The sequence below is a fragment of the Coptis chinensis genome, chromosome 5 (assembly GCF_015680905.1).
Source record: "Coptis chinensis isolate HL-2020 chromosome 5, ASM1568090v1, whole genome shotgun sequence".
Taxonomy (NCBI): Eukaryota; Viridiplantae; Streptophyta; class Magnoliopsida; order Ranunculales; family Ranunculaceae; genus Coptis; species Coptis chinensis.
The window spans coordinates 26,422,183-26,494,271 of NC_141460.1; the positions used below are offsets into that span (position 1 = coordinate 26,422,183).

At 39.1% G+C, this 72,089-nt stretch overlaps 1 protein-coding gene across 1 annotated transcript; it reads right to left on the bottom strand.

The window, feature by feature from the left end:
- Nucleotides 1-21,124: 21,124 nt before the first annotated feature.
- Nucleotides 21,125-22,878, bottom strand: LOC147497213 (uncharacterized). Its single transcript, XM_086562806.1, has 2 exons — nucleotides 21,807-22,878; nucleotides 21,125-21,573 (listed from the first exon to the last, which is right to left on the bottom strand). Exons 1-2 carry the CDS (start codon nucleotides 22,876-22,878, stop codon nucleotides 21,125-21,127), a joined length of 1,521 nt encoding a protein of 506 aa, XP_086418932.1.
- Between the last annotated feature and the right edge of the window lie 49,211 nt (nucleotides 22,879-72,089).

Consider the following 72,089-nt stretch of genomic DNA (forward strand, 5'->3'; position numbering starts at 1 on the left):
GTTTAACAATCATGAAATAATTATATTTTTATACTTTTGCAAATTTTCGTAGTTAACATGAATATAATGATAAAACATGCATCAAAGTATAGGAATACTGGAATACTTGAAGTCTTCCCACTCAGCCCAGTGAAGCCCAACAAAGCCTGACTAAAGCCGAAGATTCCAAAGGGACAAAACCAGTGCAGAACGGGTCCACATGTAAAGAAGCAGTAAACTTCTGAAGCTCACATCTTTCAAACCTGGATGCTGACTTTGGCTAGTGAACTGGCAGAGCAACCAGGGTGACGAAATCTACAAAAAGATAAAAAGTTGTAAAAATGCCAAAATCGGCGCTGCCACTGGTCCCACCACGTGGACCCACTCTGCAGGCCCAAAAGGCATGACGAGTCAGCATAGGCAGGTAGCAAGTGATGGTCACAATTTTGTGCCACCTTGCAAAAGGAAAAAGACGGATCAATTCAAAGTTTGAATTGATTTGGGCAAAAAGACAAAACAAAATCAATACCTAATAGGTCAAAACTTTGTATGAGGGGGCTTCACATGAAAGGTCTGGAGGCTATATATATGAGAAGTGATCTTCAACTTATTAGTTTTAGTTTTTAGTTTAGACTATAGTCTGTAGCTTTCATATTCTGGCTAGTTAATTTCATTCCGTTATTTTCTCCTTCTAGTAGCTTTCCAAGCTTTCGTACTGTAAGTCATTCTTCTTAATAAAAGTCATTTCTTTTCAAGTTTAATTCCTATTCTGCATTTACTTATTTATTGTATACAACAAGTTCAATTATTCATCCAATGACCATGAGGTAAACCCTCAGGGGGAGGGTTATGATGCTTGTGTGAGGATCCAGATTGACACTTTAATGTTCCAGAATCACTACTTAGGAATTAGGTGTAGATTATACATCCAACCCCAAAATGATTGAGACTGTTCAAGTTTGGAGTGCTGATGCTCCAGAACAGTCTCGCAAGAGACCCAAAACGTCTCACACAAGACTCTATGGTGTCAGACAACTCTCTAATTTGTCCAGTTGATGTAGAATCGAACCAGGAGCTGAAATAATATTCTAGAGATGAAATATTAGTTCAACTCCTTATGCTAGTGATAAACATAAAAAGATAGTTTTACTCACAAATAAAGCTATGAAACTCTAAACTCAAGTAAAATTATAAACTAAACTAAACTAAACTTATCAAACATATTTGTTTTCCACTCTCGAATCTATTGACGTAGAGTTGGAATAGAAGATTCGTTCCACTCCTAGTCCTTTAACATTCAAGTTTTCTAGAATTGATGAGTCTATCCAAAGTCTAATGAGTAATGATGGAATTTATACTATGATGTAAATTCAAATAACAAGTTACGAATAAGCGAATTGACAGGATGCTAAGGGTTTGAATCTAGATAAAGAATTAAAGGGAATTGAATCCACTTTAACTCGACTTAATCAACTAACAAAGATTCGTCGTGATCCAAATTACAATGCTTCGCATATCAAAATGGTAGTTCTAATCCCTAATTATACATGACATCTTTACCAATTAATAACTAGTATGTGAGGTCGTCCACCTATTCTCATGGTGAATCAACGACCTTCTAGAGTGGAATAAACTCTCACGATGATTTCTAAGTTAACAAAGATCAAGTTTCATCAAGGCTTCTTTAACCCCTCTAATGAAGGTTTAGCCTTGATTCATCAAGCTATCATTTCCCATTGAATTAACACTAGACATAATATAGAGATTTGAATTTTACTAATTCTGATTAAACAATACTTCAAATCTAATTAATTACTAAGAATTGAATAACAACAAGAATTGAAATTAGATCTACAAATTTAAATGACAAAATCAAAATGAACAAGAATAAACTATTTTATTTATCTAATCAATAAAGAATAATGATTCAAAGAATTAATCTAAAACAAGGAATGAAACTAATTAATTTAACTAATTGAATTCAAAAACTAGATCTACAAGCTATTTTAATGGCTACTTTCTATACTAAGCTATCTAACTATGTATTTATTAAGAGCTAAGTCTTGTTTTATATAAAGGAGGATACCAGATCCACAATTTCATGCATGGGCTGAGGTCTCATGTTTTGGGTCGAAAAATCGAGCCCAAAGCCCAATTTCTTCAGTCCACAGAGCCTGTTCCAGCTAGCTTTAACTTCAGCAGACTTTTTTCCGCTTTTGCTCCTCTTATTAGGTGAAGGCTTAGACTATTGGAAAGCTCTTTCCGAGTTGGTCGTTTCAACGTAAGGTAGGCCCAAATCCGAGGCTTGAGTCCAAAGATATGGTATTCGAAAGTTCTGCTGACTTGTGCACTGTTTCTGCCCGTGTTGACTTCTCAGCTTTTGATCGGGCTTCATAAAGGCTTTGTCTCCTTGAATCTTGTTCTTTATTACAGAACTTCTTCACAACCAACCCTTTACTCCTTTATATCGCCAAAGTGGCACATTTCTGCACATAATTGAGTTCCATGCCTGAAATACATAAAAGCACGTAATTATCATTAACTCTTTTTTATTACTCGCATAATTGGTCTAAAAGTAGTATTATTAAGGGGTTAAAACTATAGTGTTGGGCTCTTATCAAACCACCCCCAAATAGCATTTTGCTTGTCCTCAAGCAAATATGAGAAATTAGCATAAGTGACCAAAAATGGAGTTCTACCTAATCTTGTTTTGCCGAGTGCGATTGCATTGACCATATGCAATAAGGCCTTAAACCACTAGCAATTCCCTAGTGGTTGAGTTATAACCTCGTGAGAGTTTTCCAGTGAAGGTACTCACAAACTTCATCTATACTACAACGACTTCGAAATAAAACTATTGTTTCCTTATCTATGTCTCAATTATCTAAACATCTCACTAGCAATGAATACAGAATAATCAAGTTGAAACGTAAGCTAATATATGCATAATAATCTATCATCTAAGAATAAACATATTAACAATGAGTAATACTATGAGATGAACTAGCAGGTCCGTTTCTAAAAACTCGGAATAGCGTTCTTAAGTAGGTCCTCACATAAATGTCAAGACAAAAACCACTCTGATTTTTCCGCTCAAGTTTCACTACTCCAGTGTGCAGTAGGAACACTTTACCTTACAAACTCAATGACACACAAGGAAGCCAGAGTCGATCAAACACATCTGCCACTTACTATCATACTAACCTATTCCTAATTGAGCTAGAGGTCTTTATTAGGTGTTGCGGGGATTAGGAGATGGTTTAAGAAGGAATGAAATGGATATTCAAAGAGAACAAGTCTGAGATAATAGAGTCTTCATATTATGTAACTAGAGAAAACCTTATTCTTTACTTTTGCTTCTACACTTTGTTTGCATCCTTAGCCATATTTTTTTTTTCTTTTTCTTTGGCTTTTGACTCCTTGATTCTATTTTTGGAGTTCTAACTCTTTATTTATTATTTATTTTTTTATTTGGATGGAACTTACTTTTCTCTTTTGAAGCGACTAACGAATTCTTGATTTCAAAGGTTATTCTCTTTTCTATTCTTCATCTCTATTCTCAAACTTATTCAAAGAATTAGGTAGGTTGATTTTTTATTTTGTTTTGTTTTGTAATAGGGTAAAGGATTTGTGGTTTATGAAAGGCTAAAGAAAGGCTTAGAGGGGCGACTAGCGGAAAATAATTAATAGGTTGGAATTTTTGGCTATATCGATCCAAAGAGGGCCTAAATTCTCGCTTAGGATATTGTATAGTGATCTAGCAAGTGGTGATTTCTCTATCCAGATTTTACTTCTCCCTTGTGTCATTTCTCAATTGTGTCACTCATATAAGGCTTTAGGCTATATTCTCACAGGATTTGTAGAATAAGTACTCTAGCCTAGATTTCAGAAACTTACTGCCAACAATCATAGATACTCATGTAACATATTTATAGATAGATGCAAGGATTATTATCTACATATTTACCTAAGTTTCTAAAAACTATTCTAATGCAAAAACTACGTGAGACTTCTAGATTATTGAGAGCATAGAGAAAGAAAATAATACCAATATTCCTAAGTGTATAACATACTTTTTATTTATATATTTTTTAAAATTTTTGAATTTTTTAGCTAGAAAACAAGTGCATATTATACATATCTATATCCTAACAGATGTCTTAATTACACGTGTTTCTATGCCCCCCCCCCCCCAAACAAGAAGCATGCTTTGTCCTCAAAGTATTTTAAATAAAGAGGGTAGGAAAATACCATTGAAACGTGTGAAATTTTGGAACATTTGCAAAACAAGGTTATAACATACTAATATAGAAAACAAAACTGACGCAACTCTATAAGAGTTCCACTCGTAATGGGGTTAATGAGAAACAAATTTGCTTGGGACATAAGCAGACACAAACTGAAATAAAAACTTACCTGCACTCCCATTTAAACATTGTCCTCCTCATTTCCCTCTTCAAAGAGATGAGGTTCTTTCGCATCCTGCCATGCCATGATAACTTGCCAAGCCCGCCGTCATGTGTCATCAACTTGTGCTAACCTATCTAGTGTTACTATGTCTGATGGGGTGTAAGGCGCAACCAAATGAGGTTGCACCTGCCATCCCGGCCAAGTTATTACTCGATGTGGGTGAACCACCCAATTGGTGGGTCTAATGACTTCAACCCTTTTCCAATCCGTGAACTGGGTACATAATTCTGGTAGGCAACTGAGCAAGATGCGGCAAACCAAAATACGCATAAGAAGATACTTATGGCGCATGCTTTGGGCTCTCTTAAGACTAGCCACGAATACACGGGGAATGTCATATCGGTGACGTCCCTCAGCTAAAGCACGGAAAACATCACCAGTGGTACTATTTGTAGAAGTAAACTGCCACTCCCCTAGAATATTCATGAGGATGAATAACATAGTGGTGCCTATATTTAGGGACAGGCTACCAAGGGCAATGTTGTAACGCCCTTGGTCCATTATACGAAATACCCCTCCCCCATAATACTCATGGAAATATATATAGTCATAGAGGTATGAATTATCGGTCATATATCCCCACGTGTGAATAGGATCAGGTATTGGTATTCCCGAAACTAATGCTACCACATACTTATTGAATTCTAGGGGTGTGTCATCAACCGTGACAGAGAATTCTTGTTCTCCATCCTGGTTACAATAAAACTTAACATTATTGTAGAAAAATTCAGTAAGCTTAGGTGAATACGAGTCGTCTTCACTTACCAGAAGATGCCTCCATCCGAACTGCATGATCCTCTCGCGGAACCAATGTCCATAAGACTCGCTCCCCAACAAGTGTTCGAAAGACTGCTCCGGTATTACTATAGGAGAAGTCATCACAAAACTACTCTCTAGAACAGCTGCAACTATCCCGGAACAACCCTCGGAAAACTTGAAATTTTTGGTGCCCACAGGGGCCAGGGCGCAGGTGCGCTCAAGGTATGCCTGGGATGGGCGCAGGTGCGCTTTGTTGAGTTTCGAATTCTTGGCACTTGGGCGCAGGGTGAGCTCACTTTTAGCCTGAGATGGGTGCGGGGTGCGCTCAGGATGAAAACTGGAATTCCAGTGTTTTTAGGCGCAAGTGGCGCTCAGGTTTGTGCTGGAAAGGGCACATGTCGCGCTCAGGGTAGAATTCCTTTGATGATCTTAAGCAAGTGGCGCTCTCAGGGTCTTGAGTCTTTCGGGGAGCTGTGAGGCCGAGGTGCAAAGGAAAAATAAGGTAAAGTGGGAATGAAACGTGAGAGATAAATGTGAGATGTAGTTGGGGTTGTGAGTGTAGAATGAATGTAGTTTTTATAGGATTTAAGTTGCTAAAACGAATCGGGAAGTTACCAAAAAGTTTTAAGGCAATTGCCGGAAATAATAAAATTTCCAAAACCGAAAACGGAAATAACCCATATTCTCTATTCCAAAACAAACCTAATATATTTTAGGTTGAATTTAGGTTAGATACTGCCTAATTTATCGAGATTTCATCCTAACACAATATCTATTTACAGCGATGCCCATATCGGCAAGATTCTCAACCCTTACTCCGTAACAACTTCTGAAAATAGATGATCATATAACGAATTATACTAGGCTAAATAATACCACCCCCAAACAATTCGGGAAGGTGGGATTAATGATAAGAACAACGCATAATTCAAAATTAACCAACTTATATTAAAATTAAATTCCAAATAACGTACGACAACCAAATTCAAATTTAATTACTGAACTAATCTCTTTACATCCGTACTAAATAAAAACAAATACAATAAAACCAATCAACTCATTAGATACCTAAACCACTCGTTGCTAGTAGTGGAATGCGCTCGAGAAGCAGATGGCCCTTGGGCTTTCGATGGGCCTGGCCCATCCATCTTGCGGCGACGACGCTCGTGCCTCACAGACTGCTCCTTCGAAGAAGAATCCCCCTGGGGTGGGAAGCGTGCAAGCATGTCGTCTCGAAACTGGCGCTGAGCTTCCATCTCGGCCCTCGTCTGTTCCCACCAATTATCCTCGCGCTGGGCCCGAGTCTCAAAGTTATGATGCATGGTAGCCTGCCGAGTTCGGAGGTCTTCACAAATAGTATTTAGAGAACGCATGCCACGGTGAATCACAGGCATGCGTTCTGCATCCGACCTACACCTCTCCAAGGCATCGAAATCAAAACATGTCGTGTCATCCTCATCCTCCGAGTCAGTCTCCTCGACTACCCTCTCTTTAGGCAACCTCCAAACTCTTTGGATACACTCCGTATAAATATGATGATTTCGGTGCTCCTTCAGGCAAATCCTATCAGACCTCGGAGTCGCTCTCAAGGTTATCATGATCTTTGTTATCAAAATAGGGAGAGGTGCAATACTCTTTCCAACTCCCATAATCATGTTACGCAAAAACTCTAAAATACAGAACTCATACTTCTGCTCTTGGAGTATCCATAAAACGTGAAGGCAGTTCAGACCAATATCGCTGACTTTCTCCTTCCCTATGACATTCCTACCAATCCACTGAGCTACAACCAGCTGGTTGGTTCGGAAAGACTACTGGCGAACACAATGCGAGCTCGCATTGTAGTTCCCTTCCACAACAGTCGCGTTCATCAAAGGTTCTATAGCAGTAAACTGGGAATCCTGTAATGTGGCATCGAGATGGTGTCTAGGTGGAATGCCTAAAATCTCAGCCAACAACCCAGTAGTAACGTCTCTCCTCCTCCCAGCACCTTAACAAAAATTCGATCCCCATTCAACTCCCTCGTCCTATAAAACTCTCGGACCAAATCTTCGTGGTAAAAATTGTCTGTCGAGTACCACAAACCACTCCAGTCTCTCTTAACCATCTTGTCACCATAAAACGGCGCGAAGTGGTCGGCAATAAAAGCGTGCTCCGGCAATATCCGACGTCTTTGAGCCATTGGAGTTTTTATAAGATGTGTAGGTTTGAATAAGGTAGGGGACTTGTTTTGAAACACCCTAACTAAAAATAATGGCAGGAGGCGCAGTGGTGGTGGTGGCAGTCGAAATTTTTGAATTTTTGGTGGTGTTTGGTTGTTTAAGTTGGTGGAGGCGGTGGTGGTTGTAGTTAGGAGGAGATTTGGGGTGGGTTTTAACTTTGGGCGTGGGTGTATTTAGGTTTCTTATTTTTTTTTTTTAAGGTTAGGTGTTTGAAGGTTTGTTGTTTGTTAATGGCGGTTTGGAGAAGATGAAATCGCGACTGTTGGTGTGAAGGAAAGAGACGCACGTCCGCTGCACGTACGCGCGAGGTTGGGCCCAAGCCCACTTGATTTTCCGATTTTTGTTTTTCGATATTTCGCGCAACTTCAAACTTAATTTGCCGCTTCGTTACCGGGCCGTTTTTTGTGAATGAAGTATGGAAATGATCAGGAGAGAATTTCCAATCCAATGATCCATAAAACGCTCTAGTTCGACCGTAGGTGACATATAAGAAGATGGAAAACACCTCATAGTGCGTGCATGACGTAAGTTATGCGGACGAATGAAATCTAATTTCAAAGATAATGACAACCCGGATCGAAATACAATTAAACGGCCAACACAACACCAATGGACAGTTGAACAATCCAGGACGGAACCAAGACACAATGAGTTTAGAAAAATTTGTTTTAAATAGTTGGTATTTTGAAGTCAGATTCCCGAGACTTCTTAACTTACTATGTTTGTGATTTTAACACTTTTTTATTTTTTTATTTTTTATTTTTTATTAATAAAATTTTAATATAAGAAAAATAAGAAGGCAATAAATGCATAATTCACATCATAGAGGAACATGACTCAAAAACCAAGAAAACATGCAAGAGTGGAAAAGGTGAATTATGTTAACCGTGGATTTAGGATCCGGTACTTATAGCCACACACTCCATAGGGAGGGCCCGGTTACCTGAGTGGTGCACTTACCAATATATGGAAATAAAAGGAAGTACACCAATAAAAAAGGTCAGTTCTCATAGATAGGGTCCTGTAAAAGGACTTCCTCTACATCAGGGGACAATAGCTCCTGAAAATGTTTCAACCGTTGGTCATTAACTTGAAAGGTACTGTTATCCTTGGGATTTACCAAGGTGATTGCCCCATAAGGGGTGACTTTAGTAACCAGAAAAGGACCAAACCAACGGGTTTTTAATTTCCCTAGAAAAATATGTAGACGGGAACTGTACAGTAAGACTTTTTGACCTACCACAAACTCTTTGCGCAAGATTTGCTTATCATGAACACGTTTCATGCTAGCTTTATAATCCTTTGAGAGATCATAAGAGTCGTTACAGATTTCTTCAAGCTCATTCAATTGCAACTTGCGTTTGACACCCGCCTCATCAAAATTGAAGTTAAGGCTTTTTATAGCCCACATAGCACGGTGCTCCAATTCAACGGGCAAATGACAAGGCTTCCCAAATAAAAGTCTAAAGGGAGACATACCTATAGGAGTTTTGAAAGCAGTCCTATACGCCCATAAGGCATCAGATAGACGCTTCGAACAGTCTTTCCTATCAGGATTTACAGTTGTTTCCAAGATCTTTTTGATTTCCCTATTAGAAACCTCTAATTGTCCGCTAGTTTGTGGATGATACGGAGTTGCTACCTTATGTGTAACTCCATACTTCTTTACTAGTGATGAAAAAACTCTGTTGCGAAAATGTGTTCCTCCATCACTAATGATGGCCTTGGGAATGCCAAATCGACAGAAAATATATTCTGTTACGAGAAACACAACTGTCTTATGGTCATTGCTACGGCAAGACATGGCCTCTATCCATTTACACACGTAGTCCACGACAACTAGAATATAAATGAAACCGTGGGAAACTGGAAAGAGACCCGTGCAATCAATGCCCCATACGTCAAAAATTTCTACCACCATGATTGGATTCAATGGCGTCATATTACGCTTCGTGATTTGCCCAAGTTATTGGAAACGAATGCACGCCTTGCAATGCACTTGGGCATCTTTAAAGAGAGTAGGCCAATAAAACCCACATTGTAGAATTTTAGCAGCTATTTTCATACCACTGAAATGGCCACCACACTCTTTTTCATGACAGAATGAGAGTACCTCATTATATTCCCACTGGGAAATACAACGACGAATAATCTGATTCGCACAATACTTAAAAAGGTAGGGCTCATCCCAGTACTATAGCTTAACTTTGGCCAAAAACTTCTTACGTTCATTTCTTGACCAGTCATAAGGAATAATATCAGATGCTAAATAATTAACGATGTCAACATACCATGGTGCAGAAAATATAGCATACAGATGCTCATCCGGAAAAGAGTCCGGTATGGAGTCAGAATGACTATCATCGTCGTTTGTAAGTCTAGATAAGTGGTCGGCAACTACGTTTTCGACCCCTCGTTTGTCCTTTATTTCTAATGTGAATTCTTGCAGGAGAAGAATCCATCAGATCAACCTCTGCTTAGCATCCTTCTTTGCGAGAAGGTACCTAAGGGCTGCATGGTCCGTGTAAACTAGAGTCTTAGAACCAACCAAATAAGGACGAAACTTATCTAAAGCATAAACGACAGCTAAGAATTCTTTTTCAGTGTTGTATAATTCCTTTGAGCATCGTTTAGAGTTTTACTAGCATAATAAATAGCGGTGGATTTATTATCTAGTTTCGTCCCAAAAGACAAAGACCAAGCTGCATAATCACTAGCATCACACATGAGTTCGAAAGGTTTAGACCAATCGGGAGGTTGTATAATGGGTGAAGAAGTTAAGCCTGCTTTCAAAGTTTCAAAAGCCTTTTTACATTTAAAATTAAAATAAAAGATGGCCTCCTTTAAAAGCAGATTAGTTAAGGGTCTAGCTATTTTCGAAAAATCTTTGATAAAATGCCTATAGAAACCTGCATGACCTAGAAAGGCTCTAATATCACGGACAGTCCGTGGTATAGGTAGAGTCGCTATCTTATCTAGTTTGGCCTTATCTACTTCGATGCCATCACTAGATACAATGTGACCAAGTACTATGCCTTTTTTCACCATGAAGTGACATTTTTCCCAATTTAAAACGAGACACCTTCTCTTCACATCGCGTTAAAACTTTAGAAAGGTTAGACATGCATTCAGTGAAAGAGTCTCCATAGATTGAAAAATCGTCCATGAACACTTTCATGAAACGCTATACCATGTCACTAAATATATGAAGCATACACCGCTGGAAGGTACCAGGAGTATTACAAAGGCCAGAAGGCATTCATTTATAGGCGTATGTTCCAAAGGGACATGTGAAGGTAGTCTTTTCTTGGTCATCAATATCAATAATAATTTGGAAATAGCTAGAGTAGCCATCCAAAAAGTAATAAAAAGCATGACCAGCTAGACGTTCAAGCATCTGATCTATAAAGGGTAAAGGAAAATGATCCTTCGTGTCATGGCATTTAAGCGTCTGTAATCAATACAGATCCTCCATTTCATAGGACCATGTGTGGCAAGATATTCACCCTTGGCATTACGTACCATGGTAACCCCTGATTTCTTTGGAACTACATGAATGGGACTAACCCATTTGCTATCAGAGATAAGATATATGATACCTGAATCAAGTAACCGTAAGACTTCTTCCCTGACCACTTCTTTCATGGCAGGGTTTAAGCGATGCTGAGGTTCGCGAGAAGTCTTTGCATTATCCTTTAAAAGTATACGATGAGTGTAGACATTAGGGTCAATTCTCTTAATGTCGGCTAGGGACCAACCAATTGCAGAATGATGTTCCCTAATCACCCTGATCAACCATGTCTCTTCCTCCTTAGATAACAGAGAAGATATAATTACTGGATGACTACCATCCGGATCAAGTTGAATATACTTTAACTCAGGAGGAAGATGTTTAAGCACTGGGGTGGGAGGAATATCGATAGATGATTTTGGAGGGTCCTCATCTTGAGTAATGAATACTTGCTTAAGCAGCATGTCTTCAAACTCTGTATATGGAGCAACCGAAGGGTCTACGATTTGTGTAGACTCGAAGATGGTGTTGACTTCCTTCATGTAGGAGTCATCGATAAAATCTGAACTTCTAAAAGAAAGGAATTTATGCATATGGTTTTCTGGAAATGTGTTATCAAAGTAATCTTGAGCTAAGCTCTCGATCATGCTAACCTCTCCATCTATAGGCGAATCTGGTAACTATTTCATTAGTTTAAAAATATTTACCTCAACTGAAAGATGGCCAAAAGACAAGGACATCGACCTATTGCGGCAGTTTATAAGCGCATTGGCAGTCGCCAAGAAGGGACGCCCTAAAATGATCGGAACAGAGTCGTTAGCGACTTCTGTATCCAGGATAACAAAATCAGCAGGATAGTAGAAATACTGGACCTTAACAAGCACATTTTCAACTACACCCTTAGGGTACTTAATTGATCGATCCGCTAATTGCAACGTCATTTTAGTAGGTTGCATCTCTTGTAGACCTATTTGTTTGTATAGATAATACGGGAGTAAGTTAACACTCGCCCCCAGGTCTAGTAAAGCGGTCGTCATGTGGGAATCTCCTAAGGTGCATTGTACAGTAGGACGACTAGGGTCCTTTTACTTAACGATTCCATTGTGTTCCGTTAAAGTTGGAAATTGTTCAGTTAAAAAGGCGTCTTTAGGAATATTTGTCTTACGCCTAGTAGTGCACAACTCTTTAAGAAACTTAGCATGGTGAGGTAATTTTTTTATCGCTTCAAGAAAAGGAAGGTTTATCGTTAGATTTTTGAAAACTTCCCTAATCTCATCGAAATTCGTATCCTTAGTTAACATTGCTATTCTCTAGGGAAACGGTGGTTTCTCTCTATATTTAGCTTAATGATCAACAGGATGTTTAACCTTGGCTTTTTGTTTCTTTGGTTGTGGTTTAACTGGTACCTCTACAGGGGTAGGCTCTTCAGTTTCTATTATGGTATCTAGTATAATCTGCGGTGTAAGGACAACTGGTGGGGTAACCATAGGCATAGTTACTTTGTTATCAACCACTCTCCCAGAACGGAGAGTGGAGATGGCATTTAGCTGACCTACATTTTCATTTCCCGTACTAGTATTACCATTTACCTCAAAGGCGGTGTTTGTTGTTTTAGGATTAGCTATTGCTTGTCCTGGAAACACACCTTTGGGTTGCACTTTCTCTTAAGCTAACTGCTGTAAGGAAAGTTGGATGACTTATAAAATCTGTTGTTGAGATTGCATAAAGGTATCGAAACGATCCGGTTGTGGAAGAGTGTTAGCTTTAGGTTGTGTGACAGGAACTATGTCACGTTGATTATTAATGGGTGGATTTTGGTAGTTATTATTTACCGGAATGATACCTCTATTAGCATTATAATTATTATTGTTATAATTATTATAATTACCCTGACCTTGTGCTTGACCTTGTCGTGGTTGTGCTTGGTTGTTATAATTATAATTACCCTGACCTTGTCCTTGTCGTGGTTGAGCTTGGTTATAATTGTTTGCTTGCCTAACATTTTGATTATTAAACCCTGGAGGTGTTACTTATTGATTATTTCTCCAACTGAAGTTGGGATGTTGTCTCCAAGGGGCGTTAGGAATAAGAAAACTATTAATCGAGCCAACATTATCTTGTTGTGACTGTTGTTGCTCATAAGCGAAAGGACAATAGGAGTCGGGATGCTCTGGACTCAAACAAAAATTATATGGATTGGAGTTGACATTCATGACTGGGATAGGCGTTTGTTGAACAGAAATAGCCTCTACCTTTTTAGTTAGAGATTCGATTAAATTTTTAAGTTCCGAATCGGGTTTCATCTCAAACATACCGGCGTCCTTTAGTGTTGTAGAAGAACTAACGTTGTGGGAGATATCATCACTACCCCAGTTATTATTACGCTTAGTCTAATCTTCTAAAAATTTATAAGAGGCTCCTTTACTTAAGAAACTATCCCCATTCATTATGTCAAGGACTTCTTTATAGTGGTGTAGAAGTCCCTTGAAAAAGGCACGAACTAACGTGTCTTTCGCGAGGTTATGATGCGGACACTCTATAAGTAGATCGGTGAAGCGATTCCAAACCTCTGAAAATGATTCATGAGGATTCTGTCGAAAGAAATGAATCTTGGAAAGCATTTCATCGATCTTCAGTGGTGGGTAAAAATATTCCATGAATAGTTAAACAAGTTTAGCCTGCGAGTCCACAGAATTAGCCGCTTCGGCAGTTAACCAAGACGCCACCTTATTGGCTAAGGTGAAGGGAAATACCCTCAGTTTAATTTGTTCAGTACCAACCGTAGGATGGTGGAATGTAGTAAGGACTTGATCAATCCTACGCATGTGCTGATAAGGTTTTTCATGGGTCTAACCCATGAAAAACGGGTAACAAATTAAATATATTTAGGGGAATTCGGAAATCCCCCACTGGGTCTGATAGAATGATGCAATATTTAGGGCTATCGTTCAAGGCTTTGTAAAAGTCAGAGAGAGGAGACTCTCTTTCTTCAGCCATTACCTCATGTGTGGTGTGTGGTATGCTAGCTAGAGGTGTAGTGAGTGGTATACTAGAAAGACTTTTTTGTTATCGTTGTCAGTTAATTACGTTAGGCATTTTTCTTCGGCCTGACTTTAATCTCATGCAAGGCTAAGACCAATCTTAATGAAACACAACAACACTCCAAATAATCCGGATATGCTAGTATGAACTTCTACCAGAAGATGCGAGGTGTGGAAGAAAAGAGTACCTGAAAGCCTCCTTGCTATGCTTATGAATAACGTCTTGTTTATGCGTGCTCAGTGTATATAACAAGTTAGAACACTGAAAACTTTGAAGAAATGAAAGTTCGAAACAAACCTGTGGAAATCAGGCAGGTTCAGTAGAGGGCGCGGGTGCACTCAGAATATGCCTAGATAGGGCGCAGGTCGCGCTCAGGCAAAAGGTAGGATTCCAGGCGTGTGAGCGTAGGTGGCGCTCCAAATTGGCCTTGGTAGGGCGCAGGCCGCGCTCAGGCAAAAGTTGAAATTTCTGGCGTGTGAGCGCAGGTGGCACTCCAAGTTGGCCTTGGTAGGGGGCAGGTGGCGCTCAGCCAAAAGGTGGAGTTCTAGGCATTTGGGCGCTGGGTGCGCTCCACTTTGGCTTGCCCAGGGCGCAAGTCGCGCTCCGACTAATTTTTCATGGAAACTTGCAAAGTTGAAACATACCACCACAGTGAGAATCCGAACAAGGGTGGGTGGGTTATGGGACTTTGAAAAACTATCAATTCTAAAGAAAATAATACTAAAGAGTACTAAGACTGCAGCGGCGCCATTTGATAAACATAAAAAGATAGTTTTACTCACAAATAAAGCTATGAAACTCTAAACGCAAGTAAAACTATAAACTAAACTATTACTTATCAAAGATATTTGTTTTCTACTCTCAAATCTATTGACGTAGAGTTGGAATAGAAGATTTGTTCCACTCCTAGTCCTTTAGCATTCAAGTTTTCTATAATTGACGAGTCCATCCAAAGTCTAATGAGAGTAATGATGGAATTTATTCTATGATGTAAATTCAAATAACAAGTTACGAATAAGTGAAATGACAGGATGCTAAGGGTTTGAATCTAGATAAAGAATTAAAGGGAATTGAATCCACCTTAACTCGACTTAATCAACTAACAAAGACTCGTCGTGATCCAAATTGCAATGCTTCGCATATCGAAATGGTAGTTCTAATCCCTAATTATACATGGCATCTCTACCAATTAATAACTAGCATGTGAGGTCGTCCACCCATTCTCATGGCGAATCAACGACCTTCTAGAGTGGAATAAACTCTCACGACGATTTCTAAGTTAACAAAGATCAAGTTTCATCAAGGCTTCTTCAACCCATCTAATGGAGGTTTAGCCTTGATTCATCAAGCTATCATTTCCCATTGAATTAACACTAGACATAATATAAAGATTTGAATTATACTAATTTTGATTAAACAATACTTCAAATCTAATTAATAACTAAGAATTGAATAACAACAATAATTGAAATTAGATCTACAAATTTAAATGACAAAATCGAAATGAACAAGAATAAACTATTTTATTTATCTAATCAATGAAGAACAATGATTCAAAGAATTAATCTAAAACAAGGAATGAAACTAATTAATTTAACTAATTGAATTCAAAAACTAGATCTACAAGCTATTTTAATGTCTACTTTTTATACTAAGCTATCTAACTATGTATTTCTTAAGAGCTAAGTCTTGTTTTATTTAAAGGAGGAGACCAGATCCACAATTTCATGCATGGGCTGAGGTCTCATGTTTTGGGCCGGAAAATCGAGCCCGAAGACCAATTTCTTCAATCCACAAAGCCCGTTTCAGCTAGCTTTGACTTCTGCAGACATTTTGTCCATTTCTGCTCCTCTGGTTGGATCAAGGCTTGGACCATTAGAAAGCTCTTTCCGAGCCGGTCGTTTCTTCGTAAGGTAGGCCCAAATTCGAGGCTTGAGTATAAAGATATGGTCTTCGGAAGTTCTGCTGACTTGTGCACTGTTTTTGTCCATGTTGACTTTCAACTTTTGACCGGGCTTCATAAAAGCTTTGTCTCCTTGAATCTTGGCCTTTATCACAGAACTTCTTAGCAACCAACCCTTTGCTCCTTTATATCGCCAAAGTGGCACATTTCTGCACATAATTGAGTTCCATGCCTGAAATACATAAAAGCACGTAATTAGCATTAACTCTTATTTATTACTCGCATAATTGGTCTCAAAGTAGTATTATTAAGGGGTTAAAACTACATTTTTGGGCTCTTATCAGCTAGTGAGATGAGCTCAGAGATGCGTGCATCTCGCTAGGGATCGATACTCGACGCCGTCTCGAGTTTGTCTATGTACTCAAGACGGATTAGAGTTGTAGTGATGTGGTATTATAACTGTGAAAACTGATACTTGCACAAGTACGGTTAACCCTTTCCCCTGTTTCTCTATCTCTATTTATTTACGTAAAAATTAATTGTTATTATTTTACGTTACTTGCATTACCGTTAATTTACTTAAACCAACTAAATAACCTAATATCCTACTCATTAAAAGTTGTAAATCCAGTTGCAAACCTTGCCGAGCCCTAAGGTATGGACGATCCCTTACTCGACTTATCCTACAAACTCACGTGAATAAGGTAACTTGACTAAATGGACGACTAACAGACTTTGGACTTTGGACTGATGACATCGGACTTCGGACTGTGGACTTCGGACTTAAGTAAACCAAAACCACATATTCACGTTTATCATTATTGAACAATAAATTTAAGATAAACTCAGATAATAAAGATGTATATTTTGAAATTTGATAGCAAATTAGATTAATAAACCTTAGTTGTTACCTCATTTTCTTGAAATAACATGTCAGCTAAACTTTGGTATTCTTCTGTTGTGTTGCTTACTTGGCGCTTGGTGGTGTCTTGTTCATTTTCGAGTGCATCTGTTTTCATATGCTGTGTTGTGTATATATTTTTTTAAATAAAAATATATGTTGAAATGGAGGAACATACATAAATTAATAATTGACTGAAAAGTAGTTGTATGTTACCTTTCCAAACAAGATGCAACTTCAGGAATATTCTTATTTATATATACCTTTGTAGCAAATGTCGACTGGAGATAATCACCTGTAATCATATAGTAATATTTTTATTTATTTACAATATTTATATAATTATTTGAATCTCGATGAGAAAGAGATATGTACCTCTAAAATTTTGGAATCATGTTAATGTAACAATTAAGGCATAATTTGTATGGGGTGATCTAATGAAATCAGCTGGAATTTGGTCCATGGTGTTACCCCATAAAGTTATTCTCATGGTAGATTTGCTACAGTTAAAAAGTAGGATAAAGTACTTTTATTGACTTATTTAAATATCCAAATTTTGTAACATGTTTCTTACACAGATTTTGGGTTTAATCTCCTTGGTTGATACATACCCAACATAAAAACCACCTCATTACGTACTAACCCATAAAAACCCCCTATTTTCCTAAAATACCCCCCACACATAAAACCCTAGATCTCAAATTTATCTTCTCTCTTTTTTCTTGCCGCATCCTCTCTTCTTTTAAACCCTAGATATCCTGCAAAACCAAATTAACATAGAAGATAAGATGACAAAACAACCGAAAAATAAGAGAGAAACACCCAACAAAACAAAAAAATTGAAAGTTTCCATGTCACAAACAAAAGGGAAAGCAACTACCGATAAAAAGACGAAATCGAAGGTAGAAATCATATATATATATATTTTTTAATTTTGTTTGTAAATAAAAGAAATCTAAGGTGAAAATGCTTAATTTATGATATAAATATGCATTTTCATATATAAAAGTACAATTACATATATATGTGTATGAATTAGTAAATTAGCTTCATATGTAAATTTATGTTTAAGCATATTCTAAATGTGAATTGGTATTTTCACAAGTGAATTTGTATTTGCATATTCGAAATTTGTATTTGGTCATCTTTTGAAATTTGTATTTACATATTCGAAATTTGTATTGCAACAAGATGTAAAATTTACTTGTTCTAACAAGGTATTCCATTCTTCTGCATTACTAATGCTAAAGCTTGTACAAGATTTGAAGGGAAGAATTAGGGATATTCATATCACCAAGATAAAAGAAACTCCTTTTGGTCATCTTTTTATGGTTTTTGTCGATGGAAAGGTTGATAGTAGAATGTTAGAGAAACCAAGCAACATCATTATAAAGTTGTTAGCGAGTTAGTGCAAGGAGATGCATAAGTTTAATATAGGAAGTAAGTTTGTGTCTTTATGTCCATCTGATGTGGTTGTAACCTTTGGGCTTCCTGTGATGGGGAAAGTTGTTGTTTTCCAGTCAGGAACGAGAATAGACGAAGCTATTTCTGGATCACCATTCATGTTGAGACGTTTCTCCGGAGTTAACAAGATAACAACAATGGTTGTAAAAGAAATCTTGAACCAGATTGTAGATTCAACAGACCCTACGGACATTGAAGATGTGGTGAGAGTACTCGTAGATACTTGTCTGGCATATTTTGTACCTTAACTGTAGATACTCATTTTAGATAATTTAAGCTTGAGAGAAAATATTGGTCTAGCTTTATGTCAAATGTTCAATGGATAATTTTATTTTAAGTTACTATGTAAATTTAAGTTTACATAGGTCAGTTACTATGTAAATATAGATTTGCATATATATTTACATAGTTTTGGTAAATTTTTGTTCAATTTAATGTAGCAAGAGAAGTTATTAGATGTAGGCATCAGGAGCTAAGGTTGCCAGATGTGGATTTTATGAAAGATATCAAAGTTAGAGCATGCCCACAACAAGGAGAATCGTAAGAACTTAACTTCCCAAACTTAAATGCCTTTTTAATCTCTTATCTCTTATCTTAAACTTCTTTTTTTGCATTTTTAGTTTAGATTGTGGTTTCTTTGTCATTTTGTTTGTGAAGGTTATAATATGTGGAAAAGCTATCCAAGATATAACGCTAGAAGCCACGAAACAATTGAGGGTTAACCTAACATATGAGATCGTATCAAGCTAACAAGAAAAATGGGATCCAAAAGAAGAATGTAAGAAATGAAGAACTGGTTTTCCGTATTTCTAGTTGATTACGTTATGTTTATTTGTTAAAACATTGGAACCATTCTAACTTGGGAGTGTTCGATTATGATGTACTGTTACTGTTAATGTGTTGGAGTTGTTTAGTATTGTTCTACATATTCTGCAGCTAGCTTTAGATTGCATTTATATATAATGTGGTTCTTTCTGTATTTATATTTACTGCCAATTCTGTTTTATCTACTTTTCAACTCTTTAGGTCGTTATGCTCTTTTAAATGTAATATGTCCTTCTTGATATTTTAATGTCCAAAATACAGGGACCATGGTCCCAGATGAGGCTTCTATAGATTGCTGAATGCATTACAATAGAGTCCCATTGTAAATCCTTGGTTACGTAACAACTGAAAGTATGTTATGCATTTAGCAATCTGCACAAGCATTAACAACAACAAAGTAAGTTTCTGGAACCATGCTTGCTATAAATGACTGGTTAGGTGATTTTGGATTGTAGGTGAGAGGTGAGCCTTTGGGTTAATGATGTTTTTTGTAGGAAGCTTGTTCTTGTATGAAACTCATCCAGCTCAGGCAACTGTTACAATGTAACATTTTTCAGTTTGTGACCCAACAAAGAAAATCTAATTAGTAGTAATCACTCTTCGCTCTTGTTCATAACCTCCCTTAGATGTAAGAGCCAAGCACATGACGGCTACCCTCTTGTTAATTTCATTATTTATTACCTTTGTACAAGTCCATGGCCTACGTTAGTGAGAAAAAAAAAGTCCATGGCCTATATGTCCATTTTATGTTAAAGCCAAGAGTTATCATGCATGCACAAGTTTTGCTCTTTTGTTGTCGTCCAAGGTTGTGCAAATTGGGAAGACGACAAATCTAAACTCCTGGAGTGGATAGATTTAGTAGATATTTATCCAACTGATCACCATTTCATCTCAAACATCTACTAAATTGGATAGCAAAGCTAGCTCAAACATCTACTAAATTGCAAAGCAAATTAAAGCTTTAGTGTCTATGTAAATATAGATTTACATATATAATGACTATGTAAATATAGATTTACATATATTCTGTCAGGTGTCAGGCCAATTTCATTTCCAAAAGGTATTATGTAAATTTAAGTTTGCATAGCTTTAGTGACTATGCAAATATAGTTTTACATATATATGACTATGTAAAAATACATTCACATATATTTGGTATGTCTGGAACTTTTCAATCCCAAAAGTTATTATGTAAATATATATTTACATATATAATGACTATGTAAAAATACTTTTACATAAAATTTGTTAGGTGTCAGGTTAATTTCATCCCCAAAAGTTACTATGTAAAACTATCTTTTCATTCTCCAACTAAAAAACGTAGCATATAAAATCCAACATCAAACTTTAAAATCCAATATCAAACTATAAAATCTTACAAGTTCATCGACATCTTGTTTTTCATATACGAGCAACATCAAAGAATAGATGAAAAAATGCAAATTCATTAAGCCGGTGCAGAGCATGTTATAGGAGTGGAGCCCACTCTTGGGTTGCGGTGGCCATAGCAAGGGCCCTTGTTCTTCTTCCTATCTCTTGTACCACCGGTGTTGTGCTTCCGTTTCTTGTCGGTCCCCCATCTTCTTTTTCAGATCCGTAGGTAGTAAATCAGGCACACTTGGTATCTTAGTAGGCATTTTACAGTTCTCCACAAGTACTATAGCTCTTGAATAACTATCACGGAATGTCTGAGAATAGAAGAATTTATCACAGTAGGTATACACATTTAATCCATCAGCCAAAATGCAGCGTAGTACGTGTGCACAAGGGAATCCTTCGATTCTCCACCAATTACAAGAGCAGTGACTTCTATTCAAGTCAACCAAGTGAGTATGAGTAGCACGCACCTCAAAAATACCCTCCCTTGACTTGAGAACTACCCAACTTCTCCCCACCTCGATTCTCTCAGCTAATAAAGTTTCCATAGATGGACATAAGATAGAAGTCCAGCTCCTTGCTAACCCCCGCTGATCAGACATCATTTTCATAATTTTCCCAAGGATCTTGTCCACCATTGTAGTGATAGGCAAGTGTCGTTCTAGTAGGATCTAAGAGTTGAAGCTTTCCGTAATATTGGAACACATATTGCCATATCCATTTCCTTGAAAATAAGCATTACACCAATGCTCATAACCTATGGTGGACAATAATGTTTTCACTTGATTGCCGCAAACATCTCGAAAATCAGCCATCACTTTCTCAAACTCATGGTGCGTCCTAGCATAGGCAAGGTCTGAAAAAAGATCCAGGGTATGCAAGCGGAAGCAATGGTTGTTGGGCATAGCTGAATTAAGATTATTTTTAAGGTGCCACAAACAATAACCATGATGGGAATCAGGAAAAACGTGAGGGACACCCACGAGTAGACCATGGTTTCTGTCAGATATAAAAGTTAGCCTACGATCTTTGGAGACCACCAACCTAAGTTGCTCCAAGAACCAATCCCAATTATCATCATTTTCAGAAAGTACAACCGCCATAGCTACTGGAAAAATACCTGGAACACAAATAAACATCAATTATTAATTTGGTTTTGTGTACCATACTCATTATGAAAACTTAACTCAAATATATAAAAATAAACTTTCATATGCTAAATTATTATGTAAATATTAAAATGCATAGGCTAAACATCTGGTGTGAACGAAAATTTTCATAGTTTATGCTTGTTCAGTTTTACAAACTACTATGAACTACTATGTAAAAAGTCACAAACTCAAAAAGACATACCCCCATTTGCATTTTTGGCAATAGCTGACAAGACACACCCCTTGTATTTTGTTTTCATGAAAGTTCCATCCAAACAAAGCATAGGACAACAGAAGTTAAAGCTGTGAATACAAACACCAAATGCAACAAATAATCTCTTGAACTTTCCTATTGTTGATTCCTTTTCCAGAACAACATGACTCCCTGGATTGGTTTCTTTCAGCTTTCTAACATACCAATGTAACTGATGATAAGATAAAGCATAGTCCCCATATATCTCCTTCAATGCAAGATCTACGCCGGTATATGCAAAATAATAATTCAAGTTCACACCATATACCTTTAGAAAATGGTCAATGATTTCACCTGGCTTAATCAAAGGCTTGTCTCTCACCATATCTAAAACAATACTCTTTACAAGTTTACTATTCACTGGGGGATTGTTAACGTCAGCAAATCCAGCTCCACATGTGTGTTTTGCTTCCATTGTCTTTATTTCAAAGAACTTCGACATCTTATACTTCTTGGATGCGTGAACTCTCCATAGACACCCAGTTTCATCCTTCAAATAACACTCAGTCGTGACTCTATTAGGATCATTCTTCTTAATAAGAACTCTATAATTATTAACAAGACAATGGCGTAAAAGCTCAACACGAAAATTGGCAGCACCACCAGGAAATCTCTGTCCCACACCAGTCAAAATAGGCAAAGAAGCGACATTAAAATATTTTTCATCATATGTAGCAGAAGACATAGAAGAAGTAGAAGTACAAGAAGAAGCCTGAAGAGAGACTTTGGAACTAGAACCATCATCACACAAAACAAGAAATCCTCTTGACGATGCTGTTATAAAAAATGTATCAAAACTTTTAACCAAATTGAAGCAAACAAGGGATTGAATCCTCGAGTCAGTATCTATCACAATACGCTTTGAATCCCTTACAAAATACAGTTCTATAGACAATGGAGTAAGGTCTAGCCACTTTTCAGAAATCGTACGCTTCAAATCAGAAATCATACCGTTAGTCCTGACACGGACACTCATAATTCGCGTCTCGTACATAATAGCAAAAAGAGCAGTCCCATCCATGTCTGCATTTGCGAAAAACAACAAAATCAAATTGATGAACATATGTAAATGTATTTTTACATAGTCAATATCACCAACAAAACAATATTTTCAGCAATTTAACTTTTAAATTTTCATGGCCAAATCATGTTATCCAAGCAATTTAACTCAGAGATTCATCGCAAAGAAGATGGAAAAGAGGTGAATCTCTTCAACGTCTAACCTTCTTTCATCAATTGAGAAACAAATAAAGTCAAATCGTGTTATCCAAGCAGATGAATCGGTGTTTTTTTCAATTGAGAAACAAAGGAGGTCAAATCGTGTTATCCAAGCAGATGAATTGGTGTTCTTCTTGGTCGAAATTATGATGAATATGTAAAAAGGGTAAAACGGGTAATAAAATAAAATAGGAAATAGAAAGCGGACTGGATTTTTCCTATTATTGGAAAATAGGGAGGTTATGTGATATGAGCCGATAAATAGGGAGGTTATGTGGTATTGGTCGATAGGAAGGGGTTTATACTCAACCGGATTAAAACCAAAGGGCTGAGCCCCATTACTTGGTTTCTTACATACCTTGTATCGACAACTATAATGTCTCATCTTTGTCTTTCACTGCCAGATCTGATAACTGACGTTTCAATTTCTTTGACTTTTATAAGCACACCTATCACATCTGTTGCATGTAAAAGATTATTGAGTATACATGTACACCGTAAGTTAGTAAGCATGAAAATTTCCAATGAATGTATTACCTATCATAACAATGTTATTTTTTTTTTGAATGAATATTTGTGAAGGATGTGAAAAAGAAAAGGTCCTTTGGAATTTCAACGTCCGGATTGCTTGCTAATTTCAGTATTGTTTTATCATCAAATTCAAGCTTGAACTCATGTGCTGCAGTACAAAAATTTTCTGATGGCTCTTTCACTTTGACGTTTTCAATGATTAGGACATTGTCATCTTGAATGAATTTTTCAAACTTCTTTGTTAATTTTAATGAATATGTAGCTTGAATTTCATGACCCGTACAATGAATAATATATAACTGAACAATTTATAATAATATATATATGTTAAATAAATATTTAAATAAAACATGTTCGTCCATTAGTAAAACGTTGTTGCTTTTAAGTGCAAGATCATTGAAGAATAGGTCATTCCACCTTCTGGTAACTCTAACTTGAATTTTCCATGGAGTATCTGCTTTGTTGATCATTTTCAATGAATGATATTCGATTGTCATAATCTTAACCTGTAACAATTTCATAAACGTAAGAGAAAAGAACATAAAATAAAAAAATAATTAAATTTTAAAAGACTAATCAAATACCTTTAAAATTGATCTTGGAAAAGAGAAAAGGTTGATGCAAAATTTTCAGGTTTTCTTCATGTGTTATGATAAATGTAAAATTGAATAATTTACCTACGAAATGAATGATGAAACTCAAAACGCAAGTGAAACTAAACTTAATTACGCGTTGCTATCAAAGATTTCTATACTCTCAATTCTATCGAAATAGAGTGGAGTAAAAAGTTCGTTCCACTCTTAGTTCTTTAGCATTCAAGTTTCCTAGATTGACTAATCTATTCAAAGTCTAATGAAAGCAATGGTAGGAATTATACTACGATGTGAATTAAAACTAGACGTAATATAAAGATTATAACTTTATTAAATTTAACTAAACAATAATTGAATTCTAAATTAATAACTAAGAATTGAATAGCAACAACTGAAATTAGATCTAACAATTTTAAATGACAAAATCGAAATGAACAAGAATTAACTATTTTATTTATCTAATCAATGAAGAACTGTGATTCAAATAATTAATCTAAAACAATGTATGAAACTAATTAATTTAACTAATTGAATTCAAAACTAGATCTACAAGCTATTTTAATGGCTACTCTCTATTCTAGATTCTCTAACTATCTCCTTCTTAAGAGCTAAGTCTTGTTTTATGTAAAGGAGGAGACCAGATCGACCATTTCGTGCATGGGCTGAGGTCTCATGTTTTGGGCCAGAAAATCGAGCCCAAAGCCTAATTTATTCAGTCCACAGAGCCTGTTTCAGCAGGCTTTGACTTCAGCATAATTTTTGTCCACTTCTGCTCTTCTGATTGGGTTAAGGCTTAGACCATTGGAAAGCTCTTTCCGAGCCGGTCGTTTTGACATAAGGTAGGCCCAAATCTGAGGTTTGAGTCCAAAGATATGGTTCTCGGAAGTTCTACTAACTTGTGCACTATTTCTGCCCGTATTAACTTTTCAGCTTTTGACCGGGCTTCATAAAGGCTTTGTCTCCTTGAATCTTGGCCTTTATCACATAACTTCTTAGCAACCAACCCTTTGCTCCTTTATATCACCAAAGTGGCACATTTCTACACATAATTAAGTTCCATGCCTGAAATACATAAAAACACGTAATTAGCATTAACTCTTATTTATTACTCGCATAATTGGTCTAAAAGTAGTATTATTAAGGGGTTAAAACTACAATTTTGGGCTCTTATCAAACCACCCCCAAACAGCATTTTGCTTGTCCTCAAGCAAATATGAGAAATTAGCATAAGTAACCAAAAATTGAGTTCTAACTAATCTCGTTTCGCCGAGTGCGATTGCATTGACCATATGCAATAAGGCCTTAAACCACTAGGAATTCCCTAGTGGACGAGTTATAGCCTCGTGAGAGTTTTCCAGTGAAGGTACTCACAAACTTCATCTATACTACAACGACTCAGAAATAAAACTATTGTTTCCTTATCTATGTCTCAATTATCTATACATCTCACTAGCAATGAATACAGAATAATCAAGTCAAAACCTAAGCTAATATATGCATAATAATCTATCATCTACGAATAAACATATTTCCAATGAGTAATACTATGAGATGAACTAGCAGGTCCGTTTCTGAAAACTCGGAATAACGTCCTTAAGTAGGTCCTCACATAAATGTCAAGACAAAAACCACTCTGATTTTTCCGCTCAAGTTTTGCTACTCCAGTGTGCAGTGGGCACACTTTACCTTACAGACTCAATGACACACAAGGAAGCCGGAGTCGATCAAACACATCTCCCACTTACTATCACACTAACCTATTCCTAATTGAGCTAGAGGTCTTTATTAGGTGTTGCAGGGATTAGGAGATGGTTTTAAGAAGGAAGGAAATGGATATTCAAAAAGAACAAGTCTGAGATAATAGAGTCTTCGTATTATGTAACTAGAGAAAACCTTATTCTTTACTTTTGCTTCTACACTTTGTTTCCATCCTTAACCATATATATATATATATATTTTATTTTTCTTTGGCTTTTGACTCCTTGATTCTATTTTTGGAGTTCTAACTCTTTATTTTATTTTTATTTTTTTTTTTTTATTTGGATGGAAACTTACTTCTCTCTTTTGAAGCGACTAACGAATTCTTGATTTCAAAGGTTATTCTCTTTTCTATTCTTCATCTCTATTCTCAAACTTATTCAAAGAATTGGGTAGGTTGATTTTTTATTTTGTTTTGTTTTGTAACAGGATAAAGGATTTGTGGTTTATGAAAGGCTAAAGAAAGGCTCAGAGGGGTGACTAGCGGAAAATAATTCATAGGTTAGAATTTCTGGCTATATCGATCCAAAGAGGGCCTAAATTCTCGCTTAGGATATGGTATAATGATCTAGCAAGTGGACGTGTGATTTCTCTATCCGGATTTTACTTCTCCCTTGTGTCATTTCTCAAATGTTTCACTCATATAAGGCTTTAGGCTATATTCTCACAGGATTTGTAGAATAAGTACTCTAGCCTAGATTTCAGAAACTTACTACCAACAATCATAGATACTCATGTAACATATTTATAGATAGATGCAAGGATTATTACCTACATATTAGCCAAAGTTTCTAAAAACTATTCTAATGCAAAAGCTACGTGAGACTTCTAGATTATTGAGAGCATAGAGAAAGAAAACAATACCAATATTCCTAAGTGTATATCATACATTTTATTAATTTTTTTTTAAAATTTTTGAATTTTTTAGATAGAAAACAAATGCATATTATACATATCTATATCCTAACAGATGTCTTAATTACACGTGTTTCTATGCCCCCCCCCCCCAAACAAGAAGCATGCTTTGTCCTCAAAGTATTTTAAATAAAGAGGGTAGGAAAATGCCTTTGAAACACGTGAAATTCCGGAACATCTGCAAAATAAGGTTATAACATACTAATATAGAAAAGAAAACTGACTCAACTCTATAAGAGTTCCACCCGTTATGGGTTAATGAGAAATAGATTGCTTGGGACATAGGCAGACACTAACTGAAATAAAAACTTACCTGCACTCCCATTTAAACATTGTCCTCCTCCTTTCCCTCTTCAAAGAGATGAGGTTCTTTCGCATCCTGCCATGCCATGATAACTTGCTAAGCCCGCCGCCGTGTGTTGTCAACTTGTGCTAACCTGTCTAGTGTTACTATGTTTGATGGGGTGTAAGGAGCAACCAAATGAGGTTGCACCTGCCATCCCGGCCAAGTCATTACTCGAAATGAGCAAACCACCCAATTGGTGGGTCTCATGACTCCAACCCTTTTCCAATCCGTTAACTGGGTACATAATCCTGGTAGACAACTGCGCAGGATGCGGCAAACCAAAATAGGCATAAGAAGATACTTATGGCGCTTGCTTTGGGCTCTCTTAAGACTAGCCACTAATACTCGGGGAATGTCATTTCGGTGACGTCCCTCAGCTAAAGCAAGGAAAACGTCACCAGCGGTACTATTTGCAGAAGTAAACTGAAACTCCCCTATAATATTCATGAGGATGAATAACATGGTGGTGCCTACATTTAGGGACAGGCTACCAAGGGCTATGTTGTAACACCCTTGGTCCATTAAATGAAATACCCATCCCCCATAATACTCATGGAAATATATATAGTCATAGAGGTATGAATTATCGGTCATATATCCCCACATGTGAATAGGATCAGGTATTGGTATTCCCGGAACTAATGCTACCACATACTTATTGAATTCTAGGGGTGTGTCATCAACCGTGACGAAGAATTCTTGTTCTCCATCCTGGTTACAATAGAACTTAACATTATTGTAGAAAAATTCAGTAAGCTTAGGTGAATACGAGTCGTCTTCACTTACCAGAAGATGCCTCCATCCGAACTGCGTGATCCTCTCGCGAACCCAATGTCCATAAGACTCGCTCCCCAATAGGAGAAGTCATCACAAAACTACTCTCTAGAACAGCTGCAACTATCTCGGAACAACCCTCGTAAAACTTGAAATTTTTGGTGCCCACAGGGGTCAGGGCGCAGGTGCGCTCAAGGTATGCCTGGGATGGGCGCGGGTGTGCTCTGTTGAGTTTTGAATTCCAGGCACTTGGGCCCAGGGTGTGATAAGAGCCCAAAACTGTAGTTTTAAACCTGTAACAGTCATACTATTAGACCAATTATGTGAGTAATAATTAAGAGTTAACACTGATTACGTGTTTTTATGCATTTCAGGCTTCAAAGTTCATTATGTGCAGAAATGTGCCACTTTACCGAGATAAAGGAGCAAAGGTCGGTTACTAAGGAGTTCCGTGATTAAAGGCCAAGTTTCAAGAAGACCTCGGAATGGGGCATACCTTATGTCAAAATGACCGGCTCGGAAAAAGCTTTCCAATGGTCTAAGCCTTGATCCAATCAGAGGAGCAGAAGTGGACGAAAAGTCTATTGAAGCCAACTGCAGCTGAAGAGGCCTTTTTGGACTGAAAGAATTGGGTTTTGGGCCTGATTCTCTGGCCCAAAACATGGCTCCAAGCCCATGCACGATTTTTGGATTTGAAAGTATAAAAACTAAAGCTTAGCTCTTTGTTAATGGTAGATAGGGTAGATAGTTAAGGTAGCTAGTTTTAGACCTAAAACAATAGATCTAGTTTTTATTTAATTAAATTGAATTTAGTTTATATTCAATTCTTATTTTAGATTAAACTCTTAGAATCATTACTCTTAATTAGTTTGATTAATAAAATAGCTATTTGTCAATTTCAATTCTGGTCATTTACAATTGTTTATATCTAGTTCCATGTTAAATTAATTACTTTAGAACAAGTAGATTATTAATTTAGTATTTGAATCATTGTTTTATTATTCATTAGATTAAGAAAATAGTGTTCTCCATAAGTTAGTTTCATTTCCATTAATTGTTTAATTTCAATTCGTAGATTCAATTAATTATCATTATTAGTTTAATTCAATTATTGCATTAGTAGTTTTGAATTGGGTTTAAACAAGCAAAGTTTCAATCTTTATATCATGTCTTGTTTGAATTCCATTGGGAATGATAGCGTGATAATTCTCGGTTAAACCTCCATTGAGGGGGTTGAGAAGCCTTGATGAAAGCTTGATTTCGATTATCGTAGAGTAAATTAAGTAATTTCCTTTCCACTCTAGAAACGATTAGTTCACCATGAGAATGGGTTTAATCGTTCACATACTAGTTATGAATTGGTAGGAATGCCATGTGTAATTAGGGATTAGGAGTAACCATATTGTTCTGCGAAACAGTTCAATTGGATTACGATTTAATGGATTAGTAGGATTAAGTCGAGTTAAGGTGGAATCAATCCCCCTCTAACTCCTTATCATAGAATCAACGTAGCATTCCCATAGTTGTCCAAATAGTCGACTAGTTGCATCTTGTGGGTAGTTGCATCATAGTCAAGTTGCCATTCGTAAATCTCTCATCAGACTTTAGAGTTAAGAATACTTATACGTAGAGAACACAGCATGCGGAAGGACTAGGAGTGGAACGAATCACTCTACTCCACTATATCTCATAGGATTGAGAGTAGAATCTTTGATAAACATAGACACGTAAGATAGATTTAGTTTACTTACGTTTTGAGTTTCATCGTTCATTTCGTAGGTAAACTATCAATTTTTACATTTTTATCAGATGGCGCCGCTGCCATCTTAGTTTCACTTTCGCATTGTTTTCATAGTGTAAGTAATTTTCTTAAAGTCCCATTTCACCCACCCACCCTTGTTTGATTCCTACTGTTGTTTTCCGATTTAGCGTTGAAAAGTTCCAGGAAAAAATACATTGAGCCCGACCGCGCCTATAAGGAGCGCACCTGCGCCCTATAGCCTGGAACCTTGAGCGCGACCCGCCCCCATGTGGAGCGCGACCCGCCCTAAAACACTGTAATTTGAAGATTACACGGAGCGACATCCGCTTATCTGGCGCACCAGCTCTAAGCTATATTTTTCAGGAATTCTACAGTTTTGATTCGAACTTTGATATTTCAAGTTTTTTAGTGTTCTAACTTGTTATATACACTGAACACGCGTAAACAAGACGCTATTCATAAGCAAAGCAAGGACGCATCAGGTATTCCTTTCTTCCACACCTCGCATCTCCTGTTAGAGGTTTATACTAGTATATCAGAATTGTTTGGAGTGTTGATGTGTTTAGCTAAGTTTGGTTTTAGCCTTGTATGAGATTAAGGTGCGGCGAACAAAAAACACCGAGCGTAATTACCCAACAACGTCAACAAACAAGTCTATCTAGTATACCACCCACTACACCTCTAGCTACTATTTCACACACATCACCTGACATAATGCCCGACGAAGAAGAGACTCCTCTCTCTGACTTCTACAAAGCCTTGAGCGATAGCCCCAAATCTTGCATCGTTCTAGCAGACCCAGTGGGGGATTTCCGAATCCCCCCAAATATTTTTAATTTCTTACCCATTTTTCATGGATTAGACCATGAAAAACTTTATCAGTACATGCGTAGGATTGAACAAGTCCTAACAACATTCCATCGTCCTACGGTTGGTGCGGAACAAATTAAACTCAGGGTATTCCCTTTCACCTTAGCCGATAAGGAGGCGTCTTGGTTAACTTCCCAAACGCCTAATTTCGTGGACTCGTGGGCTAAACTTGTTCATTTGTTTATGGAACATTTTACCCACCCCCTAAAGACGGATGAGATGCTTTCCAAGATTCATTTTTTCGACAAAATCCTCATGAATCATTTTTGAGGCTTGGAATCGTTTCACCGATCTCCTTATAGAGTGTCCACATCATAACTTAGCGAAAGACACGTTAGTTCGTGCCTTTTTGAAAGGACTTCTACACCACCATAAAGAAGTCCTAGACATAATGAATGGGGGTAGTTTCTTAAGCAAAGGAGCCTCGGAGGCTTATAAATTTTTAGAGGATCAAACTAAGTGAAATAACAACTGGGGGTAGTGATAATATCCACCGCTCCGCTAGTTCATCAAATACAGTTAAGGCCACCGGTATGTTTGAAATTAAACACGATCCCGAGCTTAAAACTCTAATCGAATCACTCACTAAAAAGGTAGAGGCCATTTCTGTTCAACAAAAGCCTATCGCCGTCATGAACGTAAATTCAAATCCATGTAGTTTCTGTTGGATCCCTGAGCATCCCGACTCCCACTGTCCTATAGCCTATGAACAGGCTTGTTCCATTAATAGTGAACCTAACGCCCATTGGAGACATAATCCCAACTTCGGTTGGAGAAATAACCAACACGTCACACCTCCAGGGTACAATAATCAATATGTTAGGCCAACGCACAGTTTTAACCAAGCTCCACCACGTCAAGGTCAGGGTCAGGGTAATTTTAATAATTATAACAACCAAGTGCAACCTCGACAAGGTCAAGCACAAAGTCAAGGTAGTTATAATAATTATAATGCTAATAGAGGTATCGTTCCGATAAATAATAATTATCAAAATCCACCGATAAATAATTCACGAGAAATAGTTCCAGTCACACCACCCATGACTACTACACCCACACAACTGAATCGTCTTGACACCTTCATACAAGTGAGCCAAAAACTTTTCCAAACCATGGCTCAATCTAACCAACAGCTTCTACAATCCGTTAATAATTTAACCCAACAGTTGGCTCAAGATAAAGCCCAACCCAAAGGTGTATTTCCAGGTCACGCGATACCTAATCCTAAAACAACAAATACAGCCTTTGAGATAACCGATAATACTAGTAATGAATATGAAAATGTAGGTGAACTAAATGCCATCACCACTCTCCGTTCTGGCAGAGTGGTTGATAACAAAGTAACTATGCCTATGGTTACCCCACCAGTAGCCCCTACACCTGCTATTTTACTAGATACCGAAATCGAAACTGAAGAGCCTACCTTTGTAGAGGTACCGGATTTACAACACAACCTAAGAAACGAAAGCCACGGTTAAACATCTAGGTGATACCATTGCTAAATATAGACAGAAACCACCGTTTCCACAAAAATTAGCCGTGTTAACTAGGGATACTAATTATGAGGAGATTAGGGACGTTTTCAAGAATCTAACTATAAACTTTCCCTTCCTCAAAGCTATTAAAAAGTTACCACACCATGCTAAGTTTCTTAAGGAATTGTGTACTACTAGGCATAAGACCAATATACCAAAAGACACCTTTTTAACAGAACAATTCCCAACTCTATCTGAACATAATGGAATTGTTAAGTACAAGGTCGTCCTACCGTACAATGCACCTTAGGAGATTCTTATACGACGACCGCGTTATTAGACTTGGGGGCTAGTGTTAACTTACTCCCGTTTTATTTGTATAGACAAATAGGTCTAGACGAGATGCAATCCACTAAAATGACGTTGCAATTAGCTGATCGGTCTATTAAGTATCATAAGGGTGTGGTCGAAAATATTATGGTAAAAGTTCAGGATTTTTACTATCCGACTGATTTTGTCATCCTCGATACAGAAGTCGTTAACGACTCTGTCCCGATCATCTTAGGGCGTCCCCTTTCCCGGCTTGCCAATGCGCTCATTAATTGCCCACGATGGTTCAATGTCCATGTCTTTTGGCCATCTTGCTGTTGAAGTCAATGTTTTTAAAACAAAGACACAGTTACCCGATTTGTCTATGGATGGAGAGGTTAGCATGATCGAGAGCTTTGCTCGAGATTATTTCAACAACACGTTCCCTGATAATCATATGCCCAAATTTCTTTCCTTTGGAAGTTCAGACTCCAACATTTCCATCCCTACACTAGTCGATACACATATTACGGATGAGGATGAGATAGATGACTTTCTCAAAGATGTAGAGGACTATCATAGTAACGAGGATATGACCAATCTAGATGAGCAATTCGATGAGTTTCTTAGAGCAGGTGATAATTCACTCTATCAAGAACTACTTTCCACAACATCCACCTCGACTTCCCTCCTTCCACCCTTTCAAAGGAATCTCGAGTTTGCACTCGATCCTTTTGTTTCTTTTGTGCTTCATAAGTTTTTAAATCCACCTAGTAAACAAATACTTGAAGAAGACAAAAGCGTTTGACACCTTCATTTTCAGACTTGAAACAGTCCCTACACACACCATGAATGAGTTTTGTGCTAAAACCACATCCTCATTGTTTACATGCTGTCCTTCTATAACTTATCCATATCCACCATATTCTCCACAACCATTCACTTTTCCACACTTATTTACTAGAACACCCACTCCTTCAAAAATGAAAAAGAAGGTACATGCTAGGTTACGTAATAGGGTTATCCGACTTCGCTTTCATTTCACTAGGTTGCGTCATAGGAAATCTTGGTGCTTGATTGTGTTTGGATATGTTTTCTGTGATATTTATTTATGGAATGATCCACAACTATTTCGGCTGTTGATATATGATAAACTGCATGTTCATGCATATGTTTAGATAAAGTCTCGAGTATCTGACTATAAATGACTCAACTTTTGTGTTTGGAGCATTTCCTTTCATTTCCATATATTGGTGAGTGCACCATTAAGGTAACCGGGCCCTCCCTTAGGAGTGTGTGGCTGTAAGTACCGGATCCTAAGTCCACGATTAACATAATTCACGTTTTCCACTCTTGCATGTTTTTCTCGGATTTTTGAGTCATGTTTCTCTATGGGGTGAATTATGTCTTTCTTGCTCATTGTTTTTCCTTATAAAAGAAAAAATTATTAAATAATAAACATAGTAATCTAGGAAGTCTCGAGAATCTGACTTTAAAAGACCCACTGTTAAAAAACAAATTTTCGAAACTTTATTGTAAAAAATTTGTTTGGGGGTGGGGTGTTCGTGTTTCCGTCCTAAAATGTTTTATGTCCCATTAGAATTGCTTATGCCGTTTAATTGTATTCCGATACGGGTTGACATAATCTATGAATTTAGAGTTCAGTCGTTCACATAACGTACGTCATGCACGCACTTCGAGGCGTTTTCCACTATCTTATATGTCATCCACGGTCAGAATAGAGTGTTTTATGGATCATTGGATTGGAAATTCTCTCCTGATCATTTCCATATCTCATTCGCGCCACCACCACCGGAAAATCAAAATAAAAAAAAATAATAATAAAAAAAAATTTGGTGCTGCCGCGCCACCACACCACCACCACCATCGTTCTTTTTAGTGAGGTGTCCCTCATTGCTTCCCCCTACCTTCTACAAACCTCAAACCGTATTCAAACTTCCAATGGCTCAACAACGCCGAATTTTACCAGAACAAGCTTTTACTAGCGACCACTTCGCGCCGTTTTACGATGATGAAATGATCAGTAGAGACTGGAATAGCTTGTGGCACTCGACTGAAGCCTATTACCACGAAGACTTGGTCCGACGGTTCTATAATACGAGGGAGTTGGAGGGGACTAGGATTTTTGTTATGGTGGCGAAGAGGAGGAAGGAAGTGACTACTGGGTTGTTGGCTGAGATTCTAGGCATTCCGCCTAGAATCCATCTAGATGTCACGTTGCAGGAGTCCTAATATAATGGGGTAGAGCCATTGATGAACGTGCTAGTTACCGAAGGGAACTACAATGCGAGATCGCATTGTGTTCGCCAGGCATCCCTAAGAACCAACCAGCTGGCTGCAGCTCAGTGGATTGGTCGGAACGTCCTGGGGAAGGAGAAGGTCAGCGACATCGGCCTGAACTGCCTCCACATTTTATGGATACTCCAGGAGCAGAAGTAAGAGTTCTGTATCTTGGAGTTTTTGCTTAGCATGATAAGGGGAGTAGGGAAGTCTGTTGCACCTCTCCCTGTGTTGATAACCAAAATCATGCTGAAGTTGAGAGCAGCTCAGGCATCTGATAGGTCTTACATCACCCTACACCGAAATCCTCACATCTATAAGGAGTGTATCCAACGAGTTTGGAGGTTGCCTGAGGATAGGGTAGAGGACGAGGAGGATGGTGGAAACGAGAATGCCGAGGAGGATGGGGGAAATCAGAATGCCTCGGAGGATGAGGAGGACTTGACTTGTTTTGATGCGGATGCCCTGGAGAGGTGTTGGTCAGATGCAGAACGCATGGCCGTAATTCATCGTGGCATCGCGTTAAGCTCAAAACTATCTGCGAAGACCTCCGGATTTCGACGAGCAACTATCCATCATAACTTCGAGATCCGTACCCAGAGAGAGGATGAGAGGTGGGAACAGATGAGGGCCGAGCTAGAAGCTCAGCGCCAGTTCCGGACTGACATGCTTGCATGATTCCCACCTCACAGAGATTCTCCTTCTGAGGACACACCATCGAGGCACGAGCGTCGTCGCCGAAAGACGAATGGTGCTGGCCCATCGGGAGCTCAGGAGCCATCTCCCGAGAATGTGCCCTCCGCTACCAGTACCGGAGTGGTTAGGGATAGTATCGTTTGATATTTTTATTTCTATTTGTAGTTTCATTATTGCCATTTATTTTAATGTAAGTTTTATTTCCGTAATTTGAATTTTGTAGTGAAATGTACTTCGAATGAAAATTTTAATATAATGCGGTTATTTTCATTATGCGTGGTTGTTTACTATTGATCCCACCTTCCCAAATTGTTTGGGGGTGGTTTTATCTATTCCAGCATTATTTTTATATGACCCTCGTCTTAGAATTTATTGTGGAGTCAAGGTGAAAATATGGCCGTTTAGGCATATCTATGAATAAGTATCATTGTAGGATGAAATCTCGATTAAATAGGTAGATTCTATCATAAATTCAACCTAAAAGATACTAGGTTTGTTTTAGAATCAATAAAATGAGTTGTTTCCGTTTTCGGGTTTGGAAATTTTGGTATTTTCGGAAACTGCCGTAAAAACCTTTTGGCAACTTCTCGATCCGTTTTAGCAACTTAAAACCTATATAAACTTCCCTACATTCTACACTCACAACTCACACTACACCTAACCTCCATCACTCACCCTTCACTCCCACGATTCCCACGTTTTGTCTCATTTTCCGAAGTTTTGGCAAGAACTCCGAGCGCACTTTCGGCCCTAGAGGCGCTTTTTCGCTCTGCATTTTTTTTTTTCAGATTTTTTTGTCGAGGCGACTTTCGCGCCAAGGTGAGCGATCCGCTCAAACACTGGAAATCTTCAAATCTTAAGAGCGCGACTCGCTACCGACTTCCGTGGACCGAAAAATTCCGGTTTTTGCGGGTAGTTTCGGATCATTCGCAGCTATTCTAGAGCGTAATTTTGAGATGACATCTCCAACATTGATACCGAACAGTCTTTCGAGGATTTGTTCCAAAGCACTACTTATGGTGCTTGGTTTCGTGAAAGCGATCACACATACGTTATTGGGAGCCGCTTATGGTAAGACCTGATGCACTTTATTCTCCAACACTAGCATCTTATTTTTACGATAACTGCATTTTCTTTGAAAGACCAGATAGAGAACAAGTGTTCTCCATCAACATTGATAATGAACCAATGGAAATTACCAGGTTCTTGCTAGCATTTGTTCTTGGACTTGCTATGCCCGCTGAAATACAAGACCCATGGTGCTATTGGGTAGATAATATGTATGTCTACACTTATGAGTTTTTGCATGAGTCCTATGGGGCAGGCATTTTCCGTATCGAGGACCAAGGGGAATATAACGTCGCCTTTGGTAGCCTGTCCATGAACATAGGAACTGTTATGTTTTGGATCATGCTAAACATTTTAGGGGAATGGCGTTTTTCTTCTGTGAATGATGCCACTTGCAGCGTCTTCCTTGCTTTAGCCACGGGACGTATGTGTCATGACCTTCCCCGAACCTTGATGTCTAGTTTAGCTCGATCCTATAGCATGAGGCATAAGTTCCTTCTTATGCCTGTTCTAGTTTCCCGTATTATGCTATGTTTCTTTCCTGTTTTTTGTACACGTTTCATGGATTGGATTACGGTCGATTAATCGCACGACCCACCAATAGTATTTATTCGATCTTTCGTGTAATGACTTGGAAAGGGTGGAGGATACAACCTCATCAGGTTGCACCCTACACCCGTCGGATAAGTAGCACTTAATAGGTTAGCAATAATAGATGATAAATGGCGGGAAGCCCGGCAAATTATCATGGCATGGCAGCCTTAAAGGAACCTCACTTCTTTATGGAAGAAGAGGATGAGGAAGATGATGAGTAATAACGGGGAGATAAGGTAAGTTTTCATTCTAGTTAGTGTGCGCTTATGTCCCAAGCAATTTCATTCTTGTTAACCCCATAATGGGTAGAACTTCATTATAGAGTTGCGTCGAGTTTTATTTCCTATTTTAGTACGTTATAACTTTATTTTGCAGATGTTCCTGAATTTCACACGTTTCAATGGTATTTTTCCTACCCTCTTTATTTACAATACTTTGAGGACAAAGCATGCTTCTTGTTTGGGGGGGGCGGGCATAGAAACACGTGTAATTAAGGCATCTGTTAGGATATAGATATGTATAATATGCATTTGTTTTCTAGTTAAAATTTCAAATATTCAAAAATATAGATAAATAAGTTCATGCTATACACTTAGGAATAGTGGTATTGTTTTCTTTCTCTATGCTCTTAATAATCTAGAAGTCTCACGTAGCTTTTGTATTAGAATAATTTTTAGAAACTTAGGTTAATATGTAGGTAATAATCTTTGCATCTATCTATAAATATATTACATGAGTATCTATGATTGTTAGCAGTAAGTTTCTGAACTCTAGGCTAGAGTACTTATTCTACAAATCCTGTGAGAATGTAGCCTAAAGCCTTATATGAGCGAAACATTTGAGAAATGACACAAGGGAAAAGTAAAATCCGGATAGAGAAATCACACGTCCACTTGCTTGATCACTATGTCATATCCTAAGCGAGAATTTAGGCCCTCTTTGGATCGATATAGCCAGAAATTCAAACCTATGAATTATTTTCCGCTAGTAAGCCCCTCGAGCCTTTCTTTAGCCTTTCATAAACCACAAATCTTTTACCCTGTTACAAAAAAAAAAAAAAAAAAAAAAAAAAAACAACAACAACCTACCCAATTTAGATAAGTCTGAGAATAGAATGAGGAAGAAAGAAGAAGAGAAAAACCTGTGTAAACAAAAGTTAGTTAATTGCTTCAGAAATAAAGAAAAGAAGTTTCCGTCCAAAGAAAAGAAAAATAAAAATAGAAATAAAATAAAAACTCCAAAAATAGAATAAAGGGGAGTCAAAAGCCAAAGAAAAGAAAAAAAAATGGCTAAGGATGGAAACAAAGTATAGTAGCAAAAGAAAATAACAAGGTTTTCTCTAAGTTACATAATATGAAGACTCTATTATCTCAGACTTGTCCTTTTGAATATCCATTTCCTTCCTTCTTAAACCATATCCTAATCCCCGCAACACCTAATAAAGACATCTAGCTCAATTAGGAATAGGTTAGTGTGATAGTAAGTGGCAGATGTGTTTGATCGACTCCGACTTCCTTGTTGTCATTGAGATTGTAAGGTAAAGTGTGCCCACTGCACACTAGAGTAGCGGAACTCGAGTGGAAAAATCAGAGTGTTGTATCTTGACTATTATTGTGAGAACCTACTTAAAGACGCTATCCCGAGTTTAAGAAACGAACCTGCTAGACATTTCATAGTATTACTCATTATATATATATGTTTATGGTAGATGATTGATTATTACGTATATATTAGCTTAGGTTTCGACTTGATTACTCTATATGCATTGCTAGTGAGAGGTATAGTTAATTTAGAGCATGAATACGGAAACAATAGTTTTATTTCTTAGTCGTTGTAGTATAGATGAAGTTTGTGAGTACCTTCACTGGAAAACTCTCACGAGGATATAACTCATCCACTAGGGAATTCCTAGTGGTTTAAGGCCTTGTTGCGATATGGTCAATGCAATCGCGACTCAGTAAACGAGTAGATAGAACTCCATTTTGGTCACTTATTCTAATTTCTCATCTTTGCTTGAGGACAAGCAAAAAATGCTATTTGGGGTGGTTTGATAAGAGCCCAAAACTGTAGTTTTACCCCTGTAACAGTCATACTATTAGACCAATTATGTGAGTAATAATTAAGAGTTAACACTGATTACGTGTTTTTATGCATTTCAGGCTTCAAAGTCCATTATGTGCAGAAATGTGCCACTTTAGCGAGATAAAGGAGCAAAGGTCGGTTACTAAGGAGTTCCGTGATTAAAGGCCAAGTTTCAAGAAGACAAAGCCTTTCTAAAGCCCGGTCAAAAGCTGAAAAGTCGACGCGGGCAGAAACAACACACAAGTCAACAGAACTTCCGAAGGCCGTATCTTTGGACTCAGACCTCAGAATGGGGCCTACCTTATGTCAAAACGACCGGCTCGGAAAGGGCTTTCCAATGGTATAAGCTTTGATCCAATCAGAGGAGTACAAGTGGACGAAAAGTCTATTGAAGCCAACTGCAGCTGAAGATGCCTTTTTGGAATGAAAGAATTGGGTTTTGGACCTGATTCTCTGGCCCAAAACGTGGCTCCAAGCCCATGCACGATTTTTGGATCTGAAAGTATAAAAACCAAAGCTTAGCTCTTTGTTAATGGTAGATAGGGTAGATAGTTAAGGTAGCTAGTTTTAGACATAAAATAATAGATCTAGTTTTTATTTAATTAAATTGAATTTAGTTTATATTCAATTTTGTTTTAGATTAAACTCTTAGAATCATTACTCTTAATTAGTTTGATTAATAAAATAGCTATTTGTCAATTTCAATTATGGTCATTTACAATTGTTTATATCTAGTTCCATGTTAAATTAATTACTTTAGAACAAGTAGATTATTAATTTAGTATTTGAATCATTGTTTTATTATTCATTAGATTAAGAAAATAGTGTTCTCCATAAGTTAGTTTCATTTCCATTAATTGTTTTAGTTCAATTCGTAGATTCAATTAATTATCATTATTAGTTTAATTCAATTATTGCATTAGTAGTTTTGAATTGGGTTTAAACAAGCAAAGTTTCAATCTTTATATCATGTCTTGTTTGAATTCCATTGGGAATGATAGCGTGATAATTCTCGGCTAAACCTCCATTGAGGGGGTTGAGAAGCCTTGATGAAAGCTTGATTCCGATTATCGTAGAGTCGTCGTAATTTCCTTTCCACTCTAGAAACGATTAGTTCACTATGAGAATGGGTTTAATCGTTCACATACTAGTTATGAATTGATAGGAATGCCATGTGTAATTAGGGATTAGGAGTAACCATATTGTTCTGTGAAGCAGTTCAATTCGGATTACGACGATTTGTCCTTAGTAGGATTAAGTCGAGTTAAGGTGGAATCAATCCCCCTCTAACTCCTTATCATAGAATCAACATAGCATTCCCATAGTTGTCCTAATAGTCGACTAGTTGCATCTTGTAGGTAGTTGCATCGTAGTCAAGTTGCCATTCGTAAATCTCTTATCAGACTTTAGAGTTAAGAATACTTATACGTAGAGAACACAGCATGTGGAAGGACTAGGAGTGGAACGAATCACTCTACTCCACTATATCTCATAGGATTGAGAGTAGAATCTTTGATAAACATAGACACGTAAGATAGATTTAGTTTACTTATGTTTTGAGTTTCATCGTTCATTTCGTAGGTAAACTATCAATTTTTACATTTTTATCAGGGTGCTCTCACTTTTAGCTGGAGATGGGCGCGGGGTGCGCTCGGGATGAAAATTGGAATTCCAGTGTTTTGGGCACAGGTGGCGCTCAGGTTTGTGTTGGAGAGGGTGTAGGTCACGCTCAGGGTAGAATTCCTCTGACAGTGCAGAGGGCGCAGGTGGCACTCAACTGGGGCGCAGGTGCGCTCGGGAAGCTGTGAGGCCGAAGTGCGAAGGAAAAATAAGGTAAAGTGGGAATGAAACATGAGAGATGAATGTAAGATGTAGTTCGGGTTGTGAGTGTAGAATGAATGCAATTTTTATAGGATTTAAGTTGCTAAAATGAATCGGGAACTTACCCAAAAAGTTTTAAGGCAATTGCTGGAAATAATAAAATTTCCAAAACCGAAAATGGAAACAACCCATATTCTCTATTCCAAAACAAACCTAATATATTTTAGGTTGAATTTAGGTTAGATACTGCCTAATTTATCGAGATTTCATCCTAACACAATATCTATTTATAGCGATGTCCATATCAGCAATATTCTCAACCTTATCTCCAAAACAACTTCTGAAAATAGATGATCATATAACGAATTATGTTAGGCTAAATAATACCACCCCCAAACAATTCGGGATGGTGGGATTAATGATAAGAACAACGCATAATTCGAAATTAACCAACTTATATTAAAATTGAATTCCAAATAACATACGACAACCAAATTCAAATTTAATTACTGAACTAATCTTTTTACATCCGTACTAAATAAAAACAAATACAATAAAACAAATGAACTCATTAGATCCCTAAACCACTCGCTGCTAGTAGTGGATTACGCTCGAGAAGCATATGGCCCTTGGGCTTCTGATGGGCCAGAGCCATCTGTCTTGCGGCGACGACGCTCGTGCCTCACAGACTGCTCCTCCGAAGAAGAACCCCCCTTGGGTCGGAAGCGTGCAAGCATGTCATCTCGAAACTGGCGATGAGCGTCCATCTTGGCCCTCGTCTGTTCCCACCGCTCATCCTCGCGCCGGGCACGAGTCTCAAAGTTATGATGCATGGTAGCCTGCCGAGTTCGGAGGTCTTCACAAATAGTATTGAGAGAATGCATGCCACGGTGAATCACAGCCATATGTTCTGCATCCGACCTACACTTCTCCAAGGCATCAGCATCAAAACATGCCGTGTCATCCTCATCCTCCGAGTCACTCTCCTCGACTACCTTCTCTTCAGGCAACCTCCAAACTCTCTGGATACACTCCGTATTAATATGATGATTTTGGTGCTCCTTCAGGCAAATCCTATCAGACCTCAGAGTCGCTCTTAAGGTTATCATGATCTTCGTTATCAAAATAGGGAGAGGTGTAATATTGTTTCCAACTCCCATAATCATGTTACGCAAAAAATCCAAAATACAGAACTCATACTTCTGCTCCTGGAGTATCCATAGAACGTGAAGGCAGTTCATACCGATATCACTGACTTTCTCCTTCCCTATGACATTCCTACCAATCCACTGAGCTATAACCAGCTGGTTGGTTCGGAGAGACGACTGGTGAACACAATGCGAGCTCGCATTGTAGTTCCCTTCCGTAACAGTCGCGTTCATCAAAGGTTCTACAGCAGTAAACTGGGAATCCTGTAATGTGGCATTGAGATGGTGTCTAGGTAGAATACCTAAAATCTCAGCCAACAACCCAGTAGTAACCTCTCTCCTCCTCCCAGCCACCTTAACAAAAATTCGATCCCTATTCAACTCCCTCATTCTATAAAACTCTCGGACCAAATCTTCTTGGTAAAAATCGTCTGTCGAGTACCACAAACCACTCCAGTCTCTCCTAAACATCTCGTCACCATAAAATGGCGCGAAGTGGTCGGCAATAAAAGCGTGCTCTTACAATATCCGACGTCTTTGAGCCATTGGAGTTTTTATAAGATATGTGGGTTTGAATAAGGTAGGGTACTTTTTTTGAAACACCCTAACTAAAAATAATGGTAGGAGGCTTGATGGTGGTGGTGGAAGTCGAAAATTTTGAATTTTTGGTGGTGTTTGGTTGTTTAAGTTGGTGGAAGTAGTGGTGGTTATAGTTAGGAGGAGATTTGGGGTGGGTTTTAACTTTGGGCGTGGGTGTATTTAGGTTTTTTATTTTTTTTAGGTTAGGTTTTTGAAGCTTTGATGTTTGGTAATGGTGGTTTGCAGAATGGAATCACGACTGTTGGTGTGAAGGAAAGAGACGCACGTGCGTGCGAAGTTGGGCCCAAGCCCACTTGATTTTCGGATTTTGATTTTTTCGATATTTCGCGCAACTTCAAACTTAATTTGCCACTTCGTTACCGGGCCGATTTTTGCTAATGAGGTATGGAAATGATCAGGAGAGAATTTCCAATCTACTGATCTATAAAATGCTTTAGTCTGACTATTAGTGACATGTAAGAAGATGGAAAATGCCTCAAAGTGCGTGCATGACGTAAGTTATGCGAACGAATGAAATCTAATTTCATAGATAATGTCAACCCGAATCGTAATATAATTAAACGGTCTAACCAACACAATTGGAGAGTTGAATAATCTAGGATGGAACGAACACCCCACCCCCAAACAAATTTTAGACACAGAGTTGAGAAAATTTGTTTTAAAAAGTGGGTCTTTTAAAGTCAGATTACTGAGACTTCTTAACTTACTATGTTTGTGATTTTAACAAAAAAAAATTTTTTAATTTTTTTATGAATAAAATTTAATATAAGAAAACAAGAAAGCATTAAATGCATAACTCACACCATAGAGGGACATGACTCAAAAACCGATAAAACATGCAAGAGTGGAAAATGTGAATTATGTTAAACGTGGACTTAGGATTCGGTACTTACAGCCACACACTTCATAGGGAGGGCCCGATTACCTTAATGGTGCACTTACCAATATATGGAAATGAAAGGAAGTATACCAATGAAAAAGGTCAGGCCTCATAGATAGGATCCTGTAAAAGGACTTCCTCTACATCAGGGGACAATAGCTCGTGAAAATGTTTCAACCATTGGCCATTTACTTGAAAGGTACTGTTGTCCTTGGGATTTACCAAGGTGATTGCATCGTAAGGGGTGACTTCAGTAACCAGAAAAGGACCAGTCCAACGGGTTTTTAATTTCCCTGGAAAAATATATAGACGGGAATTGTAAAGTAAGACATTTTGACCTACCACAAACTCTTTGCAAAAAATTTGCTTATCATGAACACGTTTCATGTTAGCTTTATAATCCATTGCGAGGTCATAAGAATCGCTACGGATTTCTTCAAGCTCATTCAATTGTAACTTGTGCTTGACACCCGCCTCATTAAAATTGAAGTTAAGGCTTTTTATAGCCCACATAGCACGGTGCTCCAATTTAATGACAAATGACAAGGTTTCCCAAATACAAGTCTAAAGGGAGACATACCTATAAGAGTTTTGAAAGCAGTCATATATGCCCATAAGGCATCAGATAGACACTTTGACCAGTCTTTCCTATTAGGATTTACAGTTATTTCTAAGATCTTTTTGATTTCCCTATTAGAAACTTCTACTTGTCCGCTAGTTTGAGGATGATACGTAGTTGCTAGCTTATGTGTAACTCTATATTTCTTCACAAGAGATGTAACAACTCTGTCGCAAAAATGTGTTCCACCATCACTAATGATGGCCTTGGGAATGCCAAATCGACAGAAAATATACTCTTTAACAAAAAACACAACTGTCTTATGGTCATTGCTATGGCAAGCCATGGCCTCAATCCATTTAGACACGTAGTCCACGACAACTAGAATATAGATGAAGCCGTGGGAAACTGGAAAGGGACCCATGAAATCAATGCCCCATACGTCAAAAATTTCTACCACCATGATTAGATTCAATGGCATCATATTACGCTTCGTAATTCACCCAAGTTGTTGGCCACAAATGCACACCTTGCAATGCACTTGGGCATTTTTAAAGAGAGTAGGCCAATAAAACCCGCATTGTAAAATTTTAGCAGCTATTTTCATACCACTGAAATAGCCACCACACTCTTTTTCATGGCAGAATGAGAGAACCTTATTATATTCCCACTGGGGAATACAACGACGAATAATCTGATCCGTACAATACTTAAAAAGGTAGGGCTCATCCCAGTAGTATAGCTTAACTCTGGCCAAGAACTTCTTACGTTCATTTCTTGACCAATCATAAGGAGGAGAATCTATCGGATTAATCTATGCTTAGTATCCTTCTTTGCGAGAAGGTACCTAAGGGCTGCATGGTCGGTGTAAACTAGGGTCTTAGAATTAACCAAATAAGGACGAAACTTATCTAAAGCATAAACGACAGCTAAGAATTCTTTTTCAGTAGTTGTATAATTCCTTTGAGCATCATTTAGGGTTTTACTAACATAATAAATAACAGTGGATTTATTATCTAGTTTCTATCCCAAGACAGCACCAACTGCATAATCACTAGCATCACACATGAGTTTGAAAGGTTTAGACCAATCGGGAGGCTGTATAATGGGTGCAGAAGTTAAGGCGGCTTATAAACTAGACTCTTTTGTTCACACCGTGTCAAAACCTTAGATAGGTTAGGCAGGTAGTCAGTGAAAGAGTCTCCATACATAGAAAAATCATCCATGAATACTTCCATGAAATGCTCTACCATGTCACTAAATATATGAAGCATACACCGCTGGAAGGTACCAGGAGCATTACAAAGGCCAAAAGGCATTCGTTTATAGGTGTATGTTCCAAAAGGACATGTAAAGGTAGTCTTTTATTGGTCATCAACATCAATAATAATTTGGAAATAGCCAGAGTAGCCATCCAAAAAATAGTAAAAAGCATGACCAGCTAGACGTTCTAGCATCTGATCTATAAAGGGTAATGGAAAATGATCCTTTCGTGTCATGGCATTTAAAAGTCTGTAATCAATACATATCCTCCATTTCATAGGACCATGTGTGGTAACATATTCACCCTTGGCATTACGTACCATTGTAATCCCTAATTTTTTTTGAAACTACATGAATGGGGCTGACCCATTCGCTATCAGAGATTTGGTATATGATACCCTCATCAAGTAACGGTAAGACTTCTTCCCTGACCACTTCTTTCATGGCCTGGTTCAAACGACGCTAAGGTTCAGGAAAAGTCTTTGCGTTATACTCCAAATGGATACGGTGAGTGCACACATTAGGGTCAATTCCCTTAATATCGGCTAGGGACCAACCAATCGCAGAAAGATTTTCCTTAATCACCCTGATTAAACATGTCTCTTCCTCCTTAGATAATAGAGAAGATATAATTACTAGATGGCTACCATCCGGATCAAGTTGAATATATTTTAACTCAGGAGGAAGAGGTTTAAGTACCGGGGTGGTTGGTATGTCGATAAAAGCTTCTGGGGTGTCCTCATCTTGAGTAATGAATACTTGCTTAGGCAGCAGTTCTTCAAACTCTGTATATGAAGCAACCGAAGGTTCTACGATTTGTATAGACTCGAAGATGGTGTTGACTTCTTGTACGTAGGAGTCATCGACAAAATCTGAACTTCCAAAAGAATGCATATGGTTTTCTGGAAATGTGTTATTAAAGTAATCTTGCACTAAGCTCTAGATCATGCTAATCTCTCCATCTATAGATGAATTTGGTAACTGTTTCATCATTTTGAAAACATTTACCTCAACCGAAAGATGGCCAAAAGACAAGGACAACGAACCATTTCGGTAGTTTATAAGCGCGTTGGCAGTTGCCAAAAATGGATGCCCTAAGATGATCGGAACAGAGTCATTAACGACTTCTGTATCGAGGATAACAAAATCAGTAGGATAGTAGAAATCCTGGACCTTAACTAGCACGTTTTCAACCACACCCTTAGGATACTTAATAGACATATCCGCTAATTGCAATGTCATTTGAGTAGGCTGCATCTCTTGTAGACCTATTTGTTTGTATAAATAATACGGGAGTAAGTTGACACTTGCCCCCAAGTCTAATAAAGTGGTGGTCATGTGAGAATCTCCTAATGTGCATTGTACTGTAGGACGACCAGGGTCCTTGTACTTCACAATTCCATTATGTTCTGTTAAAGTTGGAAATTGTTCAGTTAGAAAGGCGTCTTTAGGAATATTTGTCCTACGCCTAGTAGTGCACAACTCCTTAAGAAACTTAGCATGGTGAGGTAATTTTTTAATTGCTTCGAGAAAGGGTAGGTTAATCATTAGATTCTTGAATACTTCCCTAATCTCATCAAAGTTTGTATCTCTGTTTAACATAGCTAATTTCTGGGGAAACGGTGGTGTCTCTCTATACTTAGCGTATGGTTCAACTAGATGTCTAACCTTTGCTTTTTGTTTCTTAGGTTGTGGTTTAACTGGTACCTCTACAGGGGTAGGCTCTTCTATTTCCATTTCGGTATCTAGTTCAATCTCCTGTGTAGGGACTACTTGTAGGGTAACTATAGGCATAGTTACATTGTTGTCAACCACTCTACCCATTCGGAGAGTGGTGATGGCATTTACATTTTTTGTACTAGTATTACCGTTCACCTCAAAGGCTGTGTTTGGTGTTTTAGGATTATGTATCGCTTGTCCTGGAAACACACCTTTGGGTTGTACTTTCTCTTGAGCTAGCTGCTATAAGGAAAGTTGGATGGCTTGCAAAATCTATTGTTGAAATTGCATAAAAGTATCAAAACGATCCGATTTTGGAAGAGTGTCAACTATAGGTTGTGTGACAGGAACTATGTCACGTTGATTATTTATGGGTGGGTTGTGATAGTTATTATTATTAACCGGAACGATACCTCGATTTGCATTGTAATTATTATTGTTATAATTATTATAATTACCCTGACCTTGTGCTTGACCTTGTATTGGTTGCCCTTGGTTGTTATAATTATTATAATTACCCTGACCTTGACTTTGTCGTGGTGGAGGTTGGTTATAATTGTTTGCTTGCCTAACATTTTGATTATTAAATCCTGGAGTTGTTACTTGATGATTATTTCTCCAACTGAAGTTGGGGTGTTGTCTCCAAGGGGCGTTAGGAATAGGATAACTATTAATTGAGCAAACATTATCTTGTTGTAATGTTTGTTGTTCGTAAACGAAAGGACAATAGGAGTCGGGGTGCTCTGGACTCAAATAGAAATTACATGGGTTGGAGTTGACATTCATGACGGGGATAGGTTTTTCTTGGAAAGAAATAGTCTCTACCTTTTTAGTTAGAGATTCGATTAAATTTTTAAGTTCTTGATCGGGTTTCATCTCAAACATACTGGCGACTTTAGCTGTTGTAAAAGAACTAGCGGAACGGGAGATATCACCACTACCCCCCCCCCCCCCCTCCCAATTATTATTCCGCTTAGTCTGATCTTCTAAAAATTTATAAGCCTCCTAGGCTCCTTTACTTAAGAAACTACCCCCATTCATTATGTCAAGGACTTCTTTATGGTTGTGTAGAAGTCCTTTGAAAAAGGCACGAATTAACATGTCTTTCGCGAGATTATGGTGTGGACACTCTATAAGTAGGTCGGTGAAATGATTACAAGCCTCTGAAAATGATTCATGAGGATTCTGTTGAAAGAAATGAATCTTGGAAAGCATTTCATCGGTCTTCAGTGGTGGGTAAAAATGTTCCATGAATAGTTGAATTTAGCCCACGAGTCGACAGAATTAGGTACTTGGGCAGTTAACCAAGACGCTGCCTTATCGGCTTAGGTGAAGGGAAATACCCTTAGTTTAATTTGTTCTGCACCTACCGTAGGATGGTGGAATGTAATATGGACTTGGTCAATCCTACGCATGTGCTGATAAGGTTTTTCATGGTCTAACTCATGAAAAACGGGTAACAAATGAAATATATTTGGGGGAATTCGGAAATCCCCCACTGGGTCTGATAGAACGATGCAAGATTTTAGGTTATCATTCAAGGCTTTGTAAAAGTCAGAGAGAGGACACTCTCTTTCTTCAGCCATTACTTCAGGTGGTGTGTGTGGTATGCTAGCTAGAGGTGTAGTGAGTGGTATACTAGAAAGACTTGTTTGTTACCGTTGTCGGTTAATTACGTTAGGTGTTTTTCTTCGGCCCGACCTTAATCTCATGCAAGGCTAAGACCAATATTAATGAAACGCAACAACACTCTAAACAATCCTGATATTCTAGTATAAACCTCTAACAAAAGATGTGAGGTGTGGAAGAAAAGAGTACCTGAAAGCCTCCTTGCTTCATTTATGAATAACATCTTGTTTACGCGTGCTCACTGTATATAACAGGTTAGAACAGTGAAAACTTTGAAGAAATGGAAGTTTGAAACAAACTTGTGAAAATCGGGCAGTTTCAGCAGAGGGCGTGAGTGCGCTCAGAATATGCCTAGGCAGGGTGCAGGTCGTGCTCAGGCAAAAGGTAGGATTCCAATCGTGTGGGCGCAGGTGGCGCTCAGCCAAAGGGTAGGATTCCAGGCGTGTAGTGATAACAGTTATTTTACGTAATCTAACTATCTATGGGTAAACACAAATAATCAATTTACGTAAATACGTGTTTATATCAATATTCCTACTCTCAATAACAAAGTAATATAAGAGAGTCAGGATTCGTTCCACTCTTAAACCTCAAGACTTAAACAAATTCAACTAATCAAACCCAAAAGGAACAATGGTGAGAGTAATGATTTGATGTGAAATTTCTATTCTACCATTCCCAACAATTGAATCTAAACAAGACATAATATAAAGATTTGAACTTTATTTGTTTAAACTCAATTCGAAACTACTCATGCAATAATTGAATTAAACTAATAATGACAAATAAGTAAATCTAAGGATTTAAGCTAATAAATAAATGAAAATGAAACTAGATTATGGAGAACTAATTAACTTTATTTATCTAATAGAACAATAAGAACAAGATATGATTGAATGAATAACAACTATTTTATTTATCTAATGAATGATATTCAATGATTTAAATAACTAATCTAAAACAAAGAATGAAACTAATTAATGGAATGAAAACTAAGTAATTAACTAATCTAGATCTAACTATCTTTTTCTAACCCTAAACTCCATTAACATTAGCTTCCTAATCTAACTGCCATTAACAAAGAGTCAAGCTTTTGTTTTTATACTTTCAGATCCAAAAATCGTGCATGGGCTTGGAGCCTTGTTTTGGGCCGGAAAATCGGGCCCAAAACCCAATTTCTTTAGTCCAAAATGGGCTCTTTAGCTGTCGTTGGCTTCGACAGATTTTTCGTCCACTTCTTCTCCTCTGATTAGGCCAAGGCTTGGACCATTGGAAAGCTCTTTCCGAGCCGGTCGTTTTGACATAAGATACTCCCAATTCCAAGGTCTGAGTCCAAAGATACGACCTTCAGAAGTTCTACTGACTTGTGCACTGTTTCTGCCCGTGTTGACTTTTCAGCTTTTGATCGGGCTTTACAAAGGCTTTGTCTCTTTGAATCTTGGCCTTTATTCACAGAACTCCTTAGCAACCGACCTTTGCTCCTTTATCTCGCTAAAGTGGCACATTTATGCACATAATAGACTTTAAGGCCTAAAATACATAAAACACGTAATCAGTATGAACTCTTAATTATTACTCACATAATTGGTCTAAAAGTATGATTGTTAAGGGGTTAAAACTACAGTTTTGGGCTCTTATCAAACCACCCCCAAACAGCATTTTGCTTGTCCTCAAGCAAAGATGAGAAATTAGAATAAGTGACCAAAAATGGAGTTCTATCTACTCGTTTTATTTGAGTCGCGATTGCATTGACCATATGCAACAAGGCCTTAAACCACTAGGAATTCCCTAGTGAACGAGTTATAGCCTCATGAGAGTTTTCCAGTGAAGGTACTCACAAACTTCATCTATACTACAACGACTAAGAAATAAAACTATTGTTTCCTCATTCATGTCTCAACTATCTATACATCTCACTAGCAATTGAATAAGAATAACCAAGTCAAAAACCTAAACTAATATATGCATAATAATCAATCATCTATGATACAAATATATATACTATGAGTAATACTATGAAATGCCTAGCAGGTTCGTTTATGAAAACTCGGAATAGCGTCCTTAAATAGGTCCTCACATAAATGTCAAGACAAAAACTACTCTGATTTTTCATTTCCAAGTTTTATTTACTCAAAAGTGTAGTGGGCACACTTTACCTTACAATCTCAATGACAAACAAGGAAGCCAGAGTCGATCAAACACATCTGCCACTTAATATCACACTAACCTATTCCTAATTAAGCTAGAGGTCTTTATTAGGTGTTGCGGGGATTAGGAGATGGTTTAAGAAGGAAGGAAATGGATATTCAAATGGACAAGTCTGAGATAATAGAGTTTTCATATTATGTAACTTAGAGAAAACCTTGTTATTTTCTTTTGCTTCTATACTTTGTTTCCATCCTTAGCCATATTTTTCTTTTTCTTTTCTTTGGCTTTTGACTCCCTTTTATTCTATTTTTGGAGTTTTTATTTATTTCTATTTTTTTCTTTTCCTTGGGTGGAAACTTCTTTTCTTTTTCTGAAGCAACTAACTAATTTTTGTTTACACAGGTTTTTCTCTTCTTCTTTCTTCACTCATTCTATTCTCAGACTTATTCTTGATTTGGTAAGTTGAATTTTTTATTTTGTTTTGTTTTTGTAACAGGGTAAAGGAATTGTGGTTTATGGAAGGCTAAAGAAAGGCTCAGAGGGGCGACTAGTGGAAAATAATTCATAGGTTTGAATTTCTGGCTATATCGATCCAAAGAGGGCCTAAATTCTCGCTTAGGATATGGCATATTGATCAAGCAAGTGGACGTGTGATTTCCCTATCCAGATTTTACTTCTCCCTTGTGTCATTTCTCAAATGTTTTATTTGATATAAGGCTTTAGGCTATATTCTCACAGGATTTGTAGAATAAGTACTCTAGCCTAGATTTGAAACTTATCTTGCTAACAATCATAGATACTCATGTAATATATTTATAGATAGATGCAAAGATTATTACCTACATATTAACCTAAGTTTCTAACAATTATTCTGATGGAAAAGCTACGTGAAACTTCTAGATTGTTAAGAGCATAGAGAAAGAAAACAATACAAATATTCCTAAGTGTATAGCATAAACTTATTTATTTATATTTTTGAAAATTTTAACTTGAAAACAAATGCATATTATACATATCTATATCCTAACAAATGCCTTAATTACACGTGTTTCTATGGCCCCCCCCCCCCAAGCAAGAAGCATGCTTTGTCCTCAAAGCATTTAAATAAAGAGGGTAGAAAAATACCATGGAAACGCGTGAAATTCTGGAACATCTGCAAAACAAGGTTAGAACATACTAATATAGGAAATAAAAAAACTGACGCAACTCTATAAGAGTTCCACCCATTATGGGGTTAACATAATTAAATTGCTTGGGACATAAGCAGACACTAACTGAAACTAAAAACTTACCTCCACTCCAGCGTTTACTCGTCATCCTCCTCTTCTATAAAGAAGTGATGTTCCTTCGCATCCTGCCATGCCATTATAATTTTCCAAGCTTGCCGCCACTTATCATCTACGGATGCTAACCTGTTAAGCGCCACTTGGTCGGATGGGGTGTAAGGTGCAACCTGATAAGGTTGTATCCTCCACCCTTGCCAAGTCATTGCACGGAAAGATCGGATAATACAATTGGTGGGTCTCACAATTTCGACCCCAACCCAATCCATGAAACGGGCACAAAAAATAGGGAAGAAACATAGCATAATACGACAAACTAAAACAGGCATAAGAAGATACTTATGCCTCATGCTATGGGCTCATGCTAAACTAGACATCAAGGTTCTGGGAAGGTCATGGCACATGCGTCCCGTGGCTAAAGCAAGGAAGACGCTGCAAGTGGCATCATTCACAGAAGAAAAAACGCCATTCCCCTAAAATGTTTAGCATGATCCAAAACATAACAGTTCCTATGTTCATGGACAGGCTACCAAGGGCGACGTTATATTCGCCTTGGTCCTCGATACGGAAAATGCCTGCCCCATAAGCCTCATGCAAAAAGTCATAAGTGTAGACATGCATATTATCTACCCAATAGCATCATGGGTCTTGTATTTCAGCGGGCATGGCAAGTCCAAGAACAAATGCTAGCAAGAACCATAAGCGGTTCCCAGCCTACGTGTGTGATCACCTCGCGAACCCAAGCACCATAAGTAGTGCTTTGAAACAAATCTTCGAAAGACTGTTCCGGTATTATTGTAGGAGATGTCATCTCAACACTACGCTCTGGAACAGCTGCAAATCACCCGGGAACAACCCGCAGAAAACTGGAATTTTCCGCGGTTCACGAAGTAGCAGGCGCTGGTGCGCTTCCACTGAATTGGTCGCTCTAAGGTTTTGGAGTTGATGTTTTGCTTGAGCCGAAGTCGCTCAAGTTGGGGCGGTCGCGCTTTGAGGTTTTGGAGTTCACGGTGTTTGGGCCGAAGTCGCTCAAGTTGAGGGGCGGGGTCGCTCGAGTAAACTTTTCGAAATTGTCTAGGGCGCAGTGCTTGCTTACCGAGGTCGAAAGCTCGTAAGTCTTGAAGCGAAAGTTTAAGAGGAAAAAGAAGGGAAAGCTTGGAGTGAAAGGTGAGAGATGATGGTGGGGTGTAGTGTGGGTTGTGAGTGTAGAATGAATGAAGTTTAAATAGGTTCGAAGCTTCCAAAACGAATCGGCAAGTTTCCAAATTGTTTTAAGGCAATTTTCGGAAATAGAAAATTTCCAAACCAGCGGAAACAAACCATATTTTTGATTTTATAACAACCTGGTATCTTTTATCTTTGGATTTAGAATAGTAACTTCTAAACTCTCTTAGATTTCATCCTACCACCACATCTAATCATAGGTATGCCAATTACGACAATATTCTCAACCTTCACTCCAAAACAAACTCTAAAATGGAGGATCTTCTACAAATCATGATAGAATAAATAATACCACCCCCAAACAATTCGGGAAGGTGGGATTAACAATAAATCCACGCACAATTTGAAAAGAACAACATTATATTAAAATTGAAATTCAAACAACATTTAACTACCAAATTCAAAGTTAACTACGGAATTTAACAACGTAATATCCTATATACTAAAAATAATAAAAAACAACATCAAAACAACAAACAAGGAGAAATCTAGCTACTCTTAAAGGGAGCGAGGTGGGGATAAGAATAGGAAGTTTAGTGATCAAGCATGGAAAAACCAAACACTTATTTAGAACAAATTTTTGAAAACAGGTTTGTAAAAATTTGTTTTAAAACGTGGGTATTTTAAAGTCAGATTCCCTAGACTTAAAGTGATATATATGTATTTACATGCAGTTTCCCATATATCAATAATCTAAATAATTGTGGATCTTTCAATAAATAGTTAACATGGAATGCACCACCAAACAGAATCAAGCTCCAAACTTTTACGACGCCTTAGAACTTAGTTGAATAAGAAGGTGTCCAAGTGAATGATCGTGAGTAAATGAATGGTTTTGGAAAATACTTGGAATGTGGATAAGTGTTAGAAGAAAAGGGTGGGAAGAATGATTGGATTTTATGAGGGATTAACTCAGGTGGATGGTGGTAGGGTGGTGCTCTAGGTAGTGCTTGAGAAGGTGGATCATCACAGGCTCTTAGAAACTCGTTGAATTCCTCATCTAGGTTGTTCGCATTCATATAATTATGGTATTCATCTCCATCTTTGAGGAATTCATCTATCTCATCTATTGTGAGTTTTAGTCCATCTCTTCTATGGTCAGAAGGCAGGGTTGAAAATTCTTTCTCTAGTTTAGTTATGTTCAAAGAGTCAAAATTGTGATCTTTGTCTTCTTCCATAAGAGGGATAATGCACTAGTGTAGGGGCGACATCGTCGGAAGCACTAATGTGATATACAAAACTCTCAATAGACTTAACTTCACCTTCTAGGGGAAAATCTAGTTGTTCATGCGGTGTTTTATCCCTATACCTAATATGAGGGGAACATATTTGTTAACCGTTGCTTTATCTTTTATCACTTTCCAACTAGGGTTCCATATTGGAACCTCTACAGTGTAGGGTCTTCAATTTCTATGACAATATTTGGTATGGTATCATTTATAGTTTCTTGGGTGATCTTTAGGCATAGTCACTTGGTTATCAACTACTCTCCCCTGAGCGAAGGGTAGTGACTGCCTGTAGGTCCCCCTTGGTTTATATTACCATTAATGAATACTTTTTATTTTCGGCGGTGTTTGTTAACTTAAGATTAGGAAGCCTTTGCTTGACTTGGAAACACACGGTTTGGTTATTATTTTGGTTAGAAGACATGTCAATAACCTTTTGGCACAAAGACTGCATTATTTGCATCGTTTGTTTCATCATATTAGAGTTTTGATCATCCTGATCTTTCATCAAGCTGGAGTTTTGTTGCATAATTTGATTTTGTTTCTCCAACAAGGTCACTACTACTTTGTCTGTAGATGGTTGTATTGGAATTAAAGCTTGTTGAGCGTTCATGTCTTGATATTGATAGTTCTGGGTTATGGGTACTAAACCTCTATTCTGGTCACCTAAGTTCCCTTGTCCTTGATGTTGAGTTAACTGGTTAAGGTGTGATGGTTGTGGTGGTGTTTGTGCATAGACAAGAGGACAATAGAAGTCGGAATGCTCAAGACTACGACATACATTACAACGAGTAGAGTTAATGTTCATGACTAGAGTGGGTTGTTGTTGAACAGAGATGGCATCTACCTTTTTAGTGAGGGCATCGATAAGAGTTTTAAACTCGGGATCATGTTTAACCTCAAGAGAAGAAGGAGAGGAGCGGGAGGAATCGTTACCTCCCCAATTGTTGTTATTCTTAGATTGATCTTCTAAGAATTTATAAGCCTCCAAGGCTCCTTTACTAAGAAAACTACCCCCAGTCATGATATCTAGAACCTCCTTATGATAATGTGAAAGCCCCTTGAAGAAAGCACGAACAAGCGTGTCTTTCACAAGATTATGATGCGGGCATTCAATGAGAAGATCAGTGAAACGATTCCAGGCCTCTGAAAAGGATTCATGAGGATTCTGGCTGAAGAAATGAATCTTGTGAAGCATTTCATCTGTCTTTAGTGGTGGGTAAAATTGTTCCATGAACAATTGAACAAGTTGAGCCCATGAGTCCACAGAGTTTGGCGTTTGGGCAGTTAACCAAGATGCCGCCTTGTCGGCTAGGGTGAAAGGAAACACCCTAAGTTTAACTTGATCTGGACTTACGCTAGGATGATGGAATGTAGTGAGAACTTGGTCTATCTTACGCATGTGCTGGTAAGGCTTCTCATGGTCTAAACCATGAAAAACTGGTAACAAGTTAAATATATTAGGGGGATTGAAAATCCCCACTAGGTCTGCAAGAACGATGCGACTTAGGGCCATCGTTTAGGGCTTTATAAAAATCAGAGAGAGAGGAGTCTCTTGTTCTTTAGCCATTGATGCAAGTGTAGTGTGTGAAGTTCTAGATAGGCGTGTTGTATTTATTTCTCTGAAAAAAACAAGCCCGATTATACTAGAATTAAAACTCCTCTGACAGAAGAGGCAAGGAGTGGAAGAAGGAGTACCTGAATGCCTCCTTGCTACGCGTTTGAATAGCGTCTTGTATACGCAATCTCAGTGTATTTAACGAGTTAGAAACACTGAATAACTTGAAGAAATAGAAATTTGAACTAACCTGTGAAAATTGGGCTGTTCACGCTGAATTTTCCTTCGAGGGCGCGGGTGCCCTCTGTTTTTTCGAATGTCCAGTGTTTTGGGCGCGGGTTGTGCTTCAGGGTTTTCGAGTTTTAGGCATTTTATCCTACTCAAAAAAATTTGAAATTTTTACAGTAATTTGCTACGATATCTATCAAGTAGCCTATAAAATTTCAGATCAATCAGAGCTATGAAAGTCCCTCTACTGTCCTGCAAAGTTTGCGAAACAGTTTTCGGACACAATACAAACAACCGAATGGTTATCCCATCAAAACAAAGCCCAAAATTTCCAAATTTTTACTGAAGACTCCTGACAGATCCTACTTATTCCTGCAAAAAATTTAGAGCAATTGGAGTTCTACAACCTCTCCTTATTGGCTGGTGTTCCAGATAATAAGTGTTTGCAACACTGCAGAAACACACTGGAAAACTCTACTATTTAGGAGGTCAAAACAAATCAAAAACTCGTCAAATTTTTACTACAAACTCCTGACTTAGGATAGATATTCCTGTAAAAATTATAGAATTTTTAGAACTCCCTAAGTAACCTTACTCGTCTGTTTTTCAAGAACATACGGTGTGAAAAATGAAATGCAGCACTGTAAAGATCGTATTTTTTCACAAGGTAAAACAACTGTGAAAAATCTGAAAATATTCCAGTAAATCAACAACACATTAAATATTATGTATGAAAATGTTCAGAATTTTCGAAAATTTAGAAATACCTTCACCGCAGTGTTTTGCTCTGTGAATCCGCAGCCCCTATGCCTGAAACAGTGAACAGTTCCAAAAATTCAAGAAATAAGAATGAAAAATTAAAAGCAGGGTGGGTAGAGAATGGGGATTGCCCCTGGATTCAAGCAATTGAATTCTTGTCTTGAACGAGATTAAGATGGCAGCGCATAATTTGATAACAGTTATTTTACGTAAACTAACTATCTACGCGTAAATACAAATAATCAATTTACGTAAATACGTGTTTATATCAATATTCCTACTCTCAATAACGAAGTAATATAAGAGAGTCAGGATTCGGTCCACTCTTAAACCTCAAGACTTAAACAAATTCAACTAATCAAACCCAAAAGGAACAATGGTGAGAGTAATGATTTGATGTGAAATTTCTATTCTACCATTCCCAACAATTGAATCTAAACAAGACATAATATAAAGATTTGAACTTTATTTGGTTAAACTCAATTCGAAACTACTCATGCAATAATTGAATTAAACTAATAATGACAAATAAGTAAATATAAAGATTTAAGCTGATAAATAAATGAAATGAAACTAGATTATGGAGAACTAATTAACTTTATTTATCTAATAGAACAATAAGAACAAGATATGATTGAATGAATAACAACTATTTTATTTATCTAATGAATGATATTCAATGATTTAAATAACTAATCTAAAACAAAGAATGAAACTAATTAATGGAATGAAAACTAAGTAATTAACAAATCTAGATCTAACTATCTTTTGCTAACCCTAAACTCTATTAACATTAGCTTCCTAACCTAACTGCCATTAACAAAGAGTCAAGCTTTTGTTTTTGTACTTTCAGATCCAAAAATCGTGCATGGGCTTGGAGCCATATTTTGGGCCGGAAAATCGGGCCCAAAACCCAATTTCTTTAGTCCAAAATGGGCTCTTCAGCTGTAGTTGGCTTCGATAGATGTTTCGTCCACTTCTTCTCCTCTGATTAGGCCAAGGCTTGGACCATTGGAAAGCTCTTTCCGAGACGGTCGTTTTGACATAAGATACTCCCAATTCCGAGGTCTGAGTTCAAAGATACGGCCTTGAAGTTCTCACGACTTGTGCTTTGTTTACGCGTGTTGACTTTTCAGCTTTTGATCGGGCTTTACAAAGGCTTTGTCTCCTTGAATCTTGGCCTTTATTCACAGAACTCCTTAGCAACCGACCTTTGCTCCTTTATCTCGCTAAAGTGGCACATTTCTGCACATAATAGACTTTGAAGCCTGAAATACATAAAAACACGTAATCAGTATTAACTCTTAATTATTACTCACATAATTGGTCTAAAAGTATGATTGTTAAGGGGTTAAAACTACAGTTTTGGGCTCTTATCCTATAGGCACAGGGTGCGCTCCACTTTGGCTTGCCCAGGGCATAGGTGCGCTCCGAGTAATTTTCCTTGGAAACTTGCAAAGCTGAAACAATCAACCATAGTGAGAATCTAAACAAGGGTGGGTGGGTTATGGGACTTTGAAAAACTATCAAGTCTACAGAAAACAATACTAAAGAGTACTAAGATGGCAGCGGCGCCATTTGATAAACGTAAAATTGAATAATTTACCTACGAAATGAACGATGAAACTCAAAATGTAAGTGAAACTAAACTTAATTACGCTTTACTATCAAAGATTTCTATACTCTCAATTCTATCAAAATAGAGTGGAGTAAAAAGTTCGTTCCACTCTTAGTTCTTTAGCATTCAAGTTTCCTAGATTGACTAATCTATTCAAAGTCTAATGAGAGCAATGGTGAGAATTATACTACGATGTGAATTAAAACTAGACGTAATATAAAGATTATAACTTTATTAAATTTAACTAAACAATAATTGAATTCTAAATTAATAACTAAGAATTGAATAACAACAACTGAAATTAGATCTAACAATTTTAAATGACAAAATTGAAATGAACAAGATTTAACTATTTTATTTATCTAATCAATGAAGAACTATGATTCAAAGAATTAATCTAAAACAATGTATGAAACTAATTAATTTAACTAATTGAATTCAAAACTAGATCTACAAGCTATTTTAATGGTTACTCTCTATTCTAGATTCTCTAACTATCTCCTTCTTAAGAGCTAAGTCTTGTTTTATGTAAAGGAGGAGACCAGATAAACAATTTCGTGCATGGGCTGAGGTCTTATGTTTTGGGCTGGAAAATCGAGCCTAAAGCCCAATTTCTTCAGTCCACAGAGCCTGTTTCAGCTGACTTTGACTTTAGTAGACTTTTTGTCCACTTCTCGTCCTCTGATTGGGTCAAGGCTTAGACCATTGGAAAGCCCTTTCCGAACCGGTCGTTTTGACATAAGGTAGGCCCAAATCCGAGGCCTGAGTTCAAAGATATGGTCTTCGGAAGTTTTGCTGAGTTGTGCACTATTTCAGCCCGTGTTGACTTTTCAGCTTTTGACCGGGCTTAATAAAGGCTTTGTCTCCTTGAATCTTGGACTTTATCACAGAACTTCTTAGCAACCAACCCTTTGCTCCTTTATATCGCCAAAGTGGCACATTTCTGCACATAATTGAGTTCCATGCCTGAAATACATAAAAACACGTAATTAGCATTAACTCTTATTTATTACTCATATAATTGGTCTAAAAGTAGTATTATTAAGGGGTTAAAACTACAGTTTTGGGCTCTTTTCATGTTATATCATCCTAATAGTAGTTTGTTTGTTTAGGAAAGTCTATTACTGGTAAATTTCTATTGAATTTGGAATTGTATTTATGTTAGGTCTCTTTTTAATGATAACTTCGTTAGATTTGAGTTGTAATTAGGACATGTCGATGTAATCTTAGGAATCCAACTTAGTAAGGTATCTTTTTTGGTAATAGTAGTTTGTTTGGTTAAGAAAGTCTATTACTGGTAAACTTCTATTGAATTTGGAATTGTATTTATGTTAGGTCTCTTTTTAATGATAACTTCGTTAGATTTGAGTTGTAATTAGGACATGTCGATGTACTTTTAGGAATCCAACTTAGGAAGGTATCTTTTTTGGCCCATTTCCTTATTTTGGACTTAGTTTAAAATATGTTGAAAGTAAACTATGTACGACTAAGCCTTTCTCTTTTTGGGCTTATTTTTAAATATGTTGGAATTCATTTTGGGTCCTCCTATGTTATAACTGTTTCACCCCCAAATACAGTTAAGACTATAGTTCACTATTTCTCAAATACTATTACAACTCCTAACACTATTCCTCTCTCTCCCTATCGGTCGCCTCCCTCTTTTCTTAGGTCTCCCTCTTGGAATAATGAATCCTCCTCCCCTTCTCTCTCCACTTCTTTTTCTTTATATCTTTCCCTCTCTCAATCCTTACCTTCCACCTGTCCATCCATCTCGCGGTCTTCTTCTTTCCAAGTGTAGGGTTTCCGTACTGTGACAGATGTCCCATCTCAATCCTGCGAACCGCTGCTATGTATCTTATGCTGGCCTGGGTGCCGTCGTCCGCTGATTTCAAGGGTCCCCTTATCCTACCACCACAGATGCCCCCTCTCGAGTCCGCGATTATTACACGATCGGGGGGTCGAGAGTCCAGTTGGTTCCATTATCTAGTCGCGGCCTTCCACCACCCTTGCACCGTTGGATTCACATGCTCCCCACGTGCCTGTGGCCTGCGTCCCTTCGATTCTTGTGTATCCACATGTCATCCCCTGGCTGGTTCTTTTTGGTGTCTCCTTGATTTCAGCTCCTCCCAGATTATGCTTCTACCCTTCCCCCTTATAAAAGCCCGCTCAATTCTCTTTCTTTCTTATTTAGTTTCTCACTCTCCTCTAGATTTATTCTCACCACCACTCACCCCTCTCGTCCTTTTGTCTACTTTGATCAAGCGTGCGGTTGTGCTTTGTGAGTTTCTTCTGCCTAAGCTCTTGTACCAGCTGCTCTTCCCCCTTCCTCAGGTTGGTCTTCTTCTCTTATTATTTCCCTTTACTCGCTGTTTTGTGCATTTCTCCTTTGAACTAAAGATTTCCCCATCTCCAATCTGTCATGATAGTGTGTCTTCTTCTTTAAATCCTTTCTTTAATGTCAGATTCTAGATCTGATGCCTCTTCCTCCTCCCCTTCCCGCGGTGTTGCCCCTCCCCCTCCCCTAGATCCGACCGAGGCTCCATCCACTTATGAGCAACCCTTTGCCCTTCCGCCGCCTCCCCCACGCAGCCGTAGACCTAACCTAGAAGCTATTAAGGCGGCTTACGGTATACCTGCTGATGTCATTTTAGAGCATGTGCCTGACCTAACTTACTTTCCTCACTTAGTTCTTTACAAACCGGGGTGTCTCGTGGCCACTGTAGGGCAGATTGTTGCTGACCTCTGCTTACCCCTCACCCGTGTTGACGTCGAGGTGTGTAACCATTTTAACATTCCCCCTTGCCAAAGCATTGGCAATTTCTGGAGGGTTATGTATGTTGCGAACCATTACAACAAATCTGGAATCCCCAAGATGACGGTTCGCGACATGACTGCCCACTTTTACATCAAAAAGAGCACAAAGGATGTCAGCGCATGGGCTAACATTCTTTCTGTGTCCGCCCTAGGAAGCAACATTTTGTCCTCTATGTCACCTTATCAAAGAAGGTGTGGCACCACTATCCGTTGTACATCTCCGGAAACTTCCTATCCGCAGATCTTCCTTCCGGATTGAACCTTACTCATCTGGCTTTCCTTCCCAATGGTGAGTACCCCTTTTATTTATTTTTAAATGCGTATGTTCCTTGGTTCCTCATCTAATCTTGCGCTTCTTCTCTACAGGTTGGCGACCGGACTTGAAGTCGCGACCCTACGACCACATCTCCTCTACAATTTTCCAGAAGCTCCACGATCTTGGACCCTCTCAGTCTGCGGTTCTTGGAATTGATCCTACCACAGCCACTCCGCTACTGTCGGACCCCCAATTGAAGATTATTGGAGGGTATAGTTCCCTCTTTCTTTATCCCCCTCCCCCCAAGGAGAGAAAGCCGCGGAACTCACCGCCTTCTAGGAAAACACACCACCACAAGAAATTTCCACACCACCCAGTACCTATCCGCCGTCCCCCACCTCCCTCTTCCAACTCCCCTTCTCATTCTGTAGCCCGTCCCTCTTACCAATCCCTGACCACTTGGGAAGATCAATACCTATCCCATCATTCTCCCTCTACAACTTCCCCCCACTCCGATATGGGTGCTAACAAGCGCAAAATCTTTGACTGTGACTCGGATAAGGATGCTGTCACCGAAGTGGCCCCCTCCACAGTCGCCCGCTCGTCTCTTGGCCTGGCCTTTAAGCGACTGTGGACTTCTGTGTCTGATGAGACTCCATCCAATCTGTCTACTTCCCTACCTGCTGCCCCTCCTCGCCCAGAACAGCGGCCTGGGAAGGAGGTGGGTCCCCAATCGCCCAAAAGGGCTGCTGACCCTGTCCCTGCTTTCTGCCCAGCTTGGTCCGAAATCGTACCATCAACATCAATGATTTGGCCTTGGACAACCCTGCAGTGGCTTCCTCCCTGTTATATGGGTCCCACCTCCCCAAAGATATGGCGTATGCTGAAGGGGACTCCTTTGATAGTCACCGAACTTCGTTCTACACTTGCTGGGAGAAGGTACCCTTTCCTTCACACTATGTATCTCCCCTCTTCTTTTCCAAGTAACCTGACTCTTGTTCTCTCTTTCAGATGAGCTTGGACATCTCATACATGATCTGCGACCTTTTTGGTGCAAGGTCCAGAATTGAACAGCTGGATAAAGAAGTCACCCATCTTGAACAACAGAATAGTGCCACGAAACTAGATAAGCTCAGAGCCCATGACGAGCTCAAGACTGCTGAGGCCTCCCACCTTGCTTACATGGTTAGGTTAATGACCGCTTGAGTCATCAGTGTGAAACCCTCTTATCGCAGCACAATGCAGCCATCACATCTCTCTCCCAGAAGCACAAGGACGATACAGCAACCCTCCTCAAACAACATGAATCTGACATGGATGAGCTCCAGGATCAATTCCGATCCCAAGATGACAAGAGGGTGGACAAGAAGGTCAAGGAGGAGTATGATAGGTTTATCAAAGAAGGTCGCCTTTTTCCTAAAGCACCTGTCGCTGCCATTGTGTCTGAGGTCACGGTGCGCCCATGGAACCCGCTTACGAGGTAGCTGAGGTAACTGACTTGGTGGTTGGGGCCATTGATGCGGTTGTGGATGTAGTAATTGAGGAGGCCGCTGATGTAGTGATTCGTGAGAATGTTTAAGTGCCCCTTGTGTTGGGAGTAGTTTTGTTATGCCCTTTTTTGGTTCCATTTGTTGTTGTTTTTGCCACACTGATTACGCTACATTTTGTTTTAATTCCCCTCCTGATGTTGAGGAGGACTAAATGTGATGGTTGTGTTATCTACTGGCCCAATATGTTGTCGTCTATGCCTTATCTATTTATGGGCTCAATTAGCAGTTAAAGTCATGTTTGTATTTTTACCTCTCCTACTGGGAGCAACTCGATTTGCCTTTCCTCTCTTGACTCGGTGATTTGGTTGTCCTTGCCTATGCTGGGGCACCACTTCTTCTCCTTACTCAGGTCGGACCCCTTGTCCACGGCAGGTGGAAACCCCTTCGCCTCCACTTGTCTATGACCTCATATCCGCCATGGGGCAACTCATTTTGCCCTAGCTTGTATGGGACCTCATACCCAACATGGGGCAACTCATTTTGCCCCAGTTGAGCTCGGACCTCTTGTCCGTAAAGGGCTCCTCCCCTCCATTTCCTTGACTCTGAAAGACAAACAAAGTTCATGTAACATTATCCATCCCAAAAGTGCTATGGTTTTTTATATATACAAATAGCTCATGCAGCTGACAGCTTCTCCCAATACATTCATTCATGAAACTTTTTCAACAACCTTATGTTCCACGGTCTCTCCACCATTTTCCCTTCCAAGGTTTGTAACCTGTAGGTGCCTGGCCCTCCCACGTCAACCACAGTGTAGGGTCCCTCCCAAGTTGGACCCAATTTCCCATCGCTCACTTTCTTTGTGCTGGGGGTCACTCGGCGGAGTACCCGATCTCCTACATTGAATCTCCTCAGTCTCACCCTCTTGTTGTACTGCCTTTGGGGCAATGATGATACTCTTCCAGTTTAATGCGCGCGGTATCTCTTCTCTTTTCAGCTAAATTCATGTCCATGGACAGGATTCCCTAGTTTGATCCATCCTCGACAGCTCGAGTTTGAGTGGTCGCCGCCACCATTTCTGACGGTATCATGACCTCTACGCCATATGCTAACGAAAAGGGAGTCTCCTTGGTAGTGGTCCGCGGTGTAGTCCGATAGGCCCACAACAAATGGTTTAGTTCGTCGGCCCATGCCCCCTTCTTGTCTTCCTATTTCCTCTTGAGATTGCTAAGTATGGTTTTGTTGGAAGACTCAGCCTGTCCATTGCCCTCGGGGTTGTATGGGGCCGAGAACCCCTGCTTAACATGATAGGCTTGCAAAAACTTCTTCACTTTCGATCCCGTGAATTGGGTTCCATTGTTCGCGATAATAGCATGGGGCAGCCCAAACCGACATATAATGTTCTCCCACAAGAATTTGACCACTTGTACCTCCTTCACCGTACTGCAGCAGGACGGCCTCAATCCACTTTGTAAAGTAGTCGGTTGCGGCCAACATGAATCTCCTCTTACCTCTGGCCATGGATAGCGGTCCCACTATATCGAGGGCCCACATCGCGAACGGCCATGGATTAGACACATTGTGCAGCGGCTCTGCTGGGGCAAATATCAGTTGAGAAAATCTCTAACATTTCTCACAATTTTTGGCAAACTCCATAGTGTCTCTTTTCATGTGAGGCCAGAAGTATCCTTGCGTTAACAACCGGTGTACCGTTGTCCTACCCGCTGAATGGCTCCCACAATCTCCCCCGTGTAGCTCCCCGAGCACCTCTTGCGCTAGCCTCGGTCCCAAACATTTCAATAAAGGTCCGTTGAAATTCCTTCTATACAATTCCCCTCCTATCAGCACGTACCTCCGGGATGCCTATTCCAGTCTTCATTTCTCTCTTGGGTCCATCACCTCACACCCCGACAAGAACTGCTTGAAGGACTCCATCCAACCTTCGTCCTCCCCTGCGGTATTCAGTATCTCCAAAGACTCCTCGGTACTCGGTCTATCCAATTTCCCCACTTCGATGGTCCTATCCTTGGATCCTGGCATGGGTACGGCCACATAGGCCAGAGCATCTGCATGGCGATTCTCACCACGATTCAAATGAACAAATCGGATCTATGTGAATTTCACCGCCCAACTGCATAAGATTCCCAAATACTTTGCCATTCTGGGGCATCTTGCCGTGAACCCTCCATTTGCTTGGCATACCACTAGATTTGAGTCGGAGTAAACGATAAGTTCCTTCACGCGTAAGCTCTCAGCCATCCCTATGCCTGCAATCACTGCCTTATATTCTGCCTATTCCGCTGCGAATCCCAACTTCATTGTCTGTTAGAGTCTATTGTTATCTAGCGTAACTAGCACCACGCCTATTCCGCTGCCTGCATCCGTTGCTAAGCCATCCGCGAATACTCTCCAACCATTCCTCTCATCCCATGGGTTCAGGCGATCCAGTTCCTCTTCTCGCTCAGGCTCCACAACCATCTCCTCCCCCCATGTAGGATCCTCCGCCGGGAACACTGCCATGGCCTGAGCTTTCTCAGCCGTTCTAATCTGATATTGGATCTCATATGAACTCGACATCCGGCCCATTTCAGCATTCTTCCTGACTTCTCCGCCCTTAGAGCTTGTTTAAGGGGCAAATTCGTCACCACGATCACTGCGTGGGCATCAAAATATGGCTTCAGCTTCAGGGCTGAGAATATCGAGGCAAGAGCATATTTCTTCACTCGGTTGTATCTAGTCTATGCATCTAACAAAGTCTTACTTTGGAAATACACTGGTTTTTCCACTTTATCCACAACGCGAATGAGGACCGAGCTGATTGCATACTCTGTGACCCCCAGATACAAATATAGCTTCTTTCCTAGTTCAGGCCGCGACAACAAAGGTGCTTCCCCCATATACCTTTTTAACTTCTAAAATGCTCCTTCACATTCCGTTGTCCATGCGAAATTTGTGGTGTTCCTCAGTAGCCTATACAGCGGCTTACATTTGTCGGATGATTTTGAAATGAATCTGTTAAGGGCCGTGACTCTTCCTGCCAACCGTTGCACCTCTTTCACCGTCTGCGGCGACAGCATCTCCACCAATGACCTTATCTGTTCGGGGTTTGCCTTTATTCCCAGTTGTGTCACTATATACCCCAGAAATTTTCCCGTGGTGACTCCGAATGTGCACTTCTCTGGGTTGAGTTTCAAATTGTGGGCTCGCAGTATCCTAAATGTTTCCCTCAACCCCTCCAGATGCTCTACATCTGACATGCTTTTCTCCACTATATCGTCTATGTATATCTCAATGCTCTTTCGAGTTTTACTTTCGAACATTTTCTCCCCCAACTTTTGGAAAGTGGCTCCTACGTTCTTTAACCCGAACAGCATCCTTGTATAGCAGTAAGTACCCCCTTCCACTACGAAGGATGTCTTTTCCTGATCAGGTCCATACATCGTAACCTGGTTGTATCCCATGGATGCATCCATAAATGAGAACATTCTAAACCCCGTCGTTCTGTCCACCAACTCATCTACTCGCGACATAAGATAACTGTCCTTGGGACACTCCAAATTTATGTCCGTGAAGTCAACACACATTCGCGCCTTGCTGTTTTTCTTTGGGACTCCCACTATATTGGACAGCCAGTTCGTGAACTCCACCTCCCTTATGATCCCCGCTCCCTTCAGCCTGGCAACCTCCTCCTGGATTCCTTCCGCGTACTTAGGTCTCACTCCCCTCATCTTCTGTCTCACTGGTTTCATATCCTCCCTCATATGTAATCGGTGACATGCGAACTCAGGGTCCAACCCGGTGATCTCCTCTATCCCCCATGCAAACACATCTCTATTCTCCGACAAGCACTGCACCAACTTACTTTTCCACTCGTCCATCAGATCAGACCCAACCAATGTAAACTTCTCTTCTTCACCCTCTCCCAAATTTACTAATTCTAGTTCATCCAAAGTCTTTAGGCCCACCGCGGCTTCCTTTGCTCTTTCCACTGCCCCGCACTGTAATTGCTATGCTTGCCTTTTCTTGGGGTTCGCTGGTTCACCTCTAGGGCCACAGAGCATCCTTTTAACTATGTCTTGATGACTGTTCTTTGATGCCACCTGATCTCTGCGAACCTCGTACATTCCTGTTGGGGTGGGGAACCGAATAACTTGATAATAGGTCGAAGGCATCGCCTTCATTTCGTGTATCCATCTCCTCCCCAGGATTTTGTTGTAATGGGAGTTGGAATCGACTACCAGAAATCTTGAGAACACTGTCATGGGCCCTGTCGTTACTAGTAATAGAAGTTCTCCCATAGGCTCCGTGATGCTCCCATTAAACCCATACAAGCTGGACCGCGGCGGCCTTAGTTGCCCCGGATCAATCCTCATCTCCTCCAACGCTCCCTTAAATAACAAGTCCACTGCGCTACCACAATCAATCAGTACCCTTTAAACCATGTAATTACCCATCGCCACTGGAATGACCAACGTATCTTCATGTGGGGTATCGACGGCTCGGAAATCTGCCCTAGATAATGTAATCTTGTCTTCCCCGCTCATTGACTCTACACTGTATCGCTGTCCTCTGGGCGACTCGTTGCCCTGCTGAATACTCGCTGTTCTCCTTACCTTATCTCTGTGGGCATTGTGACTCAGAACTTCTCCACTGAAAATAACATTTATGGTTCCCAGTATTCTCCCTGGAGCTGGCCCCGGCTCCCCATTTGGGGGTTCTGCTATAAATTTCCTCACCAACCTTTGGACCAACCATTTCAATGCATAACAATCATTGGTTTCATGATTGGGTACCTGGTGATACTTACAGTACGACTTATTTGGCATTTCGGCAGGGACGATTCGCGGACCCTCGTACCTTTTCACATTTTTTATCAACGGTAGTATCTCACTTAATGACCTTTTTAAAGGTGCGTGTTCCAACTCGCAGTATGGCTTCCTCTCCCTTTCTTCTCTTCGCGCTACTTATCTACTCCTTTCCGGACGCAATGAATGTCCGCGGTACCGCTCGCTACCTTTGTCCCCTGCTTCTGTCTTTCTGCGGTCCCTGCCTTTCTCTACCGATGACACTGCCTTGGCTCCCCTCTTAGAATCCTTCTGCATGGTGTCCTCAAATCTAATATACTTCTCTTCCCGCGGATATAACTCGTGCAAGGTCGCAATCTCATTCTTTGCAACGGACTGATGGACCCCCGTTTCGGGTCGCAGACCTCTTTCAAACGCTATTACTTCCGTCCTTTCATCCAGATTCTCCACCATTAATGTCTCGGCCTTGAATCGGCACAGATACTCCCTGACAGACTCCGCGGATCTTTGTCTAACATTGAATAAGGCAGCGATGTCCACCACCCGCCTCTTCTGATGTATAAAGTGATCTACAAATGCCTGTTCCAACTTTTGGAAATTAGTTATGCTCTTCAAAGGCAACCGATAATACCAGTCTAAAGCGCCCCCCTTCAGGCTGGCCGGGAACATCATACACCGCAGCCCATCGTACCTCGCCTTTTGCCAAAGAGGCATCTGCTGCCTGAAGTGATGAATGTGATCTGCTGGGTCTCCTGTTCCATCGTATCTCTCGAACCTTGGTCGATTGAAACATTTTGGTACCTCCGAAATCCATATCGCATCCGCCAGCAGGTTGCGATTCAGCCCCGCCATCACTTGACTGGTCGCGCCCATTTGAGTCTTTGTCTGCTGAAGATTTGCCTCCGGTAGTTGTTTATCATTTCCTGGACTTGCTCCATTGTTAACTCGGTCACTGGGTTCTCCACCAGAGTTGGTCCTGGTCCCTCCTCGTCCTCAGCTTTCTTGCTCTCCGACTCCTCACTTATCTCTTCCCCGATCTCTTCCTCCACCCTTTCTCTTTCTCTTCTCAACTCCTCATTTTCCTCCCTCAGCTTCTCAATCTCTTCTCGCATCAGCCGTGTTTCTTCCGCTGCCTGTTCCTCCTCTCGCTCTTCCCCTTCCTCCATCGCTGCCTCCGGCATCTGTTCTTGAACCCTCACCTTCCTTGGTCTACCCGCTACCTTCTTTGGTGCCATTTCTATACTCTCGTCCCCACAGACGGCGCCAAATGTTTCACCCCTAAATACAATTAAGACTATAGTTCACTATTTCTCAAATACTATTACAACTCCTAACACTATTCCTCTCTCTCCCTTTGGGTCGCCTCCCTCTTTTCTTAGGGCTCCCTCTTGGAACAATGAATCCTCCTCCCCTTCTCTCTCCACTTCTTTTTCTTTATATCTTTCCCTCTCTCAATCCTAGCCTTCCACCTGTCCATCCATCTCGCGGTTTTTTTCTTTCCACGTGTAGGGTTTTTGTACCGCGACAGATGTCCCATCTCGATCCTGTGAACCGCAGCTATGTATCTTATGCTGACCTGGGTGCCGTCGTCCGCTGATTTCCAGGGTCCCCTTATCCTACCACCACAATAACTGTGCGCAACCATTTCCGTCTTTTCTTCCTTCTCCAAATTAACTATGGCAAAAGCACTGTTTGTGTCACATCAATACCAGGCCTGAATATGTTAGTCTGAGACATTGCAGTGAATATCTCTCAGTATTGCAATATTTATTTGGTATGAGTGCATCAGTTATAAACTGTTGTTTGCCAGGCTAGAGCTTTGGAACTTCTACGAAGAGCAATTTGGGAAACTAAGTGACCTCCCTCTTGCTTCTTATAAGATGGTGACCGGGATTAGGAACACTGATGTGAAAAAGCAGGAAATAGCCTACACAAAGGTATGTATTGATGGAAAGGTATGTGAATTGAGATAAACTTTATATTTCTATAGCATTTGTACCTGTGAAAGTCATATTGATGCTTAATATTTAGGCAGACATATATCTTTAAGAATGAATTTAAAGTGAACGAACTTAAAGAAATTGATTAAAATATATTACATATTATTAAATCCAAAAAAATGAAATCTTCTTCAGAGTAGAGTACGTGAATAGTGATGATTTTGTAAATGAGATTGGAGGATCAACATAGCTACTTAGATCGATCAATGAACGTCAAAAGGAAAAGGTCAAATTTAAAATAGTTTGAGGTTCTTTTGTGTATTCAGATCTAACCATGGTAATGATGACACCACAACAAAACCCGCTGCAGCGAACCACAACACCACATAGCAACTTTTTTACTTATTGGCTACCTTAGAAATACGATATCCTTAAGCTCAACTCTACTGTGTACCATCCTTCATTACTTTTCAAATTCCTTGTTCCCAAAATGAACCTCACTATAGTATTGAAAACCTGTAAAAAGTATCGGTTTGACAATGTGTCAAATGGTTAAGGTCAAACAATCAACTTTTGTTAACAAATATAGAAAACTTTGTTCAAAATAATTCTTGGCGTTTAAATTTCTATGTAGAACATATTTTTTAGTGGAAAGGAAAAAAAATTTGTACCACAAATACATACATCTGATTTTACCATAAAAAAGCAAAATGGATAATGTATGATCAATTATTACAACCTATAAAATTACTTCTCTTACTTTGCTATTTTCACTCCTCTTTCTCTTCTCTCGGTCTGTTTTTCCTTTTTCACCCCCTTTTCTCTCTCACCTCTCTCTCTTTATAACTTCCCACTCTTTCTAACTCCCTCTCTCTTTTGGTTCGTTGATCTCCTCTTCATCTCACACTCCCTTTCTCTCCATGTGTTGCTTCGGTTTTGCGACCGATAGGGTTCCATGAACCTGATCTGCTGCAGCATGTCCTATCTTTACTATTCCACATCCAGCCCACTTGCCACAAATAACATCTTATGTCACGATTATGCCATCACAGATGCCCTCTCTTGGTCCTATTGATGGTCAGCGGACAGACAATGGGGCCGAGAACTAACTTTCCCTATTCCCTCCTTTCGTTCGAGGTATATCCCTTTTCTTTTATGTTGTCACCTCACTTTATTTTTCGTGGCATGTGTTCTATCTTTATTGCCACGTGGGAATGGCGCATGCGCATTTGAACCTGGCTCTTCGAATTTCGAGACCCCATGCGTCACATTTACCCTGGTCCCTTTCTCAGTAATTCCCCTTTTACCCTTGTCACTTCGAATCCCGCTAGAACTTCTCTCTTCCCTTAAAACACAAAACCCTTAGTTAATTTTTCATTCTTCACCTTCTATCCTCTTCAACTTCTAAACTCGTTGTTCTTCACTCTCGTGGATCTCCCCAGCACCGTTCAAGTTTTCTTTAAGTTACTCTGTTGCTTTGGCTACTTGCACCTCAGGTTTGTTCTCCAACTTCTTTCTTCCCATCGTTTATTTTCTATTATCATTTTGCAGTACTGTTCCACACTCTTTTCCCCTTTCATAGCTTGTACTCTCCCCTTTTACTTCAAGTTCCCCTTCTTAGTGTTGATTTTACAATGTCGGGATCGGAATTGGTAGATACCTCCACCACCAGATCTGATGGAACTGAGTCCTCAACCCCAGATCTAGCAGCCACACCGCTGATAGATCTGAATTCAACCGGCTCTGCCCGATCCGGTATTATACTATCTGCGCCGGGGAGGAAAGCTACTCTTCCTCCCCCACCGTCATATTACTGTAGACCTAACTTAGATTCAGTTAAAGCTGCTTATGGCATCCCAGATGACGTGGTACTAGAGCACGTGTCTGGCATCACCCATTTCCCTCACTTGGTAAAACCGCAACAAAGTTGTCTTATCGCTACTATAGGCCAAATAGCGGTTCGTTTGTGCTT

Bases quoted from the DNA above. Each gene is read 5' to 3' on its own strand.
- LOC147497213 (XM_086562806.1), bottom strand. From the start codon at position 22,878: ATGGATGGGACTGCTCTTTTTGCTATTATGTACGAGACGCGAATTATG. The intron at 21,574-21,806 runs GTATGTCTTTTT...TTTGTGTTCCAG, and splicing joins TGCCAAAAATGCAAATGGGG to GTATTTTTCCAGTAGCTATG.